The sequence below is a fragment of the Peromyscus eremicus genome, chromosome 17 (assembly GCF_949786415.1).
Source record: "Peromyscus eremicus chromosome 17, PerEre_H2_v1, whole genome shotgun sequence".
NCBI lineage: Eukaryota > Metazoa > Chordata > Mammalia > Rodentia > Cricetidae > Peromyscus > Peromyscus eremicus.
Window position 1 is genome coordinate 37,980,646 of NC_081433.1, and position 72,089 is coordinate 38,052,734.

Below are 72,089 nucleotides of genomic sequence, written 5' to 3' on the forward strand. Positions count from 1 at the left end.
TCAGCTGAACTGCTGCTCAAAAGCCTAAAAGCTTAACCAGGCACTAGTTCCTGGTCCTCACACCTTATATACCTTTCTGCTTCCTGCCACCACTTCCTGGGATTAAAGACATGAGTCACCATGCCTGGTTGTTTCCAGTGTGGCTTTGAACTTACAGAGATCCAGATGGATCTCTGCCTTCAGAATGCTAGGATTGTGTGTGTGTGCCACCATTTTCTGGCCTCTGTATCTAGTGGCTGTCCTGTTCTCTGACCCCAGAGAAGTTTACTAGGGTGCACAATATTTTGGGGAACACAATATCACCACAAACTTTTTTGTTGCTTGAAACTTATTTTATTAGTCTCATTACTTAAAAATACCTTCCCCTGATATAGAGTTCTCGGCTGGCTGGTACTTTCTCTCAGCACAAAAAGACACCATCGCACAGTTTCTGCGGCTGTCACTGACGAAGTCAGAGCGATTAAACTTTCTTCTTAAGGAAGTAGGTTTCTTTCTTTCTGTAACTTCTTCCTGAGTATCTCTGGCTTTCTTTTTTCTTTTTTCTTTCTTTTTTTCTCATTATAATGTGTCTAGGGTGGATATCTTTTTGCTATTATACTAAAGCTGCATTAGGCTTCATAAAAACATGCGCTAAGGTTTTAATCAGCTCTCAGGATTTCCAGAACTGATCGTCAGACTCGGGTGACTTCCTGCAGGGCCTTTGCCCTTCGGCCCCTATGTTATATGACACTACCGTCACTCACAAGTCACTACTCAGCCTTCCCACTGGTGGCCTCAGGTACGCTGCTGAAGTTGGAATTATTCTCTCTGTTATCAAGACGTTAACTATGGGATAAGTTTTAGAGAGATTTCTGAGAGTCTAATCCCCATGTGACATCAGCCATAAACTGAGTGTTGGGGCACATGCCCATAGACCCAACATTCAGGGGGTGATAATATGGAATGATAAGTTTACAGTTATCCTCAGCTACATAATGAGTTAAATAAAGGTCAGCCTAGGTTGCATGAGACCCTGTCTCAAATACATATTTTCAGTTATGAGCCCAGCCTTTAACGGCTGAGCCATCTCGCCAGCCCTGACTCAAATATATAAATGTATATTTCAGACCTTAAAATAAGTTTCAAATATTTGAGGAAAATGTGTTTACTGTCTCACTCTTGATAACGATGCTGAGTGCCTGTGTTGTTACTATACGCTTATTAGCCTTAAAATTTATTATTCATGTGTTTAATTTTGTGTGTGTGTGTGTGTGTGTGTGTGTGTGTGTACCTGGGTGTATATATGGGCACCATGTACATGCAGGAACATGAGGAGATCAGAAGAGGCATTGGGTTCCCTGGAACTGGAGTTAGAGGCGGTTTGTGAGCCACCCTGTGAGTGCTGGGAACTGAACCTGGGTCCTCTGCCAGAGCAGTAAGCCTTCTTAACCACTGAGCCATCTTGCCAGCACCTGCTTAATTAGTCTTACTAGTTCAGTCCCACAGCTTATTTCAGAGGGAAAACGGCTGAAGTCGCACAATGAATTTCTACAGAAATGGGCGGCAGAGCCTAAGATTTTTCATTTTCCGTGTATTGAACTATTGCTCGAGACACTGAAGCAACCAAAGACGTGTATAGGCCGATTTCCTGCTGCAGTGGAGTGGATTCTCATTAGCACTCGAGCTGCTGCTGCTGCAGGAGGGGGCAGAGTGCATTCACTCTCATTAATATGCTGAAAATATTTGCTCTCCGACATCTGTCATTTCGCATAACTATGAACACAGACCGTCGGCACCATCTGGGATGTCAGGGCCGAGGGGAGCGTGACTGTTTGAAATTCCCTTCCAATTTAATTTTGCAGTTTTCAAAAGCCTTGTTTCTCTTCCATGATAATCACAGGGAAAAATAATTAACAATTATCCTCTGAGTGATAAAATTACTACAAATTAAGAAACAGTTATGAATATAAATTATAAATAATTATGTAACAGGAGCACGGGAAGTACAGAACTAATGAAACAAAATTAATTGAAGCCACTGAGACATCATTTCGTTTCAGATTTATTTGTGTGGTCCCTTAAGGACAGGCTATCTCAAGATGCTTTGCAATACCTGGAATTACAATTCAGAAGGTTATCTGAAAGTCTGCTCACAAATACCCATTGCCAGTGGTGCGTGTCTGTAAGTCTTTTGGGGGACACTCCAAAGAACAGTGATAGCCTACTACAAAATGGTAAAATGATTGACAGGAAGGGTACGGGTGAATTGATGATGTGGGTCAGCCAGCCTCTCTCTCTCTCTCTCTCTCTCTCTCTCTCTCTCTCTCTCTCTCTCTCGGTTTGTTTTGTTTGTTTCTTCGTTTGTTTTCCTTGTTGTAGGGCAGTGTTTTCTTACTGTGTGGTGATGTCAACAAAAATGACCCAAACACAAGACCTGAACAAGCATCACATCAACAGACGTGATATGTGTATTGGAGGTATCTCACAGGCCTCACCCCTGCAGGTAACTGAGGAATACTGAGAGTGGGAGGAATAGTCTCCTTCTAGGTGAGAACCCCCTAATTGGTCATCCAATACCAAGTTGTCAGCCCTGAAATCATGTACATGCAAACAACATTGAAAGACTCAGAAGATTGCATTTGTATTGTGTGTGTGTGTGTGTGTGTGTGTGTGTGTGTGTGTGTGTGTATTTAAAATAATAACAATTAAAGACAAGGAGGCCAGGAATTTGAGAGAAACTGGTTGGGGAACATGGGAAAAGTTGGAGGAAGGAAACAGAATGGGAGGAAATAGTGTAATTATATGTTATTTTTTAAAAAGTTTTACATATATTTTTTTATTATATGTGTATGAGTGTCTTTGCCTATATGTATGTGTGTGCACCACATCTGTGCCTGCTTCCTGTAGAGGTTGGAAGAGGTCATCAAATCCCTTGGAACAGGAGTTACAGATGGTTGTGAGCCACCATGTGGGCTTCGGGAATTGTTATGCCCAGAACAATGGGACCCCCAAAAGACCACTATGGAGACCAAATCCCGCATGTAAAAGCAAAGAGCCTTTATTTCAAGCTCCAGAGCTTGGTCCCTCTGTCTGTCCAAGACAGCAGTAAGAGCAGAGAGCCCTGAGCTCAGGTGGGGCAGAGTTTTTATCATAGCAGAGGTTGGGGTGAGGGGATTTCCAGGGTCCAGGACCCTGATTGGCTGACAATTGTCTAGGTATCTGTAAAACAAAAATAGGTGTGTGCTAGACTCAAGGGCATCTGGCCACCTTATCTAATGAGTAGAATGTTTGGGGTGTCAGGTACTTCTTCATCCCTGGGTGGATCCCTGGGTGGTATCAGCCTAAGGCTTTTCCTGCATCTGGGTGTTGCCTGCCAGTAAGCCTGTCACAGTAGCTGTGTCTAGGCCCCTAAGCCTGTCATGGCTGCTGTGTGGTCAAGCTGTTTTGTGGCCCTCCACAGGAATCAAACCTGAGTCCTTTGTAAGTGCCTTAACCACTGAGCCACCTCTCCAGCCCTGTATTTTAATATTTAAAAAAAGAAGAGAACAGGGAAAGATGACCAGTATCCCGGATATTGCTGGATATGCATTTTCCTTTCATCTGTCTTGACTACTTCACAGATTCTTTAAAAAAGGTCTATCAATAATCTTTAATCCTCAAAACTCTGTACCTCTGGCCAAACAACAAAAAAGTATCAAGTTTGTAGTAAAAAGAAAAAGAAAGACAGAAGGAAAAATAGCAGAGAACCTCTGGATAGTCTTCAGTAAAATCAGTGAGAAAAGGGGCAAAAAGGGTCAGAACCAATTTTTTTCTCTCTCCAGAACTCTGAAAATTAGCTACAGGTTTGCAGCAAACCAAGCAGTATTTATTCAAGAAAAATGACTGAAGCCTGAAAAGAAAGCACAAAGAAAGCTAGCCAGCGGCCAGGAGGCCATGGGAGGGGCCGCCTGAGTTAGAGCTCTTCAAAACTGGCCTGGAGAGCAGGCATTATTTCACCTGTTTGCTTAGTCCCTGGGGACTGTCCTGTCCTTTATTCTGATTCTGAGCACACCAGTACTAAAGCCTGTTCTGGAGATGTTTGTTGAGACCATTTAAAGCAATTGCTGGGCTTGGGGGGATGGCTCCGTGGATAGAAGGCCTTCCCACGCAAGCCTGGTGACCTGAGTTTGATCCATGGAGAGAACCAACTACACACACACACACACACACACACACACACACACACACACATATATTCCTCCCAGAGTGACTAAAGGAGGTCCTAAATTCTGGCTTCTGGTTGATCTTGGGTTTTGCACAAGGGTGTGTGAGGTAGGTCAGAATTTTCACCTGCCTGACTGAGTGCTGAAGGTGTGCCCAGCACCCAGAGATGGCCTACCTGCAGGCGCTTGGGGGGCTATTAAGGGTATCCCTCTCTAATTAAAAGCTTGTGCTACCCGTGAGAAAAGATATAGATTATAGAATGAACTCAGGAAAGACACTGAGCAACACTGTAACATAGTAACAATAACAACGATAATAGAACCCCAGGTAGTGCAGAGATTATAGTTTCCAGAGTTGCCATGTTATCTTGTTTCAAATGTACTGAAACTTGTGAGGACATGCCAAGAAGCAGGAAGGCATGGCACATATTCAGGAGAGCAGCAACTGAAAGGAAGTGTCTAGTTAGGGTTACCGTCGCTGCTACCAAACACGTGACCAAAGAGAAAATGGTTTATTCAGCTTCCGCTTCCACAGCACTGATCCCCGATGAAGGAAGTCAGGACAGGAAACAGGGGAGGGATCTGGAGGCAAGAGCTGAGGGGAGCTGCTTACTGGCTTGCTCAGCCTGCTTTCTTATAGCACCCGGAACCACCAGCCTTGGGTGGCCCCACCCACAATGGGCTGGGCCCTCCCCCATCAATCACTAATTAAGAAAATGCTCTACAGCTGGATCTTATGGAGGCATTTTCTCAGCTGATGCTCCGCCTTTCTGATAACTCTAATTTATGGCCAGTTGACTTCAGACTAGCCAGTAAAGTATCATTTATACAGCCCAGGTGCTGAACTGACGTAAAGAGGGTGGGGTGAGGGACTGGAGACATGGTTCAGTAGTTAAGAGCACTGGCTGCTCTTCCCGAGTACCTGGGTTCAATTCCCAGTGCCCACATGGCAGCTAACAACCATTTATAACTCCAGTCCCTGGGGATCTGAAACCCTCTTCTGGCCTCCAAGGGCACCAGATATTCATGTGCAGACAAAACTCTCATACACATAAAATAATAATGATAAAATAGTTAAAAATAACAGTGACAATGACTAAGATGCCTATTTAAAACATCCCCCAAAGACTAAAGAAAGTTACATCTAAATGATTAGAAGACCTTTATCTGGCAAAAAGAGTAGCTCATCAATAAATTGAAGAGAGAGATAGCTCATCAATAAATTGATGAGAAGGATAGCTCATCAGTAAATTGACGAGAGGGATAACTCATCAATAAATTGATATTTCTACATCAATATAGCAATAAAAATGATTTTAAAAAGAACCGAATAGAGCTGGGTGTGGAGGCACATGCCTTTAATCTCAGCACATGAAAGGCAGAGGCAGAAGGCTCTCTGATGTTTGGCTTGTTTGTGTGGGAGTCAGGGATCCGAACTCAACACAGCAAAGCACTCTAACTCACTGAACCATCTTCCCAGCCCCTGACGTAGGTTTGAAAGAGTTATGTGTACAAATAATTATTCACTCTATAAAATGAATACCACTTTCCTTTTTCCCATTCATCCCATAGGGCTTTTCCTTTTTTTTTTCTTGTCTTCTTGTACTGGCTAAGATCTCTAAACATGTTGAGACAAGCAATGTGAACAGGTGTCTTGGCCCAGGTGAGACTATTATTTATGGGCTGTGACAACATTGGGTACATTTACAATAAACTGTTTTGAAATAAACTGTTTATCAGTTTAGGATAGTTGTCATAGAATAGTTTTTTTCTTAAAAAAGATTTAACAAACAAAAAAATTTTTCAAAATAAGTTTTTGTTCTAAACTGAATTTGATCTTAAGTATAAATTTCTATGTTGGCATTTCAAGGTTTTCTGTGACATTTCCTCTAATTTGTAGGGTGTTGTGGGATATTTGTACACTGTGTGAAAATATATTGCTGTGGTTGGTGTAATAAAAAGCTGAACGGCCAATAGCTAGGCAGGAGGTATAGGCGGGACTTCCTGGCAGAGAGAGGAAGTAGGAGGAGACAATTGAGGCACAGAGGAGATGTCAATATGACATGGAGGGAGTCGGACATACAGAATGAAAGGTAAAAAGCCACATGATAAGATGTAGATTAATAAAAGCAGGTTAATTTAAGTTATAAGAGCTAAAGAAACAAGCCTAAGCTAAGATTGAGCTTTCGTAATTAGTAGTAAGTCTCCATGTCATTATTTTTAGACTGGCAGCTGATAAGAAACTACAACAGTAGGGGACATTTGCAGTTGGCTTCATAATTTTTATATAATATAGCATACTTATTAAGAATTTGATCACCAGGCAGTGGTGGCACATGCCTTTAATCCCAGCACTTGGGAAGCAGAGCCAGGCAGATCTCTGTGAGTTCAAGGCCAGCCTGGTCTACAGAGCGAGATCCAGGACAGGCACCAAAACTACACAGAGAAACCCTGTCTCGAAAAACCAAAAAAAAAAAAAAAAAAAAAAAAAAAAAAGAAGAATTTGATCATTGTGTCTTCAATTACAGGGAAAATTTAATCTTAACATTTTCTTTCTCAATAATAGTTTCTTAGACACTTCTCCTGATGATACCTGCTCTTCTCCACTGAATGCAATGACTTGTAATTTTGTTTGTAAGCCTCTGGGGATTTGCTTTGTGATCGTCCAGCATTTAGAAAAAAAAAAAAAAAAATAGAGATTGCACACTCTGCAAATTCTAATCGCTCTCCAGTGTGCTGCATGGCAACGCCCAGGTGGATGCTTTTCTCTTTCTATGATTTACTGCCGGTTTGCTGCCTAGTCAGACGCAGTTCCTGTTTCTGCTCTTAACCCAAGAGCTGATGTTTGTTCAGACTGCAGGAAGACAGAGGAGCCAACAGCGTCCCACCTCTGGTCCTGGCTACCCCCCTCTGGAGCCTCCCGTTTTTATCATGGCTGCCGCTGTGGTCACCTCCACTCAGGTCCCCCGTTCCTGCACTGGCCACCGACGAACTCCACAGAGCACTTGACTGCCTGACTGGTCCTCGGGACCTAAGCCCCTGGCTTATCCCACTGCCCACATGCATGCATGCCTCTTGGTCCTGTCAAGCTCCATTCACTCAAATGCAAATAAGAATTTGCAGATTATGAGAACAGAGTTAAACAGAAGACAGTCACAAAACACCTCCTACACAATACGATCCCATTTTTTTTTTTTTTTTTTTTTTTTTTTTTTTGGTTTTTCGAGACAGGGTTTCTCTGTGTAGCTTTGTGCCTTTCCTGGATCTCACTCTGTAGCCCAGGCTGGCCTCGAACTCACAGAGATCCGCCTGGCTCTGCCTCCCGAGTGCTGGGATTAAAGGTGTGCGCCACCACCGCCCGGCACGATCCCATTTTTAAAAGGCAAAGTCACATACTCGTGAAACCAGGTCATTACTCAATTGAGTGCTACCTCCTGTCAACAGCCCTGAGGACCACTGGAACAGGTGCCAGGCATCATTTACACTGTCACCCCACATGCTGTCACCCAGGGCTGTCTCCATGAAGTCCCCCCAGTGGTGGTCACACCTATCTTAAGTATAAAATTTTAGAGATTATGGCTTCACAGTTCTGATGGCCCTTCCCATTCAGCAGACCTCTCTGACTAACACCGTCTCTTCTTCCCTTAAACATGCTACCCTTTTTGCCCTACATCCTGGCCCTGATGGAACTCTGCTTTTCTCTTTCCACTCATGAGCCCACACCTGTCCCTTCTGCTGGTGGTGATGTCTGGAAGATCAGGGCTCAGGCAACCTCACCAGATAACATCCTATGACGCAGGGACCAGCTAAAGGGAACCAGAGAAGACATGCTTGGCTGATGTGTTGGTATGTATTTAAGCTGTACCATTCCAAAGAAAAGTTAAGTGACAAGAAAAGTCACTCTCCATGCTTTCCCAGAGAGACTGAGAGGGACTTGAACCTGGGCTATGGCTTCATTGTGCTTTGTCTCCTGAAGGTTGATGTGTTGGAAGTTGGAAGGCACTGTGGGAGGTGATGGAACTGTGTAAGTCAGCAGTTCTTAACCTGTAGGTCTCAACCCCACAGGGAAGGTCACATATCGGATATCCTGCATATCAGATATTCACTTTATGATTCATAACAGTAGCACTCGGGAGGCAGAGATCCATCTGGATCTCTGTGAGTTCAAAGCCATCCCGGACTACATGAGATTAATCTGGTCTAAAAGAGAAACACAGCCAGGCCGTGGTGGCACACACTTTTAATCCCAGTACTTGGGAGTCACACGCCTTTCATCCCAGCACCAGGAAGGTTGAGACAGAAAGTGATATGGCTGGACAGAGAAAGGAATATAAGGCAGGAGGAGACAGGAATTAGGCCCTTTAGGCTGAGGACTCAGGGGCATTCACTCTGAGGATTCGTGGAGACAGGATCTTCCCCTCTCAGCTGAGGAGCTGGCGAGGTGAGAAGTGGCTGTGGCTTGTTTCCTCTGATCTTTCAGCATTTACTCCAATATCTGGTTCCGGGTTTTTGTTAGAGGACCAATTAGGATTCGTGCAACCTAGTACATGGTAGGGTTACCTCTGACCTCCTCCTGCTTCGTGTGTTTGTCCCGTACTGTTCTTGCCCGATGATGCCACGTTAAAGCGAACTAGCCAAACTCAAGAATATCTCCACTGATTGCGTGGTGCGAAAGCTTTCAAAAGTGCTGCAGTGGTTGACTGTGTGTGTGTGTCTGTGTGTGTGTCTGTGTGTGTGTGTGTGTGTGTGTGTGTGTGTGTACACTCACCTGTTCGTGCACATGAGGTCAGAGAGTGGGACACTGGCAATATTCCCCTACCATTCTTTGCAATACTCTCTGAGAGAAGGAGGTCGCTCTCTGAACCAGGACTCACTGATGGGCAGGGCTGGCTGGCCAACAAGTCCCTGGGATCCTCCAGTGCCGGGTCTGCAGATGTGCACCAAGCCTGACCTCTGACATGTCTACGAGGCATCCAAAATCAGGTCTTCATGTTTGTGTGGCAAGCACTAAACGCACTGCATCATCTCCCCAACCCCGGAAACTGTTTCATAAAACAAAGATTTCCACACCGGCACCTGACTTAGGCCAAACTGGAGTCGTTCTAGATTTGGTTTCTAGTTATAGCACGCCTGCGGTGCTCTAGGCACTGCGTCTACGTGATTTTAATTCACTGCTCTTCACAGTTGTTGCACCATCTGCATTTACCCTTCAGGAAACAGATGTGGTAGCCTGGTGTCACATCAGCTGAGCCAGCACACCGGAACACAGCGCGTGAGTCTCCATGTGTTGCCTGCCTGAGTCTGAGTGTGACTGCCTTCCCGGCGTCTCCTCCACCCGTTTGCCTCTACACCCTGCTCTGCAATGTTTTACTCATAAATCTTTCGACTCGGCCCAACCTGCCTGTAACTGCTTTGAGGGTGCTGTTTCTTTCACACAGTAATTGAGGCTGCTGTATTGCAGTGGCTATTCAGCCACTACAGAACGTGCTGTAAGTCCTAGTCCTCAGGCAACAAACGTACCATCATTTACGGAAATGATTATTGATGGGTAAACGACACATCTCTGCAAAAACTGGTTGTGTTATGTTTTCAAAATGAGGCCCAGCTTGTCCTTTATAGACATTGGGTCATCACTTCGGGGAGGGCTCGTTTTAGGCCTCCACTCTTCAGCATCCTGAGAATCCATGCAAATATGTCCTCACTATAGAAGGAATTGTGCAGTCACTTGAAGGCTTGGATATAAAGAGTGGACACAGTTTGGGTAGTCTGGAAGTTTCTAGCTATCTAGGTCCTTGTGCTCTGTGGAAACACTACCAGGCCAACATTGCCTTGAGTTGGCTGATGCATCATGCATGGGCTGTTTAAGCACACCCATCCAACTGCAGAGGCAGGACCAGAAGATTGTCGGATGGGATACAGGCAAATGTCAGGGAGAAGTCTCCACTAATCCAGAGACGCTTTAATAAAACACTACATGCTCTATAATTCATGTTCTGTGTCATAGATCATACCCAGACTTCTAAGAAAATAGACTTCAACTAGGATTATTAAATTACTAAAGAGGAGCTGGAGAGATGGTTCAGCAGCTAAAAGCACTTGCTGCTCCTTCAGAGGACCCAGTTTCTGTTCCCAGCATAGCAGTCTGTGACTCTAGCTCCAGGGGCTCTGGCTCCCTCTTCTGGCCTCCATGAGCACTGCACTCACATGCACACACACACACACACACACACACACACACACACACACATAGACACACTACACTGGCATGCACACACACACATAGACATACAAGTACACACAAGTAAAAATAAAAGTAAAGTAAATTTTAAAAACAATTGAATGACATGAGAAACAGAAGCCAGTGTAAATTCTGTGATTATAAATGGTTTTCTGTTTTTATGTTTGTTTGAGTCAGGGTCTTGGTAGTAATCTAAGATGTTTTCAAACTCATGATACCTCAGTTTTCTAAGTGTTGGGTGTTCAGGCATGGACCACCACATCTGGCTTTTATTTATTTATTTATTTATTTATTTATTTATTTATTTATTTATTGGTTTTTTCGAGACAGGGTTTCTCTGTGTAGCTTTTGTGCCTTTCCTGAATCTCTCACTGTAGACCAGGCTGGCCTGGAACTCACAAAGATCCACCTGCCTCTGCCTCCCAAGTGCTGGGATTAAAGGCATGCGCCACCACCACCCGGCTTTTTTTTTTTTTTTTTAATAGAAAAATTTTATACTGGTGTCTGCCACCTGATAAGCAATTTGTTGTGGCAGATTCAGACATTGGAATATTATTTGTCAATAAAAAGAAATGAAAGTTTGACACGTGGTGTAACATGAATGAGCCTTAAAATCTTGCGAAGTGAATAAAGCCCGTCGGAGGAAGACATGTGTGGGTGCAATGCCTTTATCACACACTTCCGGAAGACAGGATGCCTGGTGCACCATCTGGCAACTGTGTGAGGGAAACTTGAATTATGTACTTTGAAAGGGTGGACAGTGGGATAGGCACCTCACATCTCTAAAAAGCTCCACGCTTTTGCTCTGAGATTTTAAAGTGTTAACGGCTCATTCCTAATTAGAATGTAACGCTAACCATTAGAATCGCGCTTGAGAAAGTGGGTCACCTGGGTCGTTAACTCCAGGTTGAAGCCATGTAGTAGGCACCTAACACTACCGTTTAAAAGGGCAAGGTTATAAATAGCCTGGCCGTGATGGCCCTCCTGCTGTGTAACATGATAACTGTGTTTCCCTGACATCGAGTCAAATCTGCAGTGAGGATCTAAAGAAAGCTGTTACAGAGTTGCTGTGGTGGAGAAAGTGAGCCCCGGCCAGCCAGCGGGGTGTGCTCCTGGACACCCAAGTTCACAAAGCCAGTTGAAGCAGTGGTTCTCAACCTGTGCCCCTTTGGGGTCCGCCGACCCTTTCCCAGGGGTCGCATACCAGATATTTACGTTGCAATTTGTAACAGTAGCAAAATTACAGTTATGAAGGAGCAAGGAAATAATTTTGTGGTTGCGGGTCACCACAATATGAGGAACGCTGTTAAAGTGTCACAGCGTTAGGAAGGCTGAGAAGCATTGAGTCAAAGGCTGAATTGTGGCCATCTGTGGCTCAGGTGCAAAGGCTAACCACCAAACTGAGTCCCATGTTCTCACACCACAGTCTTTGGGGAGAATTAACGCTTTGGGGAGAATTAACGGAAGCATGGTCAACTTCAGTGGAAGCTTCTATGACTGCATAGAGCCCTTTCCCAAGCAGTTCAATGTGGTCTGGGACCAGTTTGCCCAAGTGTGGGAAATGGTTCTCCAGGACATCTTCAGCCAGAACAGTGGAAGAGATTTGGAGGATAATTTATTAAATAAATTCTCAAAATGTTATTATGGAACCCATAATAAATGTGTGCAACTTTTTACTTCAATTTAACTTCACCTAACTGTAGCTAGAGTTTTCCTGCCTGGCCCACAGTCAGGACAAATCTTTGTCACCCGACAGTCCCACAAGTAAACACAGAGACTTATATTGCTTACAAACTGTATGGCCGTAGCAGGCTTCTTGCTAACTGTTCTTATATCTTAAATTAATCCATTTCTATAAATCTATACCTTGCCATGTGGCTCGAGGCTTACTGGCATCTTCACATGCTGCTTGTCATGGCGGCAGCTGGCAGTGTCTCTCTGACTCAGCCTTCCACTTCCCAGAATTCTTCTCCTCCTTGTCCCGCCTATACTTCCTCCTGCCTGACTACTAGCCAATCAGTGTTTTATTTACTAACCAATCAGAGCAACACATTTGCCATACAGAACATCCCACAGCACCTAACCGTTTAAAATAAGTACGAAGAAACTCTATGACTTTATTTAGCAGCCTCAGAGGATCGCAATTTAAGATTATTACTCCATGAATGTCTTCAAGAGGCGGGGTGTATGGGATCGTATAAGTGTGGTGAGACCAGAAGTTGACATTGATTGTCTCTCTAGATCTCTTTCCTTGTTTTTTTTGAGGCAGGATCTCTCACTGAACCTAGAACGCATCATTCAGCCAGGCTAGCTGGCCAGTGAGCTTCAGGGCTCCTCTGTCTCAGCCCCTGTCACCTAGCTCTAGGATTACAGGCCTGCATTACTGTACCTCACTTTTTACACGGATTCTAGGGATATGGGCTCGGGCTCTCACACTTGCATGGCTGCAAGTGCTTGCTGACCAACCTCGCGTCAAAGCAAGCTCAAGGCAGCGGCTTCTATTTTATTTTCCTGGCAATGCTGGGAGTCGAACCTCGGACTTTACTCACGCTAGATAAGTGCTCTCCACTGATGACCACCCCAGTTCTCCACAAATGTCTATATGATATGATTCTTTTGTGTTGTCTGTTTCTTACATACTGCTCCTTACAGAGGTTGCAATTGCTTTCAAAATACCTACAAGTCCAACTGTATTTCAGAAGTCTTCTGCAGGGACAAACTTTACCTCCTAAGCATAGATCAATAGAACATGAGCTTTATATGTACCAAACCTTTTGAGATCATGTATACATTTGCCTTAAATTTAGCTAGACTTAACCTTTTAGATGATAAGATTAGTCTAATTGAATTGATCTATTTTAAATAAATTAGATCTCTTAATTACTAATAAAAATTAATCTAATTAAAAGTAAAAATTTAGCCTGGCGGTGGTGGCGCACACCTTTAATCCCAGCACTCAGGAGGCAGAGGCAGGTGGATCTCTGTGAGTTCGAGGCCAGCCTGGGCTACAGAGTGAGTTCCAGGACAGGCTCCAAAGCTACACAGAGAAACCCTGTCTCGAAAAACCAGAAAAAAAAAAAAAAAGTAAAAGATTAAGAGCCAACATCTTCTGTTCCTTTTTCTTCCTTACTTTCTCTATGGAGTGATTTGTATCCCTTCATGCTGTTCAGTCTCCTTAGATGTTGTTTTAGAATATTATTTGGATTAAATCACTAGCAACCCATCAGCTTAATGATCAAAGGAATTTATTTGAGGGTTAATTCACAACCATGGGAAAGATTTATTGTAGGGTCTGGGAAAGCTGAGCTATGTCCCATGCTGAATGGCTTGGTCCAAGATCTCAGCATCCAAACCGTGAGGTAGCCAAGAGAGAGCTGCATTTGTGCATCCCAGGTCTTAATGGTCACCCACCCAACCCCTCACTCCCCCACCCCCACTCCCACCCCCATGTACCTCAGGGGCAGGTACATCAAGGTCATAGGTAGATGTGATTGTTACTAGGGGCAGTGCTTCAGGGCATGGCTCAAACAGCCACCTACTACAGAATATTTGGCTTTCTGTTGCTATAACAAAATGCCTGGAGACTGAGTACTTCATACAGAAAGAAGGTTTATCTGCTCACGGTTCTGAAGATTCAAGAGGGTGGCATTAGTGTCTTCTGGAGACTGTTGGGCTGCCTCATACCTAGTGGAAGTCATCCCATAGCAGGAGCAGGCACAATAGTTCACATGTTGAGCAAGAGAAACAGCTAAGGAAGCCAAATTGTAACAACTAGCTCTCTCCCTGACCAGTCCAGTCCCACAAAACAAAGAACTTGTTTCAACATGAAGGAAGAAATCCCCTGGTTATGCAATAATTCCTGAAAGGCATCATCTCCTATCACTATTTCGTTGGGAACCAATAGTCCAACAACTGAACTTCCAGGTCATACCACGCCCCTAGCAACCTGCCTAACCAGCTCCACCTAAACACCAGGAAAGGCTCCACCAGAAGCTTTGGGCTGTTTAGTCTTACCTCTGAGCCTTATGGTGTTTTAAACAGTGACACCACCACCCCACACCGAGTCTCTTTGTACTTTGAACTCATGGTATAGTATTTGTTGTTTTGCATTTCAAATTGTACCTTTCCATAGTTTAAAACGCTGTAATCTTGTACCACCCATCACTAGACTCGGTTACCAAAATGGGTAGGGATGCTTTCTCATAGATTGTCACTCACTGGAAGTCGAACGGAGCTGTTCATAGATTCATGTTCCTTCTACTCTGCTTATATCTTAGGAGATTGTTTTCAAGTCTAATTTGTGCCAGAAACCCCTTCTCATATCCAAATATCTCATATCCAAATATCTTCTCATATCTGCCTTCTCATATCCAAAGCTCCCACTCTTTCTTTTTAAAAGCCTAGCTATAAAATAAACATATAACTTACTAGTCTACGTATGCCCTGGGAAATCTTACACCCGACTCTTCAGTCAGGTAACAGCTTTCTGTGATGTGGTGGTTCTAAGTCTGCATTCATAATACAGCCTTCTAATCTAATCTGTTTCAGTGGCGTCCTCAATGCCAGTTACAATGGGAGGTTTATCTTTCATAGTTGGTGACATGATAACCTTGTTAATTTAAGTTAAAAAGTTAAAAAAACGAAGGAAGAAGGGGTCAGTGAGATGGCTCAGCGGCTAGGCGTGCTTGCTACCAAGCCTGATGATATGGGTTTGATTCTTGGAATTCACAGGGTAGAAGGAGAGAACTGATTCGGGCAAGTTGCTCTCTCTGACCTCAACATGCACACTATGACGCATACGAAAATAAATGCAAAAAATAATTGAGTAAAGGAAGAAGATAATAATAAAGAGGAACTTTTTTAAAAAAGCAGATGGCTAAAAATATCAATTCCAGGGTAGGGATGAAGTCAGTGGTACAGCATTTGCCTGATGAGGCCCTGGGATTGGCCCTCAGCTTTTCCAAAAGAAAGAGAAAGAAAATAATTTTATTTTTAATAACAGCTTTATTAAGACTTATTTCACCCAGCAAACAATTTGCCCATTTAGAGTGTTCAATTCAGTGACTTAATATATGCACAGAGTTGCACAACCATCATCGAATAATTTTAGAATGCCTCATCATCCCAGAGAAATTTCACAGCCGAGCAGTCCATCCATCTCCATCCTTATAACACCTGGCCCCTCAGATACTATAGGACCAGCAGTTCCTTGTGTCTGTATGGATTTGATTATCCTGCACACTGCACGTAAACGGATCATGCAACTTGCAATTGGGAGGGGGCTAGCTTCTTTCATTAAGCATACTATCCTCAGGGTCCGTCCCTGGTGTAGCATCATCTATCAATAGTTAATGGACTCTTGAGTTGTTAAATGTTTTAGCTAGTCAATTACACATGATTATAATATTTCACCTGTTTTCTTTCCTTTTGGGTCCTGGGGCTCACACCTATAACTTCACAGATTGCTAGATAAGTGCTTTGCCATGGAGGCATATTCCCAACTTAGAGTGATAATATTACAATGTTAGGGGATATTCGATCACACCGTGAACCCCGAGTTTGCATTTGCATTGATTAAATAAAATTAACCTTGGGTCAGGAGGCTGAGTTGGCAAGTAGTTGACAGAAAGTAACCATAGAGCATCAGTCATCCAGGAGAGATAGAGAGACGCAGGAAGTAGTAGGGAGGGATTTGGAGTGGCGGGGCTTTTCCTGGGGAGCAGAGCAAGGAGAGAGGGTGAGCTAGTTGCCACTCAGCCTCTCTGAGCTCCCAGGTTTGCACTCCAGCTTTGAATCTCAAGTCAGATTTATAAATGGAACGATAGAGATTTAGCTAAAGCTACCTTTAGCATCAGCGACAGGACCGATGCCTTTGGGACACAATTCCCTCCAGACTGAGGCCTGAGGGGCCAGGCCACCACTAGGGAAGCAGGCTGGTAACTGCACAGTTGCAATTGTTGGCCATAGATCAAGTCACATCCATTGTGCCGAAGATAGAACAACATTACAATGCTCTGAGTTTTGTGTATAAGTTTTCAGTTCCCTTGAGTACCTGTCTAGACATGGGCTTGCTGGATCACATGACAATTCTAGGCTTGTATTCGAGGAACTGCCAGGCTGCTGTCTGAACAGACTGCTCCATTTTATGTCCCCGTTATTGGCGAAATTATTAAGGCCACTCCACATAGTTAAAAGGAAGATTTATTTAGTGGGTAACTTACAAATGAAGGGATAGGTAGGTCGCGGGGTCTGGGGACGGTGTATCGCAGTCCAGCGGTGTTCTCTGGAGCTCTGCTCAGTCAACCTCCACTGTCTAGGGTCCAGGAACAGAGAGAGCGCTGGCCCATCCCGATCTCGGCTCTCCAGGGTCCTCTCTTGGCCCCGCCTTGTAGGCGTGACAGTTGCCGAAGCCTCAGTGGGGGTTGGAACTTACAGATCAAAGCTGGAATGGCTACCCACTACACCCATCAGCCACAGATGAAGGTCCAGTGTCTCCACACCAGTCCCGGCATAAGTTGTTTTTGGTGTTTTTTTTTTTTTTTCATTACAGCCGTCTTTGTGGGCAGGAAGTGGTATCTCCTGTGACTATTTACTTTCACTGAGAGCTAGTGGGCCATTACAGGGAGAACAAAGGAAGACCTGTCTAATCCTGGCTGTCACTTGATAGGTTTATGTTCCTCAAACTGGTTCCATTGTCTTTCAGATCAGTATTTCTCAATCTGTTCTATTTGTGCCCCATGTACTCCTTCAAAAAAAAAAAGTACTAAAAGCTTATGCCGTTGTGAGAGTCTCATGTGTTCCTAGTTGAGAATCATCATGGCCTGTTATCTGAGACTTTTTTTTTTTTTTAATTTTACAGACTAGTAAAATAAACCTGCCAACTTTGTACTGGCTACTTACCAAGAACAATACACCCAATTTCATCAGTAGAGGACACTGAACCTTTGGAAGGAGAGAGGAATGACTGTAAAATAAAAAGTCCTTTCTAAGATGATTTTATCTGAACACACACATGCGCACACGTGCATGCACACACACCACAAACCATCCCCTACCTAGCTTAATTTCCAGTATTATAATTCTGACATCACATATGACTTTGCATGACTCCTCTGCTGGAAACATACATTGGAATAATGTTGTTGGTACTCTTAACAGGCCAATAGATCTCTGATACGGGTCAGGCAAATTGGTGAACAGAGAAAGAAATGTTGCCTCAGCCTGAGCCAAGAATATTCTTATAGCCACCCTCATACCATCTCAAGCAGTTTCATCCCTAAAATAACTAGCCCCACTTAACCAAGCTTAGTAAGACTATTCTTCTTTGAAGGTTGTCTAGACCATTAGATAAAATGCTGATGAGGTCTTCTTAACAGATGGGTCAGTTTGATGTGTCTGGCACACACTGTCCAGTCTTAGCCTTTCTAAGAAGGGGACAGAAGTCATTGGTAATGCAATGCCTGAAGACGTACATTGGACCTTCTATAAATGGATCTTGGCTGGGAAACTGAACTGGGAGCAGGTGTAAAGAGCAACTCAAAAGGTAAAAGCACTTACTGCTTTTTCCAGAGGACCTGGGTTCAATTCCCAGTACCCACCTGAGGGTTCACGACCATCTGTAACTCCAGTTCCAGGGGATCTGATGCCCTATGCTGGCCTCCATGGGGACCAGGCATGACACGGTACACAGATGTACATGCAGGCAAAACACCAATACACATAAAATAAAATGCAAATTTTTTTTTTTTTTTTTTTTTTTTTTTTTTTTTTTTTTTTTTAAAGATTTATTTATTTATTGTGTATACAGCATGTATGACTGCAGGCCAGAAGAGGGCACCAGATCTCATTACAGATGGTTGTGAGCCACCATGTGGTTGCTGGGAATTGAACTCAGGACCTCTGGAAGAACAGCCAGTGCTCTTAACCTCTGAGCCATCTCTCCAGCCCTAAAATGCAAATTTTAAAAATTGAACCCCAGCTACTCTTTAGACTTCTTTAGACTTCTAGGTCCAATTATCCATTTGGATGGAGAGCTAAGAGTTTGCCCCACATCTGAAATGATAATACAAGGGAAGAATAAAAAAATATAGACTGGGAGGAGGTACAAAGAGCAGCCCCGTGTGAACTGTGGGACGGCTCCAGCCACTCAGTACTGTGTGATGGTGGAGCTGAAGCTGGAGTTTGCTGAGGAGAAACCGAGGCTTCTAGAACTGTTTAGGTAAGTTATAGCTGAACCTGCGGAGTGTGGTGTGGAACTATACATCTGCCGTTCTAAGAAGCTCAACAGAGTCCAATCACAAGAAACGAGAAGGGAGTGGCCATGAAGGACACCAGAGGAAATTGTGAAATAGAATAAGAGGGCTCGTGGGGGAAAGGGGCTTGTCACCAAACCTGATGACCTGAGTTCCGTCCCCTGGACCCATAGGGTAAAAGGAGAGAATGGACTCCTTCAAGCTGTCCTCTGACCTTCACAGGCACACCATGACTTGCACAGAGAGAGAGAGAGAGAGAGAGAGAGAGAGAGAGAGAGAGAGAGAGAGAGAGAGATTGAGAGAGAGAGAGAGAGAGAGAGAGAGAGAAGTGTGGTAAGATGTTTTTAAAAACAGAAACACAAAACCAAAATCTCAACAAAGCACAAGATACTGTCAACCTAGACTGTAGTCAAATTTTTTTTTGGCCCACCTGTCAGTTCCCAAAGAACCATACGGAGACTTCTTATTAATTATGAAAGCTCGGTTGGTAGCTTAGGCTTATTTCTAACTAGCTCTTCTAACTTCAACATAAGCCTATCTTTTAATCTATGTTCTTTTACATGGCTCAGTTACTTTTACTTTAAAATGCCCATGTTGCTCTGTGTCCCTGGCATCTCCCCTTCTTTTTCCCAACATCCTCTCTGCCCCCCAAATCCTGCCTAGCCATTGGCCATTCAGCTTTTTATTAAACCAATCTGAGTGACATATCTTCATGACGTACAAAAAGAGTACCCCACAACACTAGACTGTTACGTCTAGTGGCAGCCTCAAAGGCACAGTCAAGGTGAAGACGTTCAGACAGGAAAAGGCTGATCAAATTCATCACCACCAGATTCACACCACAGGAAGTATAAAAGGAGGACCAGGATACAGCTTGGCAGGTAAAGGGCTTGCCTGGCATGTGCAAAGCTCTGAGTTCGGATCCCAGCATGGTGGTACATGCCTATAATCCCCAGCTCTCAGGAGGTGAATTCAGGAGGGTCAGAAGTTCAAGGTCATCCTCATCCTCCATAATGAATTTGAGGCCAGCCTGGGCTATATGAACCTTGCCTCAGAAAAGAGAACAAGCAAATACAAAAGGGATTCCCTGAGGAGAAAGCCTAACACCAAAGCCTGAAAAAAGGAATATCAGAAGTGACAATGATGTAAGGAATACATTAAAAAAAAATTTTATTTTGCATTTTACTCACAAAACACCTTACATATCTAAAACTATATTTGTAGCTATATCTTTTAAAAAGCCAAGCATGGGGCTGGAAAGATGATCCAGCAAGTTAAGAGCACTTGTTGCTCTTGCAGAGGACCAGGGTTCAATTCTCAGCACTCATATGGTGGCTTATAGAGTTCATAAACAAAAAGATTCCAGGGCGGGCTGGAGAGATGGCTCAGAGGTTAAGAGCACTGGCTGTTCTTCCAGAGGTCCTGAATTCAGTTCCCAGCAACCACATAGTGGCTCACAACCATCTGTAATGAGATCTGGCGCCCCCTTCTGGCATGCAGGCACATATGCAGACAGAACACTGTATACATAATAGATAGATAGATAGATAGATAGATAGATAGATAGATAGATAGATAGATAAATCTTAAAAAAAAAAAAAAGCCGGGCGGTGGTGCACGCCTTTAATCCCAGCACTGGGGAGGCAGAGCCAGGAGGATCTCTGTGAGTTCAAGGCCAGCCTGGACTACAGAGTGAGTTCCAGGACAGGCACCAAAACTACACAGAGAAACCCTGTCTCGAAAAAAACAAAAACAAAACAAAACAAAACAAAAGATTCCAGGGTATCCCACACTCCCTTCCAACCTCTGAGTGCATCAGGCACACACATGGTGCGTGAAGGCAAAACACTCATACACATAAAATTAAAAAGCCCGGGGTGGTGATGCATACCTTTAATCTCAGCATTCCGGAGGCTAAATGAAGCAAGATGTTCGTTCACAAGTTCAAGGCCAGCCTAGAATAAATAATGAAACTTTGTTTCAAAAGGAAATATTCTCTTTAAAAAACAGTACAGTGACCGTTTTTTTAAGATTTATTTTTTTAATTATATGAATGTGTGTCTATGCAGTTAAGTGTGAAGAGCAGTACATACTCCTAACCACCAAGCCATCTCCCCAGCCCTATACTGTTGTCTTTGAAGTGTGTGTGTGTGTGTGTGTGTGTGTGTGTGTGTGTGTGTGTGAAGAGTGGTAACATGAAGTAGATGGGTTATGAGTTAAACTGTTTATGTGGAGTGGAGAAACTTTTCCTGTAAAGCACAGAGAAGTGAATGTTCTAAGCTCTGCAGGCTGCTGTCTTACCCACGGTGGCTCAGCACTGTCCTTACGGCGTGATAGGAATTGAGATGATATACCAGGGAAGAGCAGGCAGCAAGCTACGCTCGGCTCCTGGACTGTTTGAGAATCCTTAACACATGCTATAAACCCCAAACCAAGGAGCTGAATAAAACAGAGGTATAACTAAAACCAAAGAGATAGAACACACTCATAAAAAATACTCAGCAAATTCTAGGAAAGAGAATATGGTTTCTGTACCAGGTTCTGGACGTGCTGAGGCCTGTAAGGGGAGTCACTGGGCACCTCAGGGACGGACAGGCTAAGTGGAAATATTTCTTGGCCGCCTAATCCAGTCCAGCAACAGCTCAGTGTCTTCAGTAGCTGGAGGTCCAAGTGGATTTAAGTGGAAAGGTCAGGAACAGGAAATTATGGTGGCCCCAGCCCTAATCTCAACACTGAGGGAACCTCAAATTTTGGCTGATACTCAATGACCTGTTTGTACAGAAGAGCAGGATGAGGAGCTTTTTTTTTTTTTTTTTTTTAAACAAACACTGTGTTTGACCTTGAACTGTATCGGTTTTCTGAAACTCACTGCCAACATTACAGAGCCTGTTGTCATGGTTACTTGCAAGCAGCTATTGGTTGTAATAGTGAAGAGCCCAGTCTGCAGGGCAGAGGGAGAGGGGTTTGGGGGTATTTGTTATTGTTTTTTTCTTTTCTCATGTTAAAAGTACTCCTGCACGTTACGTTTCATGACCTCTTTCTAAGCAGCACTTTGGGCAGGCAATGCCCATTTGATTCAATGCAGTTTGTGTATGGTAATTGCGTTGCCCAATGAGGAATCTTTGAAGATACATTTTTTTTCTCATTTGAACTTGGTTTGTATTCAGTTTATATTTGAAATATTTTCATCTCATATCCGTTTACTTTTCTCTTATCTTTAAATTGAGTTTATGTAAAATAGGATTGTGTAGTCAATGTCTGTTTACTGATGCATACCCTTTACAATAATCAGTTCCGTGGGCTATTTTCAGTCACTTTTAATTTTTAACCAGGCATATTTCCCATTAAGTGATTGCTGCCAATTACACACTAATTTTTTTTAATGTCACATTCAGAATGTAATTGAAATAAAAATCAATAGATTTTTGTAAAAATGTAAATAGTGTCATCATAAATTTCCATTTTGCTCATTATGTGAACTTATTAGGCGATTGCCTCATTGTTATCCAATGGCTCTGGATTGGAGCCTTTGAAAGTTCAGGCCCACTGGATTTTACTATTTAAATCTGAAGGGAGAAGGGGGAGAAATTAGCACTGAGAAATGATCTGGTTTCCCTGAAGATCGTTAGTAATTGCTTAAACTGGCACGTAACAGCAGAGGAAGATTCAAGGCCCGTTGCAGGTTTAAGTCAGCAGAATTATGTCATACTGAATTTGGAAGGTGAAGAAAAGCCGTAGTTGGAGACAGCATCCGGGGAACTTCTTGCACACATGCATGGCGGTTCCTTTCACTAAGAAGAGGAGCAGCCGGGTGGTGGTGGTGCACGCCTTTAATCCCAGCACTCGAGAGGCAGAGGCAGGCGGATCTCTGTGAGTTTGAGGCCAGCCTGGGCTACTGAGTGAGTTCCAGGACAGGCACCAAAACTACACAGAGAAACCCTGTCTCGAAAAACCAAAAGAAAAGAAGAAGAAGAAGAAGAAGAAGAAGAAGAAGAAGAAGAAGAAGAAGAAGAAGAAGAAGAAGAGCAATGGGAGAGGCCCAGCCCCAAGCAGAAAGACAACAAATTTAACCTTCCATGTGTTGAGCTTGAGGCATTTTTGAGGAACCCGAGCAGTCCACCCACACATCAGCGTCTTGCTCAGTCCTCATCAGAGAAGCTTCCCCTTGCAGAAGATGGGAACCATTACAGAGGCTAGCAACTGGACAGTGTTCATGGAGTGAGAGACTTGGGAACACTCCATTCTGGATGGGAGGTCTCCAGCAAACCCTTCCCCTCAGGGCTCAGGGTTCTATGCAGAAGAGGAGGTGGAAAGCTGGTTAGAGCCAGCGGGGATGGAGGCCGTCAAGGAAACAAGTCTTTCAGACACAACGGGACTGATGGTCACGTGAGCTCACAGAGCCTGTGGCAGCCCACAGAGGGCCGGCACAGGTTCAACACAGACGGGGTCCCAGAGCGGAGAAAAGTGGACACGAGCCCCCACGCCAACAGAGAAGCTATTTTCAAGTGTCAACCGCTCACAAAGGACAAATAAGTTTCCTCCAATGGGAGTCTCAGTGGGTATACAAACCACACCTTAGGGCAGGCTCCACGCCAGCCGACACAAAATGAGCTCAATGGTAAGTTTGGAGATTTTTTTTCCTTTCGTAATACTTTGTTTGGGATTTTTAATTTTTATTATTTATTTATTTAACCTTACTGGTCTTTTGCTTATGTATTATGGTTTCTGGTTTTGTGTTTTTTTGTTTGTTTGTTTGGTTGGTTAGTTGGTTGGTTGGTTGGTTGGTTGGTTGGTTGGTTGGTTTTTCGAGACAGGCTTTCTCTGTGTAGCTTTGTGCCTTTCCTGGATCTCACTCTGTAGCCCAGGCTGGCCTCGAACTCACAGAGATCTGCCTGGCTCTGCCTCCCGAGTGCTGGGATTAAAGGCGTGCGCCACCACCGCCCGGCTAGTTTTGTGTTTTTATGGTTTTTGTATGTGTATATGTGTGTGTCTCTGCGTGTGTGTGTGTGTGTGTGTGTGTGTGTGTGTGTGTGTTTCCTGTTTGTTTTGTCTTGTTCTTGTTCTTTTTCTTTTTAATTGGCTTGTTTTCTAAAGACAGAGAAAAAGAAGGTGTGGAGTTGAGTAAGTGCTGAGGAGGGTAGGTTCTGGTAGGAGATGAGAGGGGAAACTCTGATCAGAAAGAATATATTGTATGAAAAAATATTTTCAATTAAAAAAAATATACATCCAAGCAGACAAGAGAAGTAAACAAGATTTAGAATAGACACTAGAAGCTTGGGATAGTGACGTCAATCTGGGACTCATTCCCACCTAGTAATCGACCGAGCTTAGATTAATAGAGATCTATGAATTCCTGGAGCAGTCAGGACAGAGCCTAGGACGGAGCCCTGGGGAATCCCGGCATACCATAGCCGCAGGATGGAAATTTCAAGTAGGAAGGTAGATTGTTCTTGTGCTAAGTGTGGTTTAGAGCCCAGATGAGATGAGGTGATGCTGAGGCCACGCGGTCCTGCTGGGAACTGCACGGATGTGCTGGGAGTGGGTGGAGAAACCAGCAAAAAAGAACAAACCATAAAACCAAGCACCTTCTGCCGCCTTGGGGCTGGAGGAGAGGGAGGCAGGGAGAGATGTGGTTATCATGGGGAAAGCAAATTGGCCCAGGGCTTCTTTGCTTGCTTGCTTTTGCTATGTTGAGAGATGAATCCAGTTGAAAGGGGATGGTTGAAACCACGGCCGAGTGGGGACCTCACCGGGAGAGAGCGGTGACAGTGGAGATTGGCAGGTTGACGGGGTGGAGATGCAGGTGCCAGGCAATGAGTTTAGAGGACATCGAGAGCTGTAGGCTGATGGCTTCGATTAAAGAACCAGAGTGCCGCCGGGTGGTGGCGGCGCACACCTTTAATCCCAGCACTTGGGAGGCAGAGGCAGGCAGATCTCTGTGAGTTCGAGGCTAGCCTGGGCTACAGAGCGAGATCCAGGACAGGCACCAAAGCTACACAGAGAAACCCTGTCTCGAAAAACAGGAGGAGGAGGAGAAGGAAGAGGAGCAGAAGGAGGAGGAGGAGGGGGGAGGAGGAGGGGGAGGAAGAGGAGGAGGGGGAGGAGGAGGAGAGGAAAGGGCCAGAGGTTTGAGGAAAACAACAGCCGTTCATCTGATAGAGGCGGGAAGTAAGGGGACCAGAGGAACACGCTCGGTCGGACTTCCAGGCAGCGCTGTCTACCGGAGCTGGGTGATGATTCACTAATGAACGCTCCTCTTCGCGGCTCTAATGGAAAGACTGCCCGGAGCTTGCTGAATAATGTATCTGTCTTGAAAATGATCTTCGATACAGTCAGCAGAGCACTTTTTCTTCACGTATTTTATCGTCTGTATTTTTCATTCAGCACTTTCAAACATCAAATTCAAAGCGTGAGAAAGAACGGGGGGAGGGGGCAGACAAAACGTAACTTTTTTTTTTTTGAAGTTGAAAGGAATGTGACAGAATTTCTAAAAAGCTGAATGATCTTTGAAATGCCCAAAAGTACTAATCTCCATATTAGTGCTTGGAATGCTGATGAGGATTGGTAGATTAAAAACCACAGCTTGGAAGCAGCGGCCTTTATAAGGTGGTCTTGGGGAAGTGTTAGCTTAGAGTGTTCACGATTCAACAATTCATGAGGAATGAATGACTTATTAAGGTTCAGTTAAGGAGTTGGAATTCAGGATGAAACTCAGAAAGTTAAATAAACCTTAGGTCCAAAAGCAAATACCTTGAAATAATGACGGATTGAAAAGGGCCGGCCGGGCGGCGGCGGCGCCTTTAATCCCAGCACTCGGGAGGCAGAACCAGGCGGATCTCTGTGAATTCGAGGCTAGCCTGGTCTCCAAAGTGAGTTCCAGGAAAGGCGCAAAGCTACACAGAGAAACCCTGTCTCGAAAAAACTAAAATAAATAAATAAATAGAAAGAAAGAAAAAGAAAAGGGCCATGTTAGGTTACCCAAAGGCTACATAAGGGTTAATTTTAGGTGTCAGTTAGACTAAGCTAAGGATGTTAGCATGTGTCCATGAGTGCATGCTGTGCTCTGGGTAAAGTTGAAGGGCAGTCCTGGGCCTACAAAATTGTGTCCTTGGAGCTTGGTTTCAAGTGTGGCAACATAAAGAGTTGGTGACATTTATGTTGGACCCAAGCTCTGACATCTAAGGGTGGGAGAAAGCAAATGTCGTAACTTAAGAAGGGAGAAACAGAATTCGCCTTTCCTCTGCCTTTTTCTTGTCTCTAAGCCCTCCTGGGAACTGCCAGTGTTCTCCCATGTTCTGATTCTATGTGTTATAAGCCAATCGGTGGTGGCGCACGCCTTTAATCCCAGCACTCAGGAGACAGAGGCAGGCGGATCTCTGTGAGTTCGAGGCCAGCCTGGTCTACAGAGAGAGATCCAGGACAGGCTCCAAAACTACACAGAGAAACCCTGTCTTGAAAAAAACCAAAAAAAAAAAAAAAAAAGAAAAAAAAAAGAAAAGAAAAGAAAAAAGAAAAAAAAATGTGTTATAAAAGAGTGAGCCCGGTCTCTGAATTCCTCATAGTCTGTGACTGCTCTTGGGCACATGCTCCTTCCATGGTTTCACCCATCCAGGTGATGACTCACCAAGGAGACCCTCATCATGCTACCCGGACTTTAACCCTCCAAAACTGAATAAAACCTTTTGTGGTGATAATGGGCTCTGTCTTGGTCATTTTGTTATAGAATCGGAACATGGGAGAACACTGGCAGTTCCCAGGAGGGCTTGGAGACAAGAAAAAGGCAGAGGAAAGGCGAATTCTGTTTCTCCCTTCTTAAGTTACGACATTCGCTTTCTCCCACCCTTAGATGTCAGAGCCCCTGACTCGAGTGACTTCAGACTTCAAGATTCACCCTATCGGAGCTGGAGAGATGGCTCAGAGGCTGAGGGCTTTGACTGCTCTTCCAGAGGTCCTGAGTTCAATTCCCAGCAACCACATGGTGGCTTCCAACCATCTATAATGAGATCTGGTACCCTCTTCTGGCCTGCAGGCGTACATGCAGGCAGAAAACTATATAATAATAAATAAATAAATCTAAAAAAATATTCCCTCTAGCAGCCCCTTACTTCAAGTTTCAGACCTGGGCTGCAGTACCCAACTGGCATTCTGTGGCTTCTAGCTTGCAGACAGATATTTGTAGGATTTCTTGGCCCCTGCAGTCACGTGGACAAATTCCCCAAATTCTCTTATGTACTCATACACACGCTACTGTTTCTCTAGAGAACCCCAATGCAGGCTGGCATGGTAACAATGCAATGAAATTAACCAAGCGTGAAGATGATGAATCCTTCAGACAAGCATCCTGGAAGGGATACAGAACATGAGAACAGAAACAGACTGAACGGAAGTATTTTTGAGACGAACCAAAATTTATTCTGTCATTTGGTTTCTCGCTACTAGGAGGTTTCTGTCTCTTGGGGCTCTGGGGAGAGAAGCAGAAAGGCACCTTTTTCCAGATGTTTCCATGCTAAACAGTGTAGAAGACTGGGCAAATGTTAAAATGGCCTGGTCCTCTCTGTCTTCAGCCGTCCTCTTCCTTCTGTGTCCTCTGGTGGGAGTGCATGTGTTCTCTGGTAGGAGTGCATGTCTTTCTTCGGGGTGAATATTCGTATGCACGTTTGCGTGTGTAGGTACCCCTGCATGTATGTGCATGTGTGTGTGTCGAGTGGAGGCCAGAGGTCAACATCAGGTGTACCCCTCAATCACTCACCACTTTATATCTTGAGTCAGGATCTCTCACTGTACCCTGAGTTTACTGATTCTCCTAGACCAGCTGGCTAGCAAGCCTCGAGGATCCTCCTGTCTCCACACCACCACCCCCCTCACCCTAGCACTGGGATTACAGTTTGGATGAAAGATACAGGTCTCGCCTTCAAAGGAATACAAGATACAGTTTAGGGTGTGTATGAGTGACCATGGCCCGGTAACACAGACTCAGGTTACCCTGAAATTCTATCTTTTAACATTGAAGCATTTTCATGGGTTTTTATACTTTAAAGAATAGAGAAAGTCGAGAACCAAGGCAAGTTTAAAATACATTGGTGGGTACACCAGAGAGGTGGTACGTCGAGCTGGGGGAGGCTTTTCTGGAGGCTCAAGGTGCTATCTGATGATATTCTTAGCTTTTGGGTTGGTAGAAGCTAGTGGTCTGCTAAGCCAATAGATTCCAGAAGGGCTTTTATCTATTTGCATGAGATGTTATTTCTGACACAGAGGGTAGCAACAAATGGCTGTTTTGGAGGTTCAGAGCTTAGCCCCAAAATAAGGAAATTAGTCTGCAACATTTCATCTCTCCACAGTACTGAAATTCTAATCAGCAGATTCGTTCCTGTAGACATGGATTCAGGAGTTTTCACTCACAGCCAGATGCAGCATTTTTGGGGGGTGAGGGGTGGGGAGGTGTTTCATTCACAGTATCCCTTGGCCAACTGTCCCATTTTGAACATGAGGAGGCCACATATATCAAATATCATAAGGTTCCTCGTAGCTAGGAGGCTCATGGCTAGGATCTGGTGTAGCTGAGGCTGAACAGTGGGCAGGACAGCAGTCTTCAGGAGAGAGGAACAGCCAGTAAAGGCCGTTAAGAAAGAAATTCCTGGATTATATCAAAACTACTACCTATCACGATCTGGATCTGACTTTTTTTTTTTTTTTTTTTTTTTTTTTGGTTTTTCAAGACAGGGTTTTTCTGTGTAGCTTTGCGCCTTTCCTGGAACTCACTTGGTAGTCCAAGCTGGCCTCGAACTCACAGAGATCCGCCTGGCTCTGCCTCCCGAGTGCTGGGATTAAAGGCGTGCGCCACCACCGCCCGGCCTGACTTTTTTTTTTTAACACCCTGTGTATCTCAAATAACATTTACATGTGACATATAATAGGATTATTGTATCTAAAATTTAAATAATCAAGAACACAGTCTGGGGCTGGAGAGATGGCTCAGAGGTTAAGAGCACTGGCTGTTCTTCCCGAGGTCCTAAGTTCAATTCCCAGCACCCACATGGTGGCTCACAACCATCTGTAACGAGATCTGGTGCCCTCTTCTGGTGGGCAGGTGTACATGCAGACAGAACATCATATACATAATAAATAAATAAATAAATCTTTTAAAAAAACAAAGAAACAAACAAAAAAGAACAACACAGTCCAGTCTAATCAGGTGGTAGTAGTAGGTAAGGGAAGGAGGGGCATTAACCAACCAAAAAAATCCTCTGAGCATGTCATCATATTCCTTTACTAAACTGATGATATGCCTGGCTCCACGCCCGTGTCTACAGTCATTTGTGCTTTATGGGACATGTTATTTGATGTCTGGGGCCCTTGAAAGAGTTCATTATCCATCCTTTAACTCTAGCCTTTCTTCTGGCCAGTTTGGTTCCACGGCAATCACCTCACATGGAGCGGCTAGCTCGAGTTCTAAAAACAACGGATCTTCAGTATCTAAGTTACCGTAACTCTTATTTGTAAAGGATAGCTTGATCTGACCTGCTGTCTTGGTGTGGCACCTAATCCCAGTTTGGGGAAGTAAATGGACAGTTAAATGACAGGGGAAAAAAAATCAGATAACAGTACAGTATCATTTTGAATTCCTTCCCAGCAGAATCGACCCTTTTCCATGTACCAAATATTGTTCATGATGGGGTCCAAACAAGGGGCCAGACTCGTGAGAACTTGAAATTCCGTAGGTTTTGTCATAACCGGATGTTATTTGTCATTTCACAGTCAGAGAGGGAAATGGACTCCAATAGGAGTTATTCTGTAATACTGCCCATCTGTTTCCCATTGGCAGAATGCAGGCATTGTTTATTTTTCCAATTCCAGCTAACTACACTATATAACTTTAGGGATCTGTTAGTCAGGGAACATGGGCCCCTAAGACACAATGTCTCAAGAAGCGTTGGGCATTGCCCCACAACCACCTCAGATTCCATCTGGATTGACATTAACCACAGTCCTTGTTGAGTTAAGTACATGCTTGTGGCGGTTTGAGAAGGAATGGCCCCCCATAGGCTCATATATTTAAATGTGTGGTCATTAGGGAGTAGCTCTACTTGAGAGGGATTAAGAGGTGTGGCCTTGTTGGAGTAGGTGTGGCCCTGTTAGAGGAAGTGTGTCACTGAGGGTGGGCTTTGAGGTTTCAGAAGCCTAAACCAGGCCCAGTGGCTCGCTTTCTCTCTCTCTTCCTGCTGCCTTCAGATCCAGATGCAGAACTCAGCCACCGTGTCGGCCTGGGAGCTGCCATGTTCCGCACCATGAGGATAATGGACTAAATCTCTGGAACTATAAGCAAGCCCCAATTATATGCTTTCTTCAATAAGTGTTGCCATGACCATGGTGTCTCTTCACAGCAATAGAACACTAACCAAGACAAGGCTTTTTCCCACCCCTGAGTTTGATAGTAGTCCTGTAGAGTGTGTCTAGTGTTTTCAATCCATTTCTGTAGAACACCATTTCCTTTACAAGAGTTTCCAACCCTTTCCCCTCCGTAAACGTGCACCCCGTAAATGTGCACCCCTTAAACGTGCCTGTCCGTCACAGTCCCCTCTGTTGCTTCTCCTGCCTTCTTGCCTCTTCTTGTTCCTCTCTGGTCTGTCCTCTCGTCTGTCTGTCTGTCTGTCTGTCTGCCTGCCTCTCCCATGTCCCCACTCCTAAACAGCCTTCTGCCCTTTCACTCCACACACCCCCGCCCCATAACCCTCCCGCACTAAATCTGTTGCACGTGGCATGTTCTCTTAGGGGCACACCTCGGCAGGGCCCGCCGTAGCATTCCCCTCACTGCTTTTTATATTATACGACAGACATACAGATAGACATAGACATACATATGAGCTAGGGTTTGAGTTCACTTACTTACAGCTCTTGATTGGCGAGGTAGAAAAGGTGAGTATCATCCAGTCCTTCTGAAGCCCACATGGACGCGTCCTAAGTCGGTACAGGTTTGACGTGGGAAAATGAAGCCAAGCCTCTGTCCCCTGAAGCTTAGCAGGGAAGGCGGTAGGTGGAAGTACCAGATAAGGCACTTCCCAATGAGGCTGAGGGGGGCGTCTTCGATTGGGTGCCTTTCCCAATAGACCAAAACATCTGGATACATTTCATTTAGTTCTTCGTGTCCCAGGAGTTCACTGTGGAAAGATCCCTGAGCTAAAGGCTTACCAAGGTCAGGGTAGAAACATCAGAAAAATGAAGAAGTATGGATTTGAGGAGGAAGGTCAGGAGAAAAAGGCCAGACAATTTCAAAGGCAACAAAAACCAAGATAAACCAAACAAAAGCAAAACGCCTTCAAAGTTTTAAAAGTGAACAAAATACTGAAATAAGCTAAACTGCTAGAATTTAAAAAAAAAAAAAAAAAAAAGACTTTAGAGACCTGAAAGCAAGCAACAGAAACCAAAATGTCTAGACCAAAATGTTTTCTAAGCAAGTCAGCATAGATACCTTGAAGCAAAGCACCTTGAAAACGAACCAACAAGTATCTAAGAGGGATCCTAAACTTCAGCTCAGACCAGACTTATGGACCACCAACGAGATTTAGGGAAGTCCAGAGGAAGAACTCACCAATTAACACTTAGGAAGGCAAGGCAGGATGGTGGGCAGCAAGGGAGCCCTGGGCTGCTACCTGACGCCGATCTTGTGCTATGGATGTCTTTCTGTACGCTGTGAATATATGCTGTTCCCATTGGTTAGTAAATAAAGCTGGTTTGGCCGGGCGGTGGTGGCACACGCCTTTAATCCCAGCACTCGGGAGGCAGAGGCAGGTGGATCTCCATGAGTTTGAGGCCAGCCTGGTCAACAGAGTGAGTTCCAGGATAGCCAGGACTGTTCCACCAAGAAATAATCTTGTCTTGAAAAACCATAATAATAATAATAATAATAATAATAATAATAATAATAATAATAAAAAAGCTGGTTTGGCCTTTACTTAGATTAGAAAAGGAGGATTGTCCCTGGGGCCCCACGTTGAACAGCCAGAACTGCCCATGAAAGACACAGCTCTTGCCTTGAAGGAATAAAGATACAGTTCACCCTAAAGGGTGTAGGGCTGGGCAGCACAGACTTGGGGTACCCCAAAATTCTGTGTTCCAATATTGAAGCTGTTTCACAAAGTTTTTAAAGTTTTACAGAACAGAGAACCTCATACATAAATCAAGGCAAGTTAAAAAAATATACTGGTGAGTACATCAGAGAGGCGGGTACATCGAGACGGGGGGGGGGGGGGGGGGGGGGGGGGAGGCAGGCTTTTCTGTAGGCTCGAGGTGTTATCCGATGGCTTTCCTAGCTTTTGGATTGGTAGAGGCCAACGAGTGCTAAGCTGATAGATTCCAAAATAAGGCTTTTATCTGTTTCTAACATGGGAGGTAGGGAGTGGCTGTTCTGGAGGGCCAGAACTTAGTCCAAAATAAGGTGATCAGCCTGGGTACCTGCAGCGTTCCATCTCTCCACAGTACTGAAATTCTAATCAGCCAGTCAGTTCCTGGAGACATGGACCCTTTCAGGAGTTTTTACTCCCAGCCAGACACGGCTGCCACCCTACACACACACACACACACACACACACACACACACACAGACACGGAATTTTCTTCACAATAGGCACACATTGTCGTACCCAGCCTTTTCTGTGTATGCTGGTAGTTTGAACTCAGAGACTCAAGCTTGCTTGCACAGCAAACACATCAGTGACTGAGCCGTCCTTCTGGCCCCAAGACACTTCTCTCTACACATGTTCATCTTTCCCCTTTTGTGTAGGTTCAACACAAGTCTGAATAAGAGAGCAAGCACTCAGGTCACATGGTTCCCACACCATCCAGTCATTTGCCCAATCCAGCAGCCTGGATACAATATACCAACACCTCCCATTTTCCTCAAAACCCACCCCTGGCCAGGCGGTGGTGGTGCACGTCTTTAATCCCAGCACTCGGGAGGCAAAGGCAGGCAGATCTCTGTGAGTTCGAGGCCAGCCTGGACTACAGAGTGAGTTCCAGGAAAGACGCAAAGCTACACAGAGAAACCCTGCCTTGAAAAACAAAAAAAAAACAAACAAACAAAAAAAAAAAAAGCCACCCCTATTTTCTTGATCTATAAACCCTTCCAGTTACGTCTCTGAAATGTTTCTCTCTCCCCACCCCGTTTGTCCCTCTGCTCTCACTGATGTCACTGGATCGCCGTCCCCTGCCACAGTTCTGGCCACTCTCCCACCTCTTCATCTTCCCTAGTCAAATGACGCCCCACCGGGGATTCTTCCGTGTCCATCTACTCATTCTAGCTCACTGCTGAGCTGTGCCGTGGCCTTCAACACAAATGTCAAGCGTCTTAATGTTTACTCACTGGGCCCTTCATCTGCCCACGGTCTTGCTTCCGGCCAGTGTGGTTAAAACGCCAGCCCACCTGAGCCTCTTCAGACCTCTTCGCTCTCTCTGCTGTCTCCTCTCTCCTCCCACCCATCAGTTTGAAGTTGGAATGCATACTCCAGGGAGCTTTCCCGAGCCTACTCATTCCATTCAGACTCAGAATCCATACCCCTTCAAAGCCTGATGCTTGCACAGTTCCTTATACCTCTCGGTTGGAAAGCTCACTGAGGTTCAGGATCAATCCCTTCTGCTCGATGCTGTATTCCAAAGCACGGCAGTGGGGCCATAAGAAGCTTCCAGTGATGTGAGATTGAATGGCTGAGTGATCAAGTCAACTCCCAGGGCAGCCCACGGCTCTTTGGAACAAAGGAACTAGATATGCTCCAGATTTGATCCAACTTGGGGAAAATGACGAGACTGTGTTGAGTTATATTCATCTGAATTCCAATTTGTCATTAGGATCAGAAAGAGAATTGGCACACAGGCCCAGAGTTCATGTGCATTTGGGAAGCTGCATCACAGAATGTTGCTTAATAGGCATGGATTCCCAGAAAGGGACATTGATTATTCTCATGTTTAATAGCATATGGCTTGATTTGTCTGCTTTCTTCATTTGTATACATAGTGGGCCTCTCAGTCAGGTAACATTCTACAGAGGTTCCTGCCACCAGCCTTTCGGACCGGCTCTCAGCCCTCTCTATGCACAAACACCACATTATGGTGACAGATTATGCAGACAAGCAATGTTGCCCTTAGTGTTTATTAGCGTCTTTATCTGTTCCAGAGCCACTAAGAGTAGTTTCTATGCTGATATTATGGTGTAATGTTTTGAGCAACCCCATTTCCTTCCTTTCCAAGTTCATGGGCTCCTTTCACACACACACACACACACACACACACACACACACACACACACACACATACACACACACACACACACAATCATCCACATGGGCATGCTCAGATGAAACCAGAGGTTGTCGGAGCTACAGACTTTCTTTGGGTCATCTCCTGGGTAATGGATCTGCTTGGACCTGAGGGTTCTAGGACATGTGTTTGTAAAGAACCATTGGGTCTAGGGTACCAGTCAAGCAGGACAGCTTCTGAGGGCTGGAGTTTAAGGTGGCTGACAGAGCTCGCTTTTCCTTTGGCCTGAAGGGAGAACTTCTCATTCCATTCACTTGTGAACTCTAACCCAGGTATTGCCCAGATAACTTTCTTAGGCTACCCTGAGCATTCACTGCACCGGCTCTTGAAGATAGTTAATTGTGTGTCTCTGTGTGCGAGCCTGCCCCAGGTCCTGAGCAGCAGAGCTGGATGGGAACAGGAGAGCTAAGGTTTGTAAAGGCTGAGGCCACAGCCTAGTCATCTCAAAACAAAACCCCAAGGCCAGGCATGACAGCACTTACCTCTAATCCTAGCACTTTGGAAGACAGAGGTGGGGTGGATCTTTATGAGTTCGAGGCCAGCCTCTACATAATAGATTCCAGGCAAGAAGTTTGAAACCCTGTCTCAAAACAAACAAACCCCGATGTTCTGTAAAACTTCACACACAAACGGCACGTTGTTGGTATCTTCTATAATTATTCTCTTGTATTTATGCAAGTTTTTTTCTTTTTCCCTTCCTCCTTTCTCCCTTCTCATCCTCCAGTGCTGGAGTTCCAGGTATGGACCACCACCTCCAACTCCGCATCGCCATGATCATGGAATGGCTCTCTGCTATGAATAGTGGGACTCTTCCCTCTGTATGCGTCCCCTATGACCTCTCTCAACTGCAGTAACAGCGCCCATGCAGCTCCACCATTCAGGATCAGGAGGAGGCCCACACACCACAGAGACACACAATTGACGGTCTTTGAGAGTCGATGCAGTGACTGCTCAGGGGAGCCTTAAAAAGGTTCTCTGGACAAAACCTGGGTTAGCGGTCACAAGTACAGCAAAATGGAATGGGACGGCCTTCCCTCAGGCCAAAGGAAAAGTCAGGGCAACCGGAAACGGTTGGGCCCCACCCCTTCCCAAGTCTCCTGTCATTCACTGAAGGCCTGGAAACCCTGTATATGTGCTCAGTGTCACTACAGCCAAATGACAGTGTCCAACAGGACATCTTACACGCACTCTTGCAGCAAATGCCACCCACTGCTTGAAAGAGGTTACTTCATTTATGGTAAGCAAATGTTACTAACAATACTTTACTTTTTAATCTACTACGAAACAAAAGGAAAACAAAGAAAGAGATTAGAAAGAATCTTTAGTTTGTTTGTTTTTTCGAAACAGGGTTTCTCTGTATAGCTTTGTGCCTTTCCTGGAACTCGCTTTGGAGACCAGGCTGGCCTCGAACTCACAGAGATCCACCTGGCTCTGCCTCCCAAGTGCTGGGATTAAAGGCGTGGGCCACCACCGCACAGCTAGAAAGAATCTTTATGTATGCAAGTTCTGGGTCAGCGTGGTGGCCCTTACCTTTAGTTCACAGAGGAGGAGGCAGAGGGAGACAGAGCTCTGTGACTCTGAGGCCAGCTTGGTCTACACAGCGAGTTTCAGGACAGCCAGCTACATAAAGAACACTGTCATCAAAACAAATACCTTCAAAGGTTGGCACAGCTTTGTTTACCTGGCCTCCTGAATCTCAGTTTTTAAATAGTCTTTTGTTCTGTTTTCAACTCTGAAATATAAAAGCTAGAAAATAAAAAACATCTGTTTAAGCATTTAAGTCCTTCCCTATGACCCGCCTCTTCTCCCCCCCCTCTCTCTCTGTCTGTCTCTCTCTCTCTCTCTCTCTCTCTCTCTCTCTCTCTCTCTCTCTCTCTGACAGTGTCTCACTATTAACCCTCAACTATCCTGGAGTTCCCTATGTAGACCAGCCCTGCCACCTGAACGCTGGAATTAAGGAACACACCACCACATCCAGCCTCATGGCCTCTTGTTAATATCATTCTAGCAGAAGTTTATACAAATGAAATCACTCTAGCTCCCTGTCAAAACTGGTTACAGAAACATCTAGAGACATTATGCTTTTGAATTTCACCGGAAAAGCCAAATATTTTTTGTGATTTCCATTGAAAGTTCACCCTGTCTTAGCTGTTCAGGGTTCCAGGGCCAATGTCTCCCAGCTTGACACTAAAAAGGAGTAACAAAACCACATGGATTCCCTCACCCCCTCACGCATGCCGCAAAGCTAGAGCTGTAGGCTAAGCTCAACCGCAGGCCCTGGTCCAGGGATCTCAAGTGAGCATCAGGCCGCACATTTGTGTGTCTGTCCCCTTCAGGATGCGGTGTCACAGAGACATGGAAGTGTGAAGATGCTATTTGTGCCATTAGTTTTGCCCCACGGTAGGCTCCAGGAAGATTCCACTCCACAACAATTTGGCTTTCTTTCCGTCGGCTGTAGAAGTTCATTGACAGCTTTCCACATGTTCGTGTACGGCAGCACATAGTAGGACTGTGATCTGTGATACCGAACTTTACTTTTTTTTTTTTTTTTTTTAATGTATGAATGCTCTGTCTGCCTGAATGCTTGCATGCCTGAAGAGGGCATCAGATCCCATTAGGGCCATTTACGGCTGTGAGCCACCAGGAATTGAACTCAGGACCTCTGGAAGAGCAGCCAGTGCTCTTAACCCCTGAGCCATCTCTCCAGCCCCTTGAACTTTACATGTCTATTAACAAATAAACCATTCAGCTGATTTATACTTAGAATTGCATATGTATTTTTTGTTTGTTTGTTTGTTGTTGTTTTCGAGACAGGGTTTCTCCGTGTAGTTTTGGTGCCTGTCCTGGATCTTGCTCTGTAGACCAGGCTGGCCTCGAACTCACAGAGATCGGTCTGGCTCTGCCTCCCGAGTGCTGGAATTAAAGGCGTGTGCCACCACTGCCCAGCTACATATGTATTTTTGAGATATGAAAAGCAATGATGGGGGCTGGAGAGATGGCTCAGTGGTTAAGAGCACTGGCTGTTCTTCCAGAGGTCCTGAGTTCAATTCCCAGCAACCACATGGTGGCTCCCAACCATCTGTAATGAGAACTGGCGCCCTCTTCTGGCATGCAGGCAGAACACTCTATACACAATAAATAATTTTAAAAAAAGAAAAGAAAAGAAAAGCAATGATGGGGTTAACTAAATGGTGGTTACTAACTGAAGATCATGCTCTCGTGTTATACAGTTATGATAGGTTCCAAAAGACAGGGAGGGTCACATGCAGGAAGGTAGACCATTAGCTCATCTGGGAATGAAAATGTACAGTTATTTCCCACCTTCGTGACATGCTTCTTATTAAACTACGCACGTTTTAATTTTACTCATTCTTTAAGTGGCTCCCACTCCTGAACTCTTTTTTTTTTTAAAGACTTATTTATTTTTATCTTATGGGAAAGAGTGTCCACCTGCGTATGCACGAGCATGCAGTGCCTGCAGGTGCCAGAAGAGGGCACTAGCTCTCCTGAAACTGGAGTTACAGAAGGTTGTGAGTCACCATGCGGGAGCCAGGAACTGAGTCCCAGACCTCTGGAAGAGCAGCAGGTACTCTTAAATGATGAACCATCTCTTCCGCTCTCGGCTTAACACAGAGGCCCTCAACTGTCCAACAGACAGAAGGTGAGTGGCACTGGAGTGCTCAGTCCTAAACAGATGTCTATATCATTCCCCTCCCCTCTAGGCTTAGCACCTATGCCGAAGAGTAGCCCAAAAGACTATATAAGAGCCAGAGGTAGTGGACGACTTCAAGGAAATCGCATTTTCCAGACACATCAGGACTGATAGCACACGTGAACTTAAAGAGATTGTGAGAGCGTGTATAAGTTCAAGCCAGAAAAATACGCCCGGCACGGAGAAGAATCCAGCACAAAATCCCACTTGCATCCAAGAAGCTATCTGTAATTTATCGATTGATAATATATGCAAATTATCAATTCCTTCTGGCGAGGGAGTGGGGGGGGGTAGTTTTCTTCAATGGAGTGAAACTGGGTATTTCAACCACACTCCAGTGTAGGCCCCGTGCTCAGGAATAGCTGGCCAACTTAAACTGGACTCCACGGACTTGTTGTTGTTTGTTTTTTAGAGAAAGGGTCTTGCTGTGTAGCTCTGGCTGTCCTGAACTCACCATGTAGACCTGGCCGTTCTCAAACTCCCAGAGATCAGCCTGTCTCTACTTCCCTAGTGCTGGGAATAAAGGTGTTCAATACGATGCCTGGCCAGTTGTTTGTTTTTAAGAAAGAGAAAGGGAGGAGGGTGACGTCATGATGTACACGAGGACGTCCAAAGCCGTCTCCAAATCTGAAGAGGATAACAGTAACACAATAAGAAGTCCTTGGCTTCTACCGGAGCATTTTCAGGCTTGCACGAAAGTGGCGGGCAGCATCAGGGCAGGTGGAGGACACCATCAAAGAAAAACAGTACATACTAAATGAAGCCAGAACACTGTTCCAGAAAAACAAAAATCTCACAGCCCCAGACCTGATTAAACAGTGTATCGGTGAATGCACAGCCAGGATTGAGGTTGGGCTGCATTACCAGATTCCTTATCCAAGATCAGTTCATCTGCCTCCAATGGCTTCACACCACCCGGAGGCCGGAGACTTCAAACCCAGGAGAAACTGAGAAAACTTTCCAAGCCAGAGTGTCTGCAGTCTCATGATGAAGTTTCCTGGTGGAGAGGACGGTGGACTTTTGAGACTGGAGAGCTGACTCAATTTGGAATGTAAATCGGGCACCTGCCCTTCTTGATTAGGAGCAAAAAGAACACTTCCTTTAGACCTCCAGAGTTGGTCCTCACCGATGAGACGTGGCTGCAAGCATCCTTAGGGTTTTTCAGGGCCCTGCTGCTGCTGCCTGAGTTGATGGCATTGGCCCTAGAGGTCATGGACCTTCCTGACATCTTCACTGAAGTCATCCTTGGAAGCAAATCGAAGGCTTGTGGAGGAAGACTAGGCAGTTCCTGGGACTGCTGTGTAGCACACATCAACTGATGAAAATTTGGTTAGCTGATGGCTGCTGGTTTACAGGCTACCGAACTGTGTTGCTCCCAAGGTGCTTAATAGAGGGTTATCCACAAGTTATTTATTTTCTTAAACGAGATTTCTGTACAGCCTTTTTTGCAGCCTCCTGACTCTTGTAATTTCCAGATATACCCCATTATAAAGGGCAGCTTTGGATTGATCATAAAAAAAGAGAGAGAAAGAACAGGAAGTTGAGTGGATAGTGAGGTGCAAGGGGATCTGGGAAGAGTTGGGGAAGGGGAAAGAATATGATGATCAAAATATGAAATTTTTGTATGAAATTCTCAAAGAATAAATAAAAACATTTAAAAAACCTAAATGTACATTTGTTTCAAAGCACAATCAACCCTATGCAGAGTACTTCTCAGTTAAGCACGGGTATTTTCCACAGACTAAGATGAAACCTTTTGGTGTCCCGAGAAGTTTTTGGTGACAGTCAGTTTCAGGGCCTCATGATAATTCCAACAGTAGTTTGCTTCAATACGTAAGGTCCCACTGTATCCCGTGGGTGGACTTAGGCTTGGAGATAAACAGATACAACAAATTAAGGAGACAGTTATCTTATCCTGGGGCTTAATCACCCCCATAGTAGCTGAGAAGATGTGACCCATTTACCTGCCTCCCCAAAAAATATTTTCAAGGCAAAATTTAATTGTAAAGGTTTGCAAAGTCCATAATAGTGACTAAAAGGAAGTGTAAGATTTATATGAAAGGAAGTAAGGAAAGGATTTTTGTCTAGAAGAGGAGAGGCAGAAATCAAGCTAAGTGAAAGAAGCCCATCAGAGTTGTAGTGTAGGTGTGCGTGTGGCCAGAGGTGGGCTATGTAGAGACCTCAGCTAGACAGACAGAAAAAGGCATGAACTGTCCTCGAGAAACATCAGTGGGAAGCTTAACAATGGTACTGGGGAGCTAAAGGTTAATCTCTCCTCCTGATACACACTCAAGAGCCTTCATAAGCCCTTGCTGGGAACACTGAGCTCATGGAAAGAGTGCTTCACGAAGCACCCAGTTGTGAAGATAAGAGGTTTCATAATTACAGGCGGAGGCTAAGAAATGAAGCTTTCTTCTGTCCATATCACGAGCTACCTGAGTCTCAGAAAATCTCTAGCTTCAACACAAAACTAAGATCTATGAGAACACCAGAAGGGAGAAGAAGAGGGAAAAGGCATGAATCGATAAGTTTGAGTTCCACAGAGGCTTGTAATGGCACACAAGCATCCAGCCTACTAGCAGGTTTATTAAACATAATTATCAGTGGTAGAGCGCTTGCCTAGCAAGTGTAAGGCCCTGGGTTCAATCCTCAGCTCAAAAAAAAAAAAAAAAAAAAGCATAATTACAGTTTTATAGGAATAGAAAGTAATGGAATCTTACTTTGTGTGTGTGTTAACTAGGTTAGAATTACATATTTCTCTTCTAATTGTCCTAAAAGATGATTATCTTTTGGTTTTTTTTTTTTCAGTTCAAAATACAAAGATCAAAATAGCTAAGAAACACACAGCTTGTAAGTAGGAAAGCCTACTTGGACAACGATCTGTCTAGCTACAAACATGTTATTTTTATCTAAGTTTACTAATTCTGTTTACTAATAAAGACGCAGGAGTCAAATATTGGGGTGAAAACCTGCTAGATCAGAGAAGCTGAAAAGCAGCCACCTAACCTTCCTTTCTGGCCAGAGATGCATCAAGAGAGTATCTCTTCACATAGTCCCAAACCAAAAAGCCCACAAATCTCTCTAAGTGTTGCAGAATATTGGTTTACACTGTAAAGATGAATCTCTGCCTAAGGTGCCTTCTGATTGGTTTAATAAAGAGCTAAATGGTCAATAGCTAGGCAGGACTTCTGGGGGGAAAAAAAAGAATAGGGAGAGAAGAAGAATTTAAACCCAGAGGAGATGCCAGGGAGACATGGAAGAGGTTGGACATATGGTACAGAGTAGAGGTAACCAAGCCATGTGGTAGAATGTAGACTAATAAAGGCAGGTTAATTCAAGTTATAAGAGCCAGTGGGACAAGCCTAAGCTAATGGCCAATATTTCATAATTAGTAAGAAGTCTCCATGCCGTTATTTGAGGGCTGGTGGTCCTGAAGAGAAAGTTTACTATATCTAAGTTCCTCCCTACTTCTTCCTGTGTGGCTCTCTATCCATCTTCCTGGGTCCTCCATACTCTTTATGGCTAATTCTTGTCAACTAGTCACTGGCTCCACCCCACCCACCCAACCACCTTCCCACCCCTGATCCAAGGTTAATTTTATTATTTTTATTTTTTATTTTATTTTATTTATTTATTTATTTATTTATTTATTTATTTATTTATTTATTGGTTTTTCGAGACAGGGTTTCTCTATGTAGTTTTGCGCCTTTCCTGGAACTTGCTTTGTAGACCAGGCTGGCCTCAAACTCACAAAGATCTGCTTGCCTCTGCCTCCCAAGTGCTGGGATTAAAGGTGTGCGCCACCGCCGCGTGGCGGAGTCTGTGTTTCTTAGCAGTTCATTCAGGGTTTCTTGATTTACCCCTACTTCAGTTTTCTGTTCAAATTCCCCTCAGTGAAGAGCCTCGTTTGAAGGAGCAAACATTAGTTCCATTCACATTTCACTTGTCACAGCGAGCCACATACCCACGTTTGATGGAAATGGTGTGCGGGCAAATTGTTTATTACAGAAAATTTGGTAATAACATATCTCATGGAATATCTCATGGTATGAGTTTCCCAGAACCCACCTGGTGGCTCACAATCATCCATAACTCCAGTTCCAAACTGATCACTTCGGACCTCTGAAGACACCAGGCACATATATGACACACACACACACACACACACACACACACACACACACATACAAGCGAAACACTTATACATATAAAACAAAATAAATCTTTTTTAAAAGATTCGAAGAGTATTTCTATACCTAGAAGCATATTTATGCTACAAAGTTCTTGAGATATTTTCAGGAGAAGAGTCAAATTCTTTCATTTTGTCTTCTTAGGGTAGTTTCATAGTTAATGTATGTGAGTTTGACACCAGATGTATGCGAGGGGGGATGAAGTAAAATGGCCACTATGACTGCTCCATGGTATGGTTAAAGGGGAAGGTTTTTATCGTAGATGGGAGAGAGAGAACAGCCAGAGGCATCTGGAAGAGTCCAGAGCAGAGAGAAGGAAGCAGACTGAACGTGGCCAGCAGACTGGACCTGGTCCGGGCTACCTCAGAGAGAGGGGGGATAGCAGGGGGGCAGAGAATGGAGAAAACCGTAGTGAGAACATCTAGCTTAGGTTTCAAGGAGACTGGGTAGCTGGGGAGAGGGAAGTGAGTGGGGAGGAGGTGAGAAGGGCTGAGATGCTTGCCGGGGGTTGGAAGTAGGTAGCAGGTCCTTGTGACACTGAGTAGCCTGGAGACCAGCGTGAGCTTTGGTATGCTAATAGGCACCACCGGCCCCCCTCAGCCAGAGCTAAGGGAAATGACTCCTTTTGGCAGATGGAAACCGGTTTCACAAGCTCCTGAGGAATGCTGGCTCTTATCTAGCCACCAGGAATCCTCCCAGAGTCCAGGGTGAGCTCCTTTCTAGATCTATGGACTGTCTTTTGGAGTCTGAGGAATCAGTTTCCTTTGGACCCGACAGTAAATATTCAATATTCAGAAGAAAAACGGAGCCACCAAGGCTTCTAAAAAGAATGATTTCATTGGTGTTTGTTGTTTGTTTGTTTGTTTGTTTGTTTGTTTGTTTTTCAGTGCTAATTCAAGCAATATTGGGGCTGGACAAGGTAAGAGGGCAGGGAGGTCAGCTGGTCAGTGCAAGCTGACAAGTGTCTGGGCCTCGTCAGTGGTGAGGCAAGGCAGAAGGATGTGCGGGGAGAGTGTGGGGAGGAATACCTTTTATCCCAGATCTCCGTGAGTTCCAGGCCAGTCAGGGGGACATAATGAGCTGCTGTCTTTAAAACAAAAAAACAAAAAAACAAAAAAAAAAGAAGCTGGACCAGGTGGCGGTGGTGCATGCCTTTAATCCCAGCACTGGAGAGGCAGAGGCAGGCGGATCTCTGAGTTCCAGGCCAACCTGGTCTACAGAGTGAGTTCCAGGACAGTCAGGGCTACACAGAGAAACCCTGTCTTGAAAAACCAAAAAAGAAAAACAAAAAAAGAAAAAAGAAAAGCAAGAAAGGAAAGAAATTAGATACACGTGGGAGATGATGGGAAAATAATGTAAATGTTTTCCTTGGAATACCTTTCTAACAGAGTAGAAAGGGCTAGCCTTAGAAATGTATATAACGGAGCTGATGTTCTTAGTGTGTGCTATCTATTATTTACGGAAGCAAGGAATCATGGGAAGACCTACCTCTAACCATCACTATTTAACTAATGTTAAACATCTTGGGCTCGGCCATGAACATGTAATGTCTTAGTGTCTTCCTCAGTTTTTAGCCCTGGAGCTCGCTTTGTCAACCAGCCTAGCCTCCAATTCAGAGACCCGCCTACCACTCCTCTCAAGTGCTGGGATTAAAGGAATGCACCACCACCACCACCCAGTGTTTGACTCACATTTTCGAGAGAATCCATACATTCTGTGCTTTTTATCAATTTGTTACAAGATTTTAATTATGTACATATGTGCACACCTATGTTCAAGTATTTGCACGTGAGTGTAGGTACCTTTTGGGGGTAGAGGAGGACACTAAATCCTCTGGAACTGGAGTTACAGGGGGTCGTGAGCCACCAAACATGGGTGCTAGGACCCAAACTCATGTCCTTTAGAAGGTATGTGCTCTCAACCACTGAGCCAATTTTCTCCAGCCCCACCCCTACCTACCACCTCTATCCAATACTGGGGATCGGACTCCACCCTGTACATACTAAGTGTGCACTGTACCACTGAACTGTGACCCTGGTTGTTTTAATCTTTTCATACTACAGCACAGGAGTTTTCAGATTTATGGGTCAAACGGGGACCCAACAGGAGGATACCTTAGGTTAGAGTAAGTCTAGCAGCATTCAGCAAAAAGACTGTTTACCAAAGGGTTGTCATCCAAGAGACCTTGCAGCCCAAATTGGGCCTTATCGGTCAAGGAGAAGAACATTGGCCAGACTCTGCAGAGAGAGGCACCTTGAGTGTGGAGAGGGCCCAGGCAGGGCAGAACTCAGAGGCAGTACACACATCCCTTAAGTAATACGATTGTCTTCCCTTGTGATTTTCAGTAACTACCTATAGCCTTGCTCATGAAAGGAAATATTCAAGGAAGAAATGACCTCTCTCAGGTGCCCACCCAGGTTGGAAATACGAGGTGATTAGTGGAAGCTACCAAGAAGCAGGAAGACATTTTGCCCCCAATCATTTAGTCAAAGTTAGAAAAAGTAGAAACTCCTGCAAGGAAATCCCTTTTTGTTCAAGGTTTTAGTGGCAAGCTCTGGTTCGGGAGTCCCTAATTTTGGTCAGTCCGCTGTTTCAGGAGATAAATATGATATACAAAAACAAACAATTTGAGCAAGCTGTACTCTATCCGAGTCCATTTTCAAGCTTACTAAAAACGATCCATTATAATCAGCACATACTATGCGCAAAATAACATTCAGGTTGCATGGGTGTATGTAAAACTTATGACTTCTGGTTGTCCCCACTCAAAATACTGCTCAAATCTGCTGACATAACTCAAGTTTGGCATAATTACAGTTTCACTCAGTTCTCATTTAATAGACTGATTTGAGAAAATATCTTGGTCATTGAATATTCAGGAGAAATTCACTTTTTAATTTAAAATAATTGTACTCCCAAGAAATGAAGCTGTCACTTCTTAGAGAAAGTAGACAGGACAGAAAATCCTCCAAGGGAACTGGTGGATGTAGCATGAATCTTAAAGGTACTTATTAATAAAAATCAAACCTGAGGCCAGATATTGTGGTGAATGCTGGAAGATCAGAGAAGCAGAACAAGCCACAGCCACCTCACCTTGCCAGTTCCTCAGCTGATCCTGTTTCCTCAGACTGGAAGCCTCTGAGTCCTCATCCGAATGGATCTCAGCTGAACTGCTGCTAAAAGCCTAAAAGCTTAACCAGCCAAATGCTTCTAGTTTCTGGTCCTCACACCATATATATCTTTCTGCTATCTGCCATCACTCCCTGGGATTAAAGGCTCGCTTCTTTTGGTGGCAGAGATGGTTGAATCAGTAAAGCGCCTGCTAAGGTAAGCTGAGGAGCTGAGTTCGGATCCCCAGCACCCACCAAGAAAGCCTGGCGGGGCAGTATGCTCCTGTAATGCCAGTGCTGGGTGGGTAGAGACAAGAAGCCCCCAGAAGCTCAGGTCTAGTAAGAGACTCTCTCAAGAAGCGAAAAAGGTGGAGAGCTAGTGAGGGAAGACACCCGACCTCAATCTCCAGCCTCCACGTGCTTATTTACACAAATACTCATGTACCCACAAGCAATGTGCAGACATGACGAACCACACACACAAAATCCTCAGTGATTACATACGAGAAATATGTAAAGCATACATATTTATGCTCATACATATCTACGATAAGGGGTTAACATATAAAATATGTAAAGAATTTAGTAGCAAATAAACAACCCAAGCCAGGCAGCGGTGGTGCACGCCTTTAATCCCAGCATTCAGGAAGCAGAGCCAGGCGGATCTCTGTGAGTTTGAGGCCAGCCTGGTCTACAGTGAGGTCCAGGACAGGCACCAAAACTGCACAGAGAAACCCAAAATAAACCAAAAATAAATAAATAAATAAATAAACAGCCAAATTCAAATATGAGCAAAGAGTCTGAGTAGATGTTTCTCTGACGAAGATAGACAAAAGTTAGGTTGTATACAAATATGCTCAGCATCGCTAATGATCAAAGAAAAACACATCAAATACACCTATTCCAATGATTATCAAAATGATAAGAGATAACTGTTGGCAAACACACGTGGGGAGGGGACCCTTTATACAGAACGTAAATTGGTACAACCTGTTGTGAGATATTTATACACTGTGTGAGGGATATTTCTGTGATTGGTGTAATAAAAAGCTGAATGGCCAATAGCTAGGCAGGAGGTATAGGCAGGACTTCTGGGCAGAGAGAGCTCTGGGAAGAAAGAAGGAGACATGGAAAAGAAATCAGATGTGCCAAATGGAAGAGAGATAACACCACATGGCAGAACATAGATTAATATAAATGGGTTAATTTAAGTTATAAGAGCTAGTTAGGGAAGGAGGAGTGGATTGGAGGGTATAGACAGGAGGTGGGGGGGAACAGGAAGGGGGGAACTGTGGATGGTATGTAAAATAAATGAAAAAATTTAATAAAACAAACAAGCAAATAACAAACAAAAAGAGCTAGTTAGGAACAAGCCTAACCTATAGGCCAAGACTTCATAATTAATAATAAGTCTCTATATCGTTATTCGGGAGCTGGAGTCCCAAAGAAAAAATCCAACTACAACAACCATTTTGGAAAACAGTATGGACGTTCTTCAGAAGACGAAAAGTAGAACCACCATACCATCCATGTGCTGCATAATAGCCTGTCAGCCAACAAACATCACATACACAATGGTGGTCCCATGACAGTCCACGGTGGAGTGATTTCCTAGCTCCTTTCCTAGGTGTGAGTTTCCTCTGTGATGTCCACACAACAGCATTCTCACATAACTTTTTTCTTAGGGCATATCTCTATTGTTAAATGATGCTTGATTGTCTACCCAAAGGAAATGAAATCGGTGTGTGTGGTGGTTATATGGAATCGCCTAGGAGACAAGCTCCCGGGCCCACTTGTGAGGGATTGTCTAAATTACGTTAAACTTTGGCCATGCCTGTGTGGAATTATCTGGCATGGGTGTCCATTGAAGTGGGAAGATCTGCCCATTGTGGGGGGCACCATCCCTTAAGCTGGAGTCCTGGACCAAAGAAAAGGGAGAGAGGGAGATGAGTACCAACACTTGACTACCTTGTCACTGCCTGTGGCCCTGATGGGACCAGCTGCTTAAAGTCCTTGACTATCCCACCACGACGGATTGTATCCTTGAACTTGAAGCTAAAAAAACAAATGAAACAAATGAACAAGAAAATCCTTCCTTCCTTCCGTTGCTTTTGTGATCACAATGAGAAAAGTAACTAAGGTAGCCCTTTGTCTTCAGGGAGGAGGCCGAGTGGACATGAGGATGAAGATGTTCTTGAAGACTCTGCCAGCCGGGCAGTGGTGGCGCACACCTTTAATCCCAGCACTCGGGAGGCAGAGCCAGGCGGATCTCTGTGAGTTCGAGGCCAACCTGGACTACCAAGTGAGTTCCAGGAAAGGCGCAAAGCTACACAGAGAAACCCTGTCTCAAAAAACCAAAAAAAAAAAAAAAAAAAAGACTCTGCCAGGTAGGACCATCACCTTCCACATTGGGCCCGGTGACATCATCAAGACTGTTAAGGCTGAGATCCGGAACAAGGCAAGTATCCTACCCAACCAGCAGTCTCTCTTTCTGGCTTCCTGCTTAGCAACATGGGTTCTTCTACACACATGTGCCTCCACTGTCGTGTGACTTTTTTCTCCCGGCAAGAGTTGATGCATGGGCCACGCCTTTGAGTCTCACAAATGTGACCTCAATAAACCTTTTCTCTTCATGAAATGTCTTGGGTATTTCCTTAAAGTAATGAAAAGTTGGCTGACACAAGGAATGTGAACGGCTTGCTTCTTCCTGTCTGGTGGAGGTGGGTGCTATTCCCTTGTAGACGTTCTGAGTGATGTAGTATATGCATTCAAACAACATGTCCACATAAGAAGGTATCTGGCCAGGCAGTGTGGCACACATCTTCAATTACTGCACTTGAGTGGCAGAGGCAGGTGGATCTCTGTGAGGTCCAGGACAGCCAGGGTTACATAGGGAAACCCTGTCTGGAAAAACCGAAAGAAAGAAAGAAAGAAAGAAAGAAAGAAAGAAAGAAAGAAAGAAAGAAAGAAAGGAAGGAAGGAAGGAAGGAAGGAAGGAAGGAAGGAAGGAAGGAAGGAAGGAAGAAAAGAAGAAGGATATATGGATATATCTATATCTGCCTACCTTAATAAATAATGGGAATCAAACCCAGGCCTCTGGTATGCTGGGGAAGTGTCTTACCATCAAGCTAAACACCTAGCCCCAAAGTTTGAGTGTTGACATGTAGGGAAGAATCTCTGCAAGCGAGAGGCTAAACCCACCCCAAATCCATCTTCGCTGTAAGAATCCTTGTTAGCGGTTGTTATTCTCACCAGCTTGAAGGAGGAAAGCCACATGCTGTTCCTTTCGGGTCCTTAAAGCAGCTACAGTTCAAGGGTAGGGAAAGCGAAGAAAAACAGAGGGTGGAATGTAAGTGCATCACCCGGGTTATAAATACGTTCTGAGTCTTGTAGCCTGCAGATGTCTGGTGAGCACGTCATGATATGCACGCAGGCCTGTGAGAGTCCGAGGGTCCTCTTGTCTAAGTCCGCATTTTTACTTAGTACTCCCTTCCAAGATGGCTCCCGCTCGAGTGAAGTTTTGACCTCCAGGGTCAAACCTCTCTCCCTTTTCCACAAAGGAGAGACTCCTCCATAGTCTGAGCAGGAAACGCAGGGCCTACGTGAACATCCGTAGTCGGAACAGGGCTGCTTCGTTCCAGCCTAAAGGAAAGCTTTCCCAGCCCCATGACGCTGTTCGTCATGTGGTCTCCACTCACTTCCGCTGGAAATCCAAGTCATTCTGGATTCCCGTCTTCCTCCACCCGCACCAGCCCCCCACTACTCTTCTCTGCCCCTCCCCTGCTACTACTTTATTCCTCCTGTTAGAATCTGTACCCCAAAGTGCCAAGGCCACCTTTAAGGTGACCTTTGGTCTGCCATTTCTCTCATTCCAATCCTCTTATCATCCTGTTCAGTTATTGCTCCATATTCAAATCTACTGACGTCAAATCCCTGCTCAGAAATGTCCCTTGGAATCCAGTGCCTACAAGGTCAACCCTAAGACCTTTGCAAACACGGCCCTCACTCACGCACTTTGGTTCAACCTATCCTTTTGTTTGTTTGGTTTGGTTTTTCAAGATACGGTTTCTCTGTGTAGCCTTGGATGTCCTGGAACTAACTCTGTAGCCCAGGCTGGCCTCGAACTCACGGAGTCCGCCTGCCTCTGCCTCCGAGTGCTGGGATTAAAGGCGTGTGCTACCACTGCCTGGCTCATTATCTGTTTTCAGTTCTGCCAGTCCTCATCTTCTCCCAGCTATAATCTTCTGGAAAGACTAGCAGGATATCTTCAACACGGCACAAAGCTTTGGCCACAGTAAGAGTTCAAGAAATCCGTTAATTTATTAATTAAAGATGTTGCATGCTTCCAAACTGTGAAGTAGATGCTAGAGTTTAGTAACAACAGAGGAAGGATGGGCTCCACCTCTCTGAGGACTGGAGTGATGAGTTCACTCAATGTCCTGCAACATTCCTTTTTTAAACTCACTTCAGCTTTGCTTGGCCTTTCCCCCAATTAGTCGGTCCTTGCGCTATCATCTCTTTCTTGACACACCCAACCGTTGCCAGTGACAATGTTAATTAGGACCAGCAAGTATTGCTGCGCCGCTGGGAATGCTGGGAGTTCAGAGACGTTGAAGTCTCATCTCTGCCTTCCAGAGGTGCAGTCTGGTCGGAGACTGCAGGACCAACACATGGAACAATTAGGCAGCAATATGGAAACATAATTAAGTGCTAATTGTGTGGGACAGGCTGCATATTTTCAAAGAGGGATAATGAAGTCAGCCATTTAATTAGTACGTAATTTATAAGGCATGCTGTGCACACCATCCCTGAATTTAGCACAGGGGTAAAATAACTTTGAGCTCAGAAAACAAGGCTTTGTTTCCTAACCCAGGATAATAATCAGATTTGTGGGAAAGCTGATCCATTCACCTGCTTGAAAGTAAAATGGGTTGTCCCTCAGCAGTGTGCATGGAACAGAAAATGCCGCCCTACGTGAGATTTCTGGAGTCCTTTCTACAGAACACAGGGTTTGTTGAAAATGTATATATGTGTATTTATCTATCTGCAAGGAAAATAGTTGGAGAACGTTTTGGAAAAGGGGGCTTGGCCCTTCATGGTACCAAAGTCCTCAGTGTTCTAAGAAAGTTTTGTCAAAGGCAGTCAAAAAATAGCAACTGAGTCCAACAAGATGGCTCAGCAGGTAAAGGTGTTTGCTGCCAATCCTGACAACCTGGGTTCAATCCCTGGAACCCTCAGAGATAACTTACAAGTTGTTCTCTGGCTTACACACACACACACACACACACACACACACACACACACACACACACAGAGAGAGAATAAATAAATAAATAAATAAATAAATAAATAAATAAATAAATAGATGTAAAAATAGTAAAAGAAAACACCAATTATTGGGGCTGGGAAGGTAGCCACAGTAGAATGCTTGTGTAGCATTTGTGCAAGGCCTGGGCTGGCTGAAAACAGGAAGACAGAGAGAGGGAGGAGGGAAGGAGTGTGGGAGGAAAGAAGAGAGGGAGGGAGAGAGGGAGAAAGATGGGACTGGAAGACAGCCGTAGTGAGGTGCTTGTGTTTTTTTTTTATCAGTGGTTCTGAATCTGTGGATCGTGGCCCCTTGGAGTGTCACACATCAGAGATCCTGCACATCAAATATTTACATTGCATAACAGTAGTAAAATTAGTTATGAAGTAGCAACAAAATAATTTTATGGAAGGGGGTCACCACAACATGAAGAACTGTATTAAAGCGTTGAAGCATTAGGATTGAAAACCAGTCTTATATGAACATATTTTCCCTTTGAATATTCCTTTCCCAAATCCTTCTCTGCTCCAATCCATCAGAAGCCAATAAGCCTTGACTACGGCTTTGACAGTACCATGAAGGTACTGCCTCTCTCCACACCCACTGCTGAGGTTCAAGTTCTTCTGGTGGCACGGGGAAACTGAGGCAAAGCAGGAATAGCAGGTGTTAGCTCTTGGGGTTGTTGGCAGCTAATCCATGTCTGCTGTGGGACAATCCTCTTGTACACTGTAAAAGTTTGTCACTCAAATTGGTTTCATAAAACGCTGATTGGTGCTGGGTGGTGGTGGCACACGCTTTTAATAATCCTAGCACTCAGGAGGCAGAGGCAGGCGGATCTCTGTGAGTTCAAGGCCAACCTGGGCTACAGAGTGAGTTCCAGAAAAGGCGCAAAGCTACACAGAGAAACCCTGTCTCGAACACCCCCTTCCAAAAAAAAAAGAAAAAAAAAAACCCCAAACACTGATTGGCTAGTAGCCAGGCAGGAAGTGTAGGCAGTCAACCAGACTAAGGATGATGGGAAGGAGAAGAGAGGAGTCAGTGGAGCTGCCAGCCAGCTAGCCGCTGAGCAAGCAGGACCTGTAGAAAATGAGGTAACAAGCCACAAGCCACATGGCAAAGCACAGAAAGAAATATGGGCTAATTTAAGTGTAAGAGTTAGGTAGTAATAAGCCTGAGCTATTGGCCGAGAATTTGTAAGTAATATAAGCCTCAGTGTGTTTATTGGGGAGCTACTGGCGAGACAGAAACTTCCACTTACACGCGTCCTTGAAAGCCTTCTTGGCTGGTGTATCTAGAGACTTGCTCTAACTGTATTTACAGCTGAATGAATCTTGTTCACCCTTTCTCCCTTTACAAACCTCCCATCTAGAAAGGTTCGACGTGGGCAGACTACCCCTGCACAGTAAAAGAGGATGGTAGCCAGCCGTGGCCTTAAGTGGATCGTATTAGTCATTGTGATGTTGCCGTGGCCGAGTTGACAAAAAACAACCTAAGCAAAGAAAACATTTCTTTTAGTTCAGGATTTGCAAGAGTCCATCAAGGCAGGTGATGGGGAGGGGGAGGGGGCTCAGTTAGTCAGGGCAGTGTTATGTACACGCACAGACACACACACACACACACACACACACACACACACGCACGCGCACACACACGCACGCACGCACGCGCACACACACACACAGAGCAGGAGCTTCACCAATAGCTGTTTACACACAGTGGCAAGAAGATGGAAACCAGGGAAAGCAGGAGGGGGTGGGGTGTCAGCTATAAGGCTCTCCAGCCTCCACGGTAGAGTGACAAGCTACGGACCAAACATTAAAAGCGCGAGTTAGATTCAAACCATAGCATAGATTGATTACATTTGTTAGACCTCAGGCAACAACATATAAAAAAAATCAGGAGTCACTTTACCGACATAAAGGTCTCTGCTAAATGGTGCTAAAGTCCTCTGTAAAGACCCTCCCTGCACAAGGACTGATTTTCCCGCCCAGCTCGTGTTATTTGCGAACAGAACTGCTGAGAAAGGACTCAACAGAGCAAACTATGATCCTTATGGAAAGTGCCCTTTGGACTGTAGATTTCGTATTTGCACCGTTAAATTGAGAAGGTCTCAGCAGGCCAGCCCTGGTTCAACACTTGACATTAATGCCCTAGAAGGTTCTAGAAAGGTCAGAGGTGGCGAGCCCCAGATTGTTTCAATCCAGCAGGCTCTGAAGAGAATGAAATGAATGACCTGTGGGTACTGCCCATGTTCTTGCATGTGCCTCAAAGAGCATGCGCGGGCCCTTTGCTTGCTATGGAAGAAACAAGCCCGCTTTGATGTTTTTCCTCTTCCCTTAGATCAACGCTTTTTTCCTTACTTCTGATAAAATAATGACTCTAATGTTTTCCATATGTGTTAGCTCTGGGGAGAGAAATTAGTATTCAGAGTCAGATTCAGCTCTGAGGAATTAGCAAGTGCGAGCTTGTCCTAGCGCGGTAGGATGCAGGAGGAGTGTTGGTCTCTGCAAACCTTTCAGCCTCCTGGGTGGATTTCGGGGGCCTGGGCTCTGAAAGAAAGCGCTCGGCCTGACTTAGAAGGAATTTTTGTTTTTTGTTTGTTTTTTGTTTTTTTTAGTTTTGTGGGGTTTTTTGAGACAGGGTTTCTCTGTAGCTTTTGAGCCTGTCCTGGAACTCGCTCTGTAGACCTCTGCCTCTGCCTCCCCAGTACTGGGATTAAAGGCAAGTACCACCACCACCTGGCTTTAGGAGGAAATTTTATAGGTGATTCAGCTTCGAACAGCTCATCTGTCGCGAACAGGCACCTTTTCACTTTGCTAAGTCAGTGGACACGGACATTCATGGGCTGCTCAAGTTGAAAGCGGCTACAGAGATCACCCTCCTGTGATCCCCGGATGACAGATGAGAGAAGTGTAATTCACAGAGTAGGACCAGCTCTGGGGCCTGCTCGACCCGGGGGTGGCTGGCTCCGAGGGCACCGAGGAGTTACACGCACCAGCTAAGAGTATGCCAAGCTGGTGTGCTGATAGGCAGGGCTGGCTGGAAAGTGTGACTTCAGAAGGGGCCGGTGGACCTGAGTTTTCCTAACACCTCAAGACATAAAAGTTCTTTTGTTGTTGTTTTTAGGAATGTCCTTCATATGCCACTGCTGGTAGCTGAGTTTGCAATAAACGGAATAAACAAACTATTTGAACCGACCCCTGCAACCCAGAAGCTTCTGTACTCCCTTAGTAAGGTCCCTAGGACTTTCCCTCCTAGCCCAGGGATTCATCTGTGCTGCTATTCCTTCAAAGATCTATTGTTCTTTGTCTAAAAGTATAGATGCATTATATATGTATATATATATATATATATATATATATATATATTTTTTTTTTTTTTTTAAGTGATCTTTCCTTCTTTTTTAGTGTCCTTTGAGGCAGGGTCTCAGGTAGTTCTGGCTGGCTGTGAATTTGCCCAAGATGACCTTGAGCTTCTGATCGCCCTGCCTTGAGTGCTGAGATCCCAGGCATGTGCTGGTTCTGCGTGATGCTGGGGATTGAACCTAGGGCCTTGTGCATGCTAAGCCCTTCACCAACCGAGCCACATCCAGAGCTCTACTGTGGCCACTTCTTCAATCTGTGCTTTCATGTGATGATGTGCAAATACGATACCAATTTGCACAGGAGACTGGAGCCTCCGGGTTTGGGTACTGCCAGAGCCCCGGAGCCAATCCCCATGGATACTGAAGGAAGCTGGCACCTTCTTGCAGAAATCCTCCAGCTCGTAGCCCTACCAAAAGTGACTCCAGCTCTCATACTGTGGTGGGGATGGGGATAGTCTGGGACAAAACAAGAGATGCAAGGAAGAAACCTTAGAATGACCCACTGTGTCCTAGCTATTGCTGTGACGAGACACCATGGCCACAGCAACTCTTCTGAGAGCTTTTGAAACTCAAAGCCCATCTGCTGTGGGATGGTCTGTATGGCAAATGTGTTGCTCTGACTGGTTGGTAAATAAAACACTGATTGGCCAGTAGTTGGGCAGGAGGAAGTATAGGCGGGACAAGGAGGAGAATAAAGCTGGGAAGTGGAAGGCTGAGTCAGAGACACTGCCAGCCGCCGCCAGGACAAGCAGCATGTGAAGACTCTGGTAAGCCACGAGCCGCGTGGCAGGGTATAGATTTGTGGAAATGGATTAACTTAAGCTACAAGAACAGTTAGCAAGAAGTCTGCCATGGCCATACAGTTTGTAAGCAATATAAGTCTCTGTGTTTACTTAGTTGGGTCTGAGCGGCTGTGGGACTGGCAGGTGAGAGAGATTTGTCCTGACTGTGGGCCAGGCAGGAAAACTCTAGCTCCATCCATCCCCAGTGACACACCTTTTAATCCTTCAAACACTTCATCAACTAGGGACTAGGCAGTCAAACTCATGAGCCTATGGGCCACTCCCATTCAGACCACTACACATGATCTTTTTCACTGGAATCAGGCTGCCCATGCAGAAATAGCAGCAGCCGTGTACGGAAAGAAATATGCCTAAACTAAAGTGGTGGATACAGAGAAACTGGGGGCACCATCCCGGACTTCTCTGTGTAAATGGAATTGCTTCTTTGAATTCTTATTCTTTTGTTTGTTTGTTTGGGTTTTTTTGTTTGTTTGTTTTTTTGAGACAGGTTTCTCTGTGTAGTTTTGCACCTGTCCTGGATCTTGCTCTGTAGTCCAGGCTGGCCTCGAACTCACAGAGATCCGCCTGCCTCTGCCTCCCGAGTGCTGGATTAAAGGCGTGCACCACCGCCGCCCAGCCCAATGATATTCTTAAAAACAAACAAACAAAACAAAGCTGTATTAATTGTCTTGTCTAGAAATATTCTTTTTGTTTTGTGTTTGTTTGTTTTTGAGACAGGGTTTCTCTGTGTAGCCCTTGGCTGTCCTGGAATTCATTATGTAGACAAGGCTGGTCTTGAATTTACAGAGATCTGCCTGCCTCTGCCTCCCAAGGGCTGGGATTAAAGGTGAGGGCTACCACACCCAGCCAGGAAATATTCTGACAGGACAGCATGCTGTGAGAGAACTACACTGTAATCAGGAAAGTCTAGCTCTCTTCTGTGGCCAGGAGCCTGCTTTCCCCAGTCTCCGGGGGCTGCGGCCTCTTGGAACGCAGCCAAGAGAGGGAAACCAATTCTGAGCCTTCCACGTCCCCTCTCTCCTCACAGCTCCCCTCCCCTGAGATGGAGCTGGTCACTGACGCCAGAACCAGGATTATTAAGTCAACGCCTCCAGGACTAGGCCATGTGGGTTTTTCCAGCTGAGCAACCCCCAGGTTTCCTCACAGAGTTGGTCTACTGTGTCCCAAAGCAAAGGAATCCCAGTGTCTAGATCTGTGTTGGACCAACATCTGAACAATGCTGCTATGAACATAGTTGAGCGTGTATCTTTGTGGTGTGATTGAGCATTCCTTGGGTATATGCCCAAGAGTGGTATGGCTGGGTCCTGAGGTGGATCGATTCCCAATTTTCTGAGAAACCGCCATACTGATTTCCACAGTGGTTGTACAAGTTTGCACTCCCACCAACAGTGGAGGAGTGTTCCCTTTTGCTCCGCATCCTCTCCAACACTGACTGTCATTAGTGTTTTTGATCATAGCCATTCTGACAGGTGTAAGGTGGTATCTCAGAGTCATTTTGATTTGCATTTCTCTAATGACTAAGGATGTTGAGCAATTCCTTAAATGTCTTTCAGCCATTTGAGATTCTTCTTTTGAGAATTCTCTGTTTAGCCCTTTAGCCCATTTTTTAATTGGACTGTTCAGTATTTTGATGTCTAGTTTCTTGAGTTCTTTATATACTTTGGAGATCAGTCCTCTGTCAGATGTGGGGTTGGTGAAGGTCTTTTCCCATTCTGTAAGCTGTCTTTTTGTCTTATTGACCGTGTCTTTTGCCCCACAAAAGCTTCTCAGTTTCAAGAGGCCCCATTTATTAATTGTTGTGCTCAGTGTCTGTGCTGCTGGTGTTATATTTAGGAAGTGATCTCCTGTGCCAATTTGTCAATAACATTTTTATACCACAAAGAATACCACACAAGCCAGGCAGTGGTGGCACATGCCTTTAATCCCAGCACTCGGCAGGCAGAGGCAGGCAGATCTCTGTGAGTTTGAGGCCAACCTTGTCTACAGAGTGAGATCCAGGACAGGCACCGAAACTACACAGAGAAACCCTGTCTTGAAAAACAAACAAACAAACAAAAAAAAAGAATACCACACAAATCACTATCAGGTACCAGTTATTTTGTCCACTGGGGGGGTGGATTTTGCATGCGCCCAAACATGTTGGGGGAGTGCATTTTTGTGTGTGCCTGCACATGTGTGTATGTGGCCATCAGAGGTCAACTTGGGTGAAGTTTTTCATGAGCTGTCCACCTTGAGAGAGGGTCTCTAGATGGCTTGGGACTTGCCAAATAGACCAGACTGGATGGCCAGTGTGGTGGTTTGAACAGGTATGGCCCCCATAGACTCACGTGTTTGAATGCCCATAGGGAATGGCACTATTAGGAGGTGTGACCTTGTAGGAAGAAGTGTGTCTCTGTGGAGGTCGGCTTTGAGGTCTTACATGCTCAAGGTACACCCCATGTGACACACAGTTGCTTCTGCTGCCTGCAGATCAAGATGGAGAACTCTCAGCTCCTTCTCCAGCACCACGGCTGCCACTATATCCCACCACGATGATAATGGGCTAAACTTCTGGAACTGTAAGCCAGCCCCAGTTAAATGTTTTCCTTTTGAGAGTTGCTGTGGTCATGGTGCCTCTTAACCATAACTAAGGCATCCCGTAAGCCACAGGGAGCCCTGCTTCACCACATCTAATGACGGCTGTATTTGTTTGAATGTGTACATTTGAATTACTCTCAATGCTGTTGTTTCTTAACTACAGCTATCGTGAAATTTCACACTCCTGTGTACATCTCCAAGATTCAGGAACATGATGTATAAATCATGACTGTAGCATCACATCTAAGGATATTAATAATAATTGCATAGCCTCATCTAATCCCCAGTCTTAATGAACCGTTCCTCATTTGTTCTAATGCAGTATAGTTTTTTTTAGCACTAGTAATGGAACAGAAGACCTCACGCACACGAAACAAGTACTCTGTCTCTGCGCTCCATCCCTAGCACTCCAATGTATATCTTCTAGTTGCTTTTGTTCAAGCAGAATCTTGCTTTTATTTATTTATTTCTTTACTCACACTCTGGATTGTTATGGTTGTTCTTTTTTTTTGTTTGGTTTTTTTTGTTTTGTTTTGTTTTTTTTGTTTTCCGAGACAGGGTTTCTCTGTTTAGTTTTGTGTCTTTCCTGGATCTCGCTCTGTAGACCAGGCTGGCCTCGAACTCACAGAGATCCGCCTGCCTCTGCCTCCAGAGTGCTGGGATTAAAGGCCTGTACCACCACCGCCCGGCCCTGGTTGTTCTTTTACATTGCAATTTAACTCACCTCGGCCTTTCTAGGCTGAAGAGTTTCGATTTGACTCAGGCACACTGTCAGAAACATTCACAGGGAATGGTGGGTGTTTAGATCACCTCATGACACAGGGGATGTATTGCTAAAGTGGCTTATTGTTTTTAAACATTTTATTCGGGAAGAGGGGTGTCACACATGTGTGTGGAGACTAGAGGACAACTTCCGGGAGTCAGTTCTTTCCTGACACTGTGTAGATTCTAGGGATTGAACTTGGGGTGTCAGGGTTGGCAGAAAATGCCTTTAGCTCACGAGGCAGCCCTGGCTCACCATTAGTAATGATTGCTTTGCTTGATGTGGACTGTCCGATCAGTCCACTGGCATTTCCCATTTCTTCAGAATTGAGTCAGCAATGGCTAAGATGATACTCTGGAAAGCCTGTCCCTTCAGGTGGATAAACATGGCATACCCCTCCAAACTGGTATGTTTCATGATCTCTGAGCAATGGATCTCCCTGTCAAAACTTCGACAAAGACCACGCGGTGGCCTCCAAACTCCACCTTAAATCCCTTGGAAACTGGAGACTCCCCACACCAGCACTGTCTTTGAATGCAGTCAGTGGGTTGATCACTGCAAGGAAGTAAACAATGTTGGGAATGGTAGGAATCCTGGCACTGCTCAGGGTTGAGGACCAGTCACTAACTGTCACAGAAGACAGACCTTTATCAGGCCATTCCTTAGACTGGAGGTCAGATAGTGCTGGGACAGTTGCTAGCACTTTTGAGATCACGGTGTTGGAATCTTGCTTACTTTATCAACACCCGTGGCTGATTCTGCAAATTCCAAACTTGTATGGAAATACCAGCTAGGCTTCATGGGCCATTCTCAGTCATTTTCCTCTGCCTTATCTTAACCCCTTGCGTGGTTTCAGCCTCCTGGAAACCCTGAGATAGTAAAATGAAAGAAAAATGCAACCAGAGAATTGATTGATACAGAAAATGTGACTGTTTCAGGGCCTGCTTCCATCAAACTCCTTGGGTGCTTACTGGCTTCTTAAAAGATGAGAAAGGAAGCCGGGCGGTGGTGGCGCATGCCTTTAATCCCAGCACTCGGGAGGCAGAGCCAGGCGGATCTCTGTGAGTTCAAGACCAGCCTGGGCTACAGAGTGAGTTCCAGGAGAGGTGCAAAGAGAAACCCTGTCTCGAAAAACAAAAACAAAAACAAACAAACAAAAAAAACAAATAAACAAGACAAGAAAGGACCAGAAACGCTTTATCCACAACAAAACAAAGATTTTGAAAGTATTGCATGATAAGTCTGGCATGGTGGTATACCCCTTTAATCCCAACACTTGGGCATAGGGGCAGGCAGAGGCAGGTGGATCTCTGTGAGTCTGAGGCTAGCCTGGTCTACAGAGTGAGTTCCTGGATAGACAAGGCTCTTAGAGAAATCCCATCTCAAAAACCAAAACCAACCAAAAGAAAACAAAAAAGTGTTACATGAATAGGTGAAATTATCCTGGAGTGATTTTGTGCTGGCTGACATGAACTATGATCGTGACAAGAACAGTGTGCTCCTTGACACAGATCCTGCCCTTCCCTTCCCTTTGCTATAGATCCTGACAGCTGTGACAGGGTGTGTGTGAGAGAAGCCTGGAGAGCAGGTCAAATGGCAGCTTCTCACTCCCAGAGACTATTCCAGGCTGTGCCTTGCTCCCTGGAATAGGAAAAAAAAAAAAAAAAGGCGATGATGAAATGTTTGTGTGCCATATACGTGTGTGTGTGTGTGTGTGTGCGCGCACATGTGTGGAAGTCAGAAAGCAGCTTGTAGAGCTGGTCCTCTCCTTCTGTCATGTCGATCCCAGGGATCAAACTCAGGTCGTCAGCTACTGAGCCATCTCCCCACACACCTCTCCTTCTTTGTCCCCTGACTTCTGAGACCATAACACAAATGGGCCCTCACTCAGACAAAGCCAAATGAGGAGACAGGATGAGAATTTGCACAATGGAAAAGTTTTTTAGTTGCTCAATAGCTATTTGTTGAAGACTAATTATTAACGAAGTCTGGGAGCTTTAGCAAGGGTGAATAAATAACATCTTTGTTTTTCCACCCAGTCTTGAACTGACAAAGAAGTAAAAAGCGAGATATGATAGGCAGATGCCAACTAAGACCCCAGCTTTAATATTATTAAGCAGATAGGAAGTATGGCTGTAGTCAAGTAATCTTGAGACTTGGATTGGACACATTACCTACTGGTCCCACACAGTTCATGGGATAGACCGCTGTTGTGTGGAGGTGGGTAGATAGCAATGTACATTCCTTGCTGGCAAAAAAAAAAACAAAAAACAAACAAACAAAAACTATGTAGGATTACTGGCATGGATATTGGGAGGGAATTGATGTGCCAGAATGGATGCTGGTACGAGCTGTTACTGGAACCAGCTAGTGAAGTTAGTCTGAGAAAGTACGATGTCCAGCAACCGATTCGTGTAGATTTGCAAGCAGATGGCTGCCGATTTAAATAGTACGGTTCCAGAAGAGTGTGGAGTAAGCGACAGAAGGACAGGCTGAACTGACATCAGGTGACACTTCCAGATAAGAAGCCAGGGAAAGAAGCTGACTAAAACAAATAAGGGCCCAGAGAAGTGGAGAGGGGTAGTGTCAACAAAGTAAAATCAGTGGTTTCGAGAAACGCTAACACTGTCAGGCCTCACAAAAGCCGAGAACGAGAAAGCATTTTAGCGCTTAAGCATGCCACACAGCCACCACACGTGGTCCTCTGATACCAGCTTGTGATGAGAGCAAACAGGGCACAGGGATGCCTGGTACTTCTTTTTCTCCAGACAGGGTATCTCCATGTAGTTTTAGTGCCTGTCCTGGATCTCCCTCTGTAGACCAGGCTGGCCTCGAACTCACAGAGATCCGCCTCCCTCTGCTTCCAGTGCTGGGATTAAAGGTGTGCGCCACCACTGCCCAGCTGCCTTGTACTTCTTGCCTGATGCAGTTCGTTGGTCATGAATCAATGTCGCACATTTATTATGACATCTAATCCACAAGTGCTGATGTCTACTTTCTCAACTCAAAACCACCCCCCAAAAGTCAAGGACTTTACTACTTACAGAGAAGGGGGTGGTGGGGGTAGATACCCAGCATTTGAACCCGATAAGCAAAAAAGGCAAAAAGGTAAATTTCTCCTTGCAGATCCTGTCTCACCCAGCCTATGCTGAGTGACCAAAAGTGACTTGTTTTACATTTGGCAGATTTATCACCATAGAATCACAATCAGAAAGCAGAATCACTGCCAGTAAAGAAAACATTTAATCTTGTATGTGCTTGTGCTGGGGGCTGTGGGTACATGTGTGCGAGGCTGTGCATAGAGGCCAGAGGTCAACCTTAAGTGGGGCTCCTCAAAAACAATCTACCTTGGTTTTTTGTTTGTTTGTTTGGTTGGTTGGTTTGGTTTTTTTGAGACAGGGTTTCTCTGCGTAGCCCTGGCTGCCCTGGAACTTGCTCTGTAGGCCAGGCTGGCCTTGAACTCAGAGATCTGCCCTCCTCTGCCTCCTGAGTGTTGGGATTAAAGGCGTGCACCACCACCACCACCACCACCACCCGGCCCCCACCTTGGTTTTTTGAGCTAGAATGTCTCACTGGCCTAGACCTTACCAAGTAGGCTAGGCTGGCCGGCCAGCAAGCTCCAAGGATCTGTTTGTCTGTCTTCCAGCCCTGGGACCACAAACTTCTGCCTCCACATTAAGTTCTTCTCATGGGTCCTGGGAGCAAATTCAGGTCCTCATGCTGTGTGGAAAACATTTTACTTCAGAGCCATCTTCCCGCCTCCTGTAAAGAATCTGTAATGTATTTTAAATTTGATGTATTTTTTGTTATTTAGTGGTACTGGGGATTCAACTCAAGCCTCATGCACGCTAGGCAAACATTTTACCATTGGCCACAACCTCCAAGAACCTTTAAAGCTCCATTAGAACAACAACAAGAAGTGATTTTTTGTTCAATGTCAATGCTAACCAACCAATAATGGCTCCTTAAAGGCATGTGCTGAGGAAGACCATTGGAGGCTACTGAAAGTTACCAGGGAAGAATGCTATGAAGAAACTTCAGCTCTGTTTGGCATGGGTTCCAGGCTACCAGCACTCGGTAACTTCTACATCTCCCTTTCCCAGAATCACACAAGACTGTGGCCGGTCCTTATCTTTAGGGGATGTAGTAGTTTTGAACCTACCTGAGAACTTGGCTCATCTGCTTCTTTGGACAGAGAAGAACACTCTGAAAGAGAGAGCATCTGTCCAGTGATGAAGACAACACTGGAGAAGAAGCCCTCTGTGTTAAAGGGATAAAGTTTTCATTGCTGGACAGATGATCGTTGTCTACGATTTAACACAGGAAGGGTAGCAAGTTGTCCCTTCATCTTGTCATATGGGATATGACATATGACAACCCCCGGATACATGACCTATTACAGATTTTTTTTTTTTTTTAGGGCAAGGGTTCAAGTCAAACTTCAGAGAGTCCCATTTTCCTTTACTTCAACCAAGCTGCCCACTAGGCCGTTAGTATTTGTCATGGTTTACTATTCATCTAATACATCCATGATGAGACAGTTACACACTATTTCTTTAAAAATAAGGTTAAAATTACCTTCTCATTTCCTCTGCTTAGCAACATCGTTCTTGGCTTTGGAACCACAAATATTTGGAGTTTTTTTCTCCATTTGAAATTAATGAATCACCTTTTTAAAACTTAGTATTTTTTTTTATTCCATGTACATGAGTGTTTTGCCTGTATGTGTGTGGAGTATGTGTGTGGTATGTACCACATGCATGTCTGGTGCCGGTGGAGGTCAGAAGGCGGCATTGAGATAGGGAGCAGTTGTGAGGGGCCATGTGGGCATTGGGAACTGAGTCTGAGTCTTCTGCAAGAGCAAGTGCTCTTAACCATTGAGCCATCTTTCCTTTTAAAGAAGGAATATCACATGGAGTAGACTAGGTGTCCATCAACACATGAATAGATAAGAATGTGGTGCATATGCACAATGGAATTTTATTTAGCCAGAAAAAAATAATGCAATCATATTTGCAGGAAAAAGGAATAGAACTATCAATTGTTAGGTTGAGTGAAATATTTCATGTTGGAATTCGTGGCCACTGACCACTCCCCCCAGCTACATGACCGCACATGCGCTGGCAAAACGATTAGTCATCCCAGAGCCTTACGTCCTGTCCTACGTAATCCGTGCACAGCATGAGCATGGAATCTATGCGCATGCGTGGAGTAGCTCCGTAAACCCATATGCACATGTGCAGGGGGAATCCATAAAAAGCGGGTCACACACTCCTCCCCACTTTCTTTTCTTCCCCCTTCTTCCTCTCTCTCTGCAAATGTCTTGCAAACAGGCCTGAGCACACCTCCTGTCTCCCCTCATCCTAATAAACTCTCATAGTGGGTTGTGTTGTGCCGGATGGCTTTTCTTGCACGGTAACAGCGCCGCTTAATGAATAATATTGCGCTGCTGCATAAAACCAACATTTCAGACTCAGAAAGACAGATAGATGTTTTCTCTCATATGCAGATCCCAGATTCTAATTAATAGATATGTATATGTGTGTAGGAGGGCATAGGCCATGAATCAGAAGTGGGACCATGAGAAGAGGGAAAGAAATCTTAAGAGAGGGTGGATGGAAGAGTATACTAGAGGGCATGTGACCCGGAAGCGGAAGTGGGGCTGGCGAGGGAGGGAGGGAGGAAGGGGAAAGAGGGGAGGATGCAGGAGCGGGAGAAGGAAGAGGAGCCACAAACGTGTGCACAAAAAGGCCACATGAAAGCCATCACACCGGGGGAGAAAAGCATGAAAGACTCTCATGGATAAAAAGAGCACACGGGGTTGCTTTTGCCAACCTAAGACAGCCCAAAATCATCTGGGAAGGGAGTCCTGTTGTACGAATCCTAAATGGTCTTATAGTAAAAAACCCGGAGCCAGATATCAGGGTGAAAGCTGACAGGTCAGAGAAGCAGAGCCAGCCACAGCCACCACCTCTCACCTCACCAACTCCTCAGCCTGAGTGAGAGAGTTGCTGTCTCCTCCTGCCTTACATTCCTTTCCCTACCCAGCCTATCACTTCCTGTCTCAACCTTCCTAGTGCTGGGATTAAAGGTGTGTGCCTCCACTGCCTGACCACTATGGCTATCTCTGTGGCTGGCTCTGTCCTCTGATCTTCAGGCAAACTTTATTTCCTAGATTGCAAACAATAGTGTTAGCATTTAGCCATCTGTACTGGCCTGCCCTTAGGGTCCTGACAGGATATATAACCTCAGCTGCAGCCACTAAGAGCAACCCCTGTGTGTATTCACTACGTTTCCTCATAAAAGGCGGGCCTTCCCCACCTCCCATCTCCTTTCTTTCTCTTTCTCAGCCTAGGAACTGGTCTCTACCCCTTTTCTGCCCTCCCCTCAATAAACCTCCTACATGGGCCCTGTTGTACAGTGTGACTCCTTCTCATCACCTCACCGTTTTTAAAATACAACAAATATATCACCCCAGAGTCTCCCTGATGAACTATCTGGATTAATTTGGCCTGTGGTTATGCCGATTGGCTGAGATTGGGAGAGTATCCCCAAATGGAGACAGCACCATTCCCTGGACAGGGGATCCTGAATCGCATGAGAGGAGAAAACTAGCCGGATCCTGGCAAGCAAGCATGCATTAATTCCTTGTTCTCTGCTCGGACTGTGGTTGTCATGTAACTTCTACTTCAAGTTTCTGCTGCCTTGACTTCCCCACAAGGATGAGCTTTGACCTGGAACTGGGAGCCAAGTCAACATCTTCTTCTTCTTCGTCTTCTTCTTCTTCTTCTTCTTCTTCTTCTTCTTCTTCTTCTTCTTCTTCTTCTTCTTCTTTTGAGACAGACTGTGTATGTAGTTTTGGTGCCTGTCCTGGATCTCGCTCTGTAGACCAGGCTGGCCTCGAACTCACAGAGATCCGCCTGGCTCTGCCTCCCAAGTACTGGAACTAAAGGCGTGTGCCACCACCGCCCGGCCCTCTTTCTTCTTTAAATTGCTTTTGTCAGGGTATTTTATCACAGCAACAGGAAACAAAATTAAGCCACGCACCACAGCTAATTGCTCCCACGATGCCCTGGTGAATGACTGTCGGAATCATTCAGTTCTACTGAATGTTATATACAAGAACGCGTGCCCATTAGCTTCTTTGTTCTAAGGAACCACAGACACTGGACTCGATTAATAAATGTATCATAACACTTATTCAAAAAATATTTATTAAGAACTGACTGTGTGTCACTGAAAATACAGCTGTTGGGTGGGGGGCGGGACACACACAGTTCCTGCTCTCAAGGGGCTTACATTTTAGTGGGAGGAAACATTCAAATAAGAAACTTACAAAAAAAGAAAAAAGAAAGAAAGAAAGAAAGAAAGAAAGAAAGAAAGAAAGAAAGAAAGAAAGAAAGAAAGAAAGAGGAAGAAGAGAAGAGAAGGTAAAGTAAATAATATGTCCTTGGAAATTTTCCTTTCATTCGGGTTTTTTCTATTTATGTCTTTATACACTCTCACAAACTTAAACTTTAGGCTCATCATTTTGGCTGGATGAAAAATATTAAATTCTGTGAGGAGGTAGTCTAGATAGCCATCCTCCGGTGAGAGTACAGAGTTAGGATCTTTCTCCCGTCATAGACGAGGCTGGCTAAGGTTTCGTGGGGTAGAGGAACACAGGGCATTTTGAACATGAGTGTTCGGGGAGTGGCCTCTGGAGAAGGAGAGAAGGAGCAAGCAAACTGGAAATGGGAGACAGGTGTTGAAGAAGAGGGAAGATGTGTACAGGCCTGTGGCTGAGAGTCCTGGAGGCACACGGGTGGCCAACGTGGCTGGAACAGAGTGGGCAAAGGGAGAGGGCTAGAAGTCGGGGCTTGAAGCCTGACGAAGAGGGGGCTGTTTAGACCACCACGAGACCTTTGGAGTTTACATAAGAAGCCACGGCAGGAATTTATGAAGAGGAAAGACTGATTCAGCCCAATCGGTTTAGCCAATTTGGAGGCAATAATCATACAGGACTAAGTGGGAGCAGGAAGACGGACTGGGGGGGCTATTGTGGCAGTCCTGACAGAGGTGACTGGGGAGGAGCAGGAAGGCGGGCTGATGGATATATTTTGATGGGCTGACAGAACATGTGGACAAAATAGTGGCAGAGTCTAAGAGGAAAAGGGAGTGCAAGCTGACTTCACAGATCTTAGCCTGAGAGACTCAAGGTGGAACTGTCATTTTCCACAGACAAGAAGGCAGAGAAGTACAGCCGTCTAACGGGGGTATGAAAATCCTGTGGTAAGTGCGAGATGCCCAATTGCCATGAGGAAGAAGTGCTGGGGGCAGTTGAATGTGCGAGCCTAGATGTGGTAGCTGGGATGCTGGCAGGCCTCTGGGAGTCATCAGATTCGGAGTAGAGCCACCAGAGAGGATGACCTTTCCAAGGATCGTAGACAGTCCTGAAGGCCTAGCCTAGAACACCGCAGTACTTAGGACAGAATGAGATGTAACCACATGCAACGAGAAGAACGAGAGTATTTTAAACTCTGGAGGCTGAGAATGCATGTTTAGATGGGGGAGCTGTGTCAGGTGTTAGCAGGAAAAGATCATGATGGAGAAGTCAAATCTGATCATGTGAAAGCACTGTCATTTAGTATACCAGACAGAGCCACTCCAGCAAGAACAGTGAAGACAGAAAAACAGAATTTAAAAAGAATAATTCTTGTTTATGTGTATTTGCGTAGGTCTGTATGAGTGTAAGCATTAGATGCCATGGAACTGGAATTACCAACAGCTGTGAGCAGCCAGTGGGTGCTGGGAATGGAACCCAGGGCTTCTGGAAGAGCAGCAAGTGCTATTCTTAACTTTGTAAGCCATCTCTTCAGCTCCTCAGATTAAAAACAAAAACAACCATAAAGTTATGGCATAACACATACACACATACACACACACACACACACACACACACACACACACACACACAGAGCGCAGTTAACATGGGATGTGGGAATATTATCTTGATTGTTCTTTCTAGTTTTTAATTTTATTTATGTGCATTAGTGTTTTTCCAGGGAACTGGAGTTACAGACAGTTATGAGCTGCCATGTGGGTCCTGGGGATTGAACCCCGGTTCTCTGGAAGAGCATTCAGTGCTCTTAAGCACTGAGCCATCTCTCCAGCCCCGTTCTTTTTTGTTTGTTTGTTTGTTTGTTTGTTTGGTTTTTCTTTTTCTTTTTCTTTTCTTTTTTTGGTTTTTCAAGACAGGGTTTCTCTGTGTAGCTTTGAGCTTTCCTGGAACTCACTTAGCCCAGGCTGGCCTCGAACTCACAGAGATCCACCTGCCTCTGCCTCCCAAGGGGAGGCGGCAGAGTGGGGAGTTCGCTTGCTGTACAAGCATGGGGAGCAGAACATGGACTCCCAGCCCCACATAAAAACCAGGTAGGTGTGCAGGCCCTCTCTACAATCCCAGCACTCTGGAGGTAGACACAAGGGCCCCTGAGGCAAGCTGGTTAGCGAGACCGGCCAGGATTGGCAAGTTCCAGGTTCAGTGAGAGACCCTGCCTCAATAAACAAAATGGAGAGAAATAGAAGACACAACATCAACTTCAAGGCTTCCACAAGTACACACACACACACACACACACACACACACACACAAAGCAGCAGTAGAGAGCTCTGATGAACTTTGCTCTTGTTTTGAGTGAAACAATTGAGTTAATCATCTTCTGGAAGAACCAGAGGTCTGAAGGGGAGCAAGAAGAGTACAATTGTGGTCACAGACTTGGAAACTGGCAGCTGTTGTGTCTAAGTAACAGGATGAAAGAGGGTGGTCAAGGTGGAAATGGCAAGTTAAGGTGAGGAGGTCAAGAACAGGAGCAGTGAATGGACTGTTTATGTCAACTGTTTCTAAAAATTCTGCTCTCACAGCCTCGAAGATTAAAAAAAAAAAAACTATGATATCTTCTCACACATATAAATTGAGCTCTAGAATGTTTCATTAAAGCTTATATGATTGTAATAATGTAATTTCTGATAAAAATTTTGTAGTGCCATTTTAGAATAAAGCAAACCATTTAAAATTGCATCCGTCAATGAAACAGAAATACTATACCACAGATCTTTAATGTACCTATAAATATAATTTTAACGTGCTGAGTTAATATTAATATCATTAGTTGACACTTTAAAAACATCATAAATATTGGTAATTACTTTTAACTCATTTTGTGAAACCATTACAAAAATAATTCATGGGTGAATTCTGAAGTTCCTTGAGAAAATATTTTTCACTCTATTTCAACTGTTTCCTAAGAGTTTCAAAGCTTGAAGCAGGAGCTGGGGGTGCAGTTCAGAGGTAGAGTACATGCTTGGCATGCATGAAGCCCTGGGTTCTATCCCCGGAGCCCTGATAACTCCATCCCTCAGGAAAAAAGCCTAGGGCGTAAGAGGGATGCTCTACAATCTAGCCTGGCACTCAAGGCTCTAATGAAGCAATGGCAGGACAAAGCTGATTTTCCCGACTCCTAGCAGTCTGCAAGTGTTGAGATGATGCACAAATGAGATGGTGCAGGGCGGAAGCTTCGCCTTCTCTCTTTCTTCCTTTCTTAAAAAAAGATGATTCTGAAAAGGGAAACTCTCCCTCCGCATAGCGTCTTCATTCTGACGACACTTTGTTCTCTTCTGAACAAACATTAACTATTTTCAAAAGCAGTGTTAACAGCCTGTCTGTGAGATGGCCAGGAAGCTTGCTACTTCTCATACAGACCACAGTGTATCTACTATCGCCCTAAGTTAAACTTTTAGTTCCAGGGCTGGAGAGACAGCTAAGCTAAGCACAGGCTGCTCTTCCAGAGAACTCAGGTTCAGTTCCCAGCACCAACATGGTAGCTAACAACTGTCTGTAACCCCTGTTCCAGAGGATCTGACACCCTCTTCTGGCCTCTCAGGCACCAGGCATATACATAATATACACACTTACATTCAGGTGAAATACCACCACCACCCAATCTTAAAAAAAAACAGTATATAAAGCCTGGTGGTTGTGGTGCACACCTTTAACCCAGCACTCCAGAGGCAGAGGCAGGTGGATCTCTGAGTTCAAGTCCAGCCTGGTCTAAAGAGCAAATTCAAGGACAGCCAGGGCTACACAGAGAAACCCTGTCTTGAAAAACAAAACAAAACAAAAACAAAACATAACAAACAAAAAACCCAGAACCCAGTATATATTAAAAAAAAACAAAAAACAAAAACAAACAACAACAACAACAAAAACTTTAGTTCCAGGAACAATTTAATTACTTTCCTGAAATACTAACTAAAGAGGTGGGAAAAAAAAAAAAAAAACACCTAAAACATTAATGCCCTCACTAACCTGTACTAGAAATGGCAAATTTGGAATGCCCACAGTCACTTAGCATATTAACTCTCAGACAACAACCAGCTCCCTATCCCTCCTCTACAGGTTCTGTGACTCAGATATACATGGTATTGTCCTACTCTTTCATAGACATTTCTGACTGTGACATTGGCTTAGCAATCTGGATTTTCCTGCAAGTGCATTTTGCAAACAGATGAATATTCATTACTTGGAAACAACCATGAATTCTCCGAAGAAGAGTGTAGTTGAACTCCATAGACTCTAAAACAAAGAGCGTCATGACATTTGATCCCAATAAACTTCAGTGATCACCAGGAACACAAGCTTGCTGCTCAGGGATCACGTCTCCCGGCATCTACTTGGCCCATTTGGTAATAATCAAGTGTGGGCTAAATTAAGATTCTCATTATCGCTTGCCTCGTCATGCTTAATTTCCCAGAAATGAGCCCGAGACGAACAGTGGTCTCCTCTGAAGTTTCTCTGATCAGAACAGAAGGCTACAGTCATCAGTTTACGGCTATGAAATCTAGGCTGCTTTTACTAATCAAGAAGCTGGATCAATTAAATTGCTTTTAGAGTGAGATGGGGGCATACACACACCTTGCTGAGCATTATTGCCATCAGCTGTACCTGGTCTGTTCAGGGAGGATTCGAACACAAACACTCCCATCAATGACAGCATCTAATTATCATTGTTTAATAATCAGGAAGGCCGGGCGGTGGTGGCGCACGCCTTTAATCCCAGCACTCGGGAGGCAGAGCCAGGCGGATCTCTGTGAGTTCGAGGCCAGCCTGGTCTACAGAGCGAGATCCAGGAAAGGCACAAAGCTACACAGAGAAACCCTGTCTCGAAAAACCAAAAAAAAAAAAAAAAAAAAAAATAATCAGGAAGACCAAAGCCTTTAAACAATGGTCCAAATGACATCAAGACCCCAGTCTGGGGATATAGGAAAGTAAGGGACTGCTGTGTGGCTGCCCATACTCTAATCACTCATTAGCATCCTAGAATCCATTTCCTCATGATCTAGTTTTCCACAGTATTCTCAAACCTGTAGACACTTCTATAGCACATGTGAACCTCCAGATCCCCAAGGAGAGGGAAATATGTAAGCAATCCCCTCTCCTAGGCAGATTAACCCTTCCAAGCCTAGGGAATACTTTGGGAAACTGGTTAAAGCATAATTTCATTCCATGCCAGATGACTACCAGTTCTCATGGGGATTCTATGTGGCATACTTTTACAAATCACTTTTTCTTTTTTTTTTCTTTCTTTTTTTTTTTTCCCCGAGACAGGGTTTCTCTGTGCAGTTTTGGTGCCTGTCCTGGATCTCGCTCTGTAGCCCAGGCTGGCCTTGAACTCACAGAGATCCGCCTGCCTCTGCTCCCGAGTGCTGGGATTAAAGGCATTCGCCACCACCACCCGGCTACAAATTACTTTTTCACATTCTACCTAAAGTGTATCTTTGAATTTTCTCATCAAGGTCCAAAGTCCAGGTGAGGAAGGTCTATCTGAAAAAATGTCAGACAACACATGATACTCAATTTTCAGGTGGGGATTGTGTAGGTGACTGTTTCAGAGGATGGCGTCTGCCTCCCTTGACCTTTGGCAGGAGAGTGCTCAGGGGGGAAGCAGCAAAATAGAGATGGGGACATCTGATGCAAGCAGTGAGCCTGCTACCTGCACTCTGTGCACACTTCAAGACCTACCCGTAGTTACTGTTGAGACTCTGCTACCTGCACTCTGTGCACACATCAAGACCCACCCGTAGTCACTGTTGAGAGCCTGCTACCTGCACTCTGTACACACATCAAGACCTACCTGTAGTCACTGGTGAGAGCCTGCTACCTGCACTCTGTACACACATCAAGACCCACCTGTAGTCACTGGTGAGAGCCTGTTACCTGCACTCTGTGCACACATCAAGACCCACCTGTAGTCACTGGTGAGAGCCTGCTACCTGCACTCTGTACACACATCAAGACCCACCTGTAGTCACTGTTGAGGGCAGCAGTCAGGGACTACAGACTTCTGGCACACAAAGCACTCCCCTCAGTGGAGTTTCTGAAGGTTCTAAGTTCATTGCTAACGTAAAAGGATGACAAGTCTTGTTTTAGGAGTTTAAGATCACATGAGAATAACGCAAACTTAACTCATCAATTCCAGATGATTAAGCATTTAATCTACGACTAAAAAGAGAAACCCAATGAAAAATGATAAATGTTCATACAATGAGCACATAAAAATACCCACATACTTCTGTCTTTTCTTTAATCTATGAGAATCTACCCTTTTCAAGTTCAATTTTTTCTAACAAAAAAAGTGAAATGTACTCTTAAGATCGTAGAACAAAGTTTTTGCTATTTGGGGCATTAGTCATCACACACACACACACACCACCACCACCACCACCACCACCACCACCACCACAAACAACAACAAAAATCCATCTTTTAGGCTTGGAAATGTTACATGCTTCCATTTTTACATTCTTGACAGGGTAAATTCTTTTGGAACCAAAATTACTACTTGCCACTGAGAGCAGGATCCCACATTTCTAGGCTAACACCTGAAGAGAAAACTAGCCAGTTGAATTATACTTGTGTTTCAAGTGGACTGTTAGCGCACTAGATAAATAAGTTAAGGCCTACGGTAAAACAAAGTAATCAGATTCGGATCTTCAAAGTAAGAATATAGTAATGCACTGCTCTCTGAACACAGCTGAGAATGTATTGTTTAAAACCACACATCTGGCAGGGCGTGATGGTACAGCACTCTGAAGGCACAGGAAGGTGGTTCACTATGAGTTCAAGGCCAGCCTGGTCTACACAGTGAGTCCCAGGCTAGCCAAGAATACAGTGAGACCCTGTCTCATAAAAAGAAAGTAAAAAAATAAACAAACAAAAAATCCACTTTAAAACCCACATATTCAAAACCTAA

General features: G+C 44.7%; 1 pseudogene; it reads left to right on the top strand.

Moving 5' to 3' along the window:
* The first annotated feature begins 11,887 nt into the window (after window positions 1–11,887).
* Window positions 11,888–38,745, top strand: LOC131894712 (LYR motif-containing protein 1-like; annotated as a pseudogene).
* Window positions 38,746–72,089: the final 33,344 nt, after the last annotated feature.